Source organism: Arachis hypogaea, chromosome 1 (genome assembly GCF_003086295.3).
Source record: "Arachis hypogaea cultivar Tifrunner chromosome 1, arahy.Tifrunner.gnm2.J5K5, whole genome shotgun sequence".
NCBI lineage: Eukaryota > Viridiplantae > Streptophyta > Magnoliopsida > Fabales > Fabaceae > Arachis > Arachis hypogaea.
The window spans coordinates 55,436,304-55,508,392 of NC_092036.1; the positions used below are offsets into that span (position 1 = coordinate 55,436,304).

Here is a 72,089-nt window from a genome sequence, read left to right on the forward strand (position 1 = left end):
AACAAGTAAATTAAAGGACAAATAAAATAAATAATTAACTATGAAATAAACTCTTGGCAAGATATGAAAATTCGGAAGTCCTATCCCAGTTACTCCTATGAGAATGGAAGTTAATCCCACTTAGTTAACCTTTGCGTAAACAAGGGAAAGTCAAGTGAACCAATTGGTTAGATTTCCCAAGTCCTAGCCAATTCCTAAGGAAAGACTAGAGTTAGTGGAATTCCAGTTAATTAGCCGGCATAACAATCAATCATGAATAGTTGGTAAATCAAGAGCTTCCAATTAATCAATTAAAGCCAATAATGTGGAAAGCTAAATTGAAATCATAAATATCTGGAATATCTCAAGTAACATTCATTCAAAGTAGTAAAATCTAACATGGACAATATTCATAAAATGGGCAACATAAATCAAATACAAATAAAAGCATTAAAGTATCTCAAAGTAGAAGAGAAGTCAAAATAAAAGAATATTGAACCTAATATGAAGATGAGATAAATTCTAATTTCTAAAAATCCTAATCCTAAATCCTAAGAGAGAGGAGAGAGCCTCTCCCTCTAAAAACTACATCTAAAACCTAAAATTGTGAATTATGAAAGCATGATCATGAATGGATGCATTCCCCCACTTTATAGCCTCTAATCTGTGTTTTCTAGGCCGAAAACTGGGTCAGAAACAGCCTAGAAATTGCTGATTGTGAATCTGGTCTGTACAGGTCGTGGTAAAGTGACGCGGAGGCGTCATCCACGCATTTGCGTGGAATGAGATTCGCAGATGCGACGCGTCCGCATGAGGCGCGCGTTCGCATCGCCTATCTGTACGGCCACTATAGCAAATTATATATCAAATCGAAGCCCCAGACGTTATCTTTCCAATGCAAGTGGAACCGCATCATTTGGACCTCTGTAGCTCAAGTTATGATTGTTTTAGTGCGAGAGGGTCAGGTTGACAGCTTTTCAGTTCCTTCAACTTCTTGTATTCCTTCCACTTTTGCATGCTTCCTTTCCATCCTCTAAGCCATTTCTGCCCTGTAATCTCTAAAATCACTTAATACACATATCAAGGTATCTAATGGTAATAAGAGAAGATTAAATAAAAGAAAATAAAAGCCAAAGAAGCATGTTTTCAATCATATCACAAAATTAGGAAGGAGAATGTAAAACCATGCAAATCATATGAATAAGTGAGTAAAAAGTTGATAAAAACCACTCAATTAAGTACAAGATAAACCATAAAATAGTAGTTTATCATAGATTTTTATGAAATTTTATTTATTGATCTTTCCAACGGTTCAAGAATGGTTGAAAAATTAATTTTGTAGAAAAAGTTATGAAGCGTTGAAATTTGGACTGAAAGCTGGTTTCTGCAGCATATCAGCTTTTTCAAATTCTGATATGTCATGCGTACACAGAAACCATCATGCGTACATGAGTATTGGGCACTGCCCAACACCCATGCATACCCGAACATGGTCCGCGTATGCAACGTTTTTAGTTATACACTCGTGGCGCATGTCATGCGTACGCGCGCAAGCTCTTTTACCCAAATTTCTCACGTACGCGAAGGTGGTCCGGATATGCATGAGGAGTATGATGGAGATGGATGATGAGCGGATAATTTATATGCTTTTTGGCATTGTTTTTAGGTAGTTTTTAGTAGGATCTAGCTACGTTTAGGGATGTTTTTAGTAGTTTTTATGTAAAATTCACATTTATGGACTTCACTATGAGTTTGTATGTTTTTCTGTAATTTCAGGTATTTTCTGGCTGAAATTGAGGGACCTGAGCAAAAATCTGATTCAGGCTCAAAAAGGACTGCTGATGCTGTTGGATTCTGACCTCCCTGCACTCAAAATGATATTTCTGGAGCTACAGAACTTCAAATGGCGCGCTCTCAACTGCGTTGGAAAGTAGACATCCAGGGCTTTCCAGCAATATATAATAGTCCATACTTTATTCGAGTTTAGACGATGCAAACTGGCGTTCAACACCAGTTTCATGCTGCATTCTGGAGTAAAACGCTAGAAACACGTCACAAACCAGAGTTAAACGCCAAACAGATGTTACACCCTGGGGTTTAACCCCAAGAGAATCCTCTGCACGTGTAAAGCTCAAGCTCAACTCAAGCACACACTAAAATGGGCCCCGAAAGTGGATTTCTGCACTTAGACTTATTTCTGTAACCCTAGTAGCTAAGTCTAATATAAATAGAACTTTTTACTATTGTATTAGATGTCTTTTGATCATATGTCTTTTGACCAAGTCTTATCTTTGGACGTTTAGTTCTTAGACTTTGGGGGCTGGCCATTCTGCCATGCTTGGACCATCACTTATGTATTTTCAATGGTGGAGTTTCTACACACCATAGATTAAGGTGTGAAGCTCTGCTATACCTCGAGAATTAATGCAATTACTATTGTTCTTCTATTCAATTCAAGCTCATTCTTATTCTAAGATATTCGCTGCACTTCAACCTGATGGATGTGATGATCCGTGACACTCATCATCATCCATCCTTATGAACGCGTGCCTGACAACCGCTCCCGTTCTACCTTAGATCGAGCGCGTGTCTCTTAGCCTCCATTCCGAAAGATCGGAGTCTTCGTGGTATAAGCTAGAATTATTGGAGGCCATTCTTGAGAATCCGGAAAGTCTAAACCTTATCTGTGGTATTCCGAGTAGGATTCAGGGATTGAATTACTGTGACAAGCTTCAAACTCGCGAGTGTTGGGCGTAGTGACAGACGCAAAAGAATCAATGGATTCTATTCCGACATGATCGAGAACCGATAGATGATTAGTCGTGCTGTGACAGAGCATTTGGACCATTTTCACTGAGAGGATGGAAAGTAGCCATTGACAACGATGACGCCCTACATACAGCTTGCCATAGAAAGGAGTAAGAATGATTGGATGAAAGTAGTAGGAAAGCAGAGATTCAAAAGGGATAAAGCATCTCTATACACTTATCTGAAATTCCCATTAATGATTTACATAAGTATCTCTATCTTTATTTTACGTTTTATTTATATTTTAAATTATCAAACTCCATAACCATTTATTATCCGCCTAACTGAGATTTACAAGATGACCATAGCTTGCTTCATACCAACAATCTCCATGGGATCGACCCTTACTCACGTAAGGTATTACTTGGACGACCCAGTGCACTTGCTGGTTAGTTGTGCGAAGTTGTGACAAAGTGTGATTCACGTTTGAGAGCTCCAAGTCTTTGGCGCCAATGTTGATGATCACAATTTCGTGCACCAATGGAGGAGTTAGGAATAGAACCTAAAGAGTTGAGTTAGTGAATTGAAGGAATATAAACTAAAAGTGAAGTGATGTATAATGAGGATGAGTATGATTTTGAGTAATAATTTATTTTGGTTAGGGTATGATGTTGAGTATGATTATGAATGGAGTGAAAAAATTGAGAAGGAAGTAAATAATGAAGTTAATTATGATTTGAAATATACCTGCATGGAAAGTACAGTGGAGTGATTGCAATTGCTACAGTCGAGTGATTCTACTTGCTCTCGGATATGATTGTTAATGCAGTGGAGTGATTCAGCTTTGCTATAGTAGAGTGATTCTACTTGCCTATTAAAATGATTTAATTGCAGTGGAATGATTCCACTTGCCGCAGTAGAGTGATTTTGCTTGCCAGATATACCTGTCTGGATAGATGTAGTGGAGTGATTTTACTTACTTTGGACATGTCAGGTTTGGCTGTATAACAGACAGATGATATCATTGGCCATAGGACAGGCATTCATCATTTGCATTGTTTGAATTTTTTGGGCTTGTTATTCTTGTCTTGACTTGATTAATTGTGCATATTAAATGTCTGTTTGCTAAATGCTTTACTTGAATTCTAATTGTTTTGTTATATGTATGTTTTTCTTGTGTTTAAACACTTGAGAGGTCCCTCATGCTGGTGTTAGTTGACCCTGAGGACTGGTTCTGTCTGTTTGGCATGTTGTGAAAAGATGGAAAATGTTGAATTAGATTAGAATTCCTTATGATACTTGCCTAATTACGAATTAGTGAGAACCTAGGATGGATATGATGATGTATGGAGTTTAAGACTACTTAGTGAGTTCATGTTGCCTTATGCAGTATCTATTTGGCCTTTTTACCGTACTGGAAATACATGGGTCAAGGGTTCTCATTCTGTATATATCTCTTGTTTTTCAGATGCATGTCCTGGTGCTCAGCAGTGAGATGTGATTCATCTGGGAGACGGTAAAGTTTATTGGACTCCTGTCTTACAGTTTGTTTAGAATCTTTCCTTACTTATTTTGAAAAACCTAGATGTATGTATTTTCATTTTGAAAACTCGCCTATAGAGGCCTTGATGTATATTTTAGGAGAGATAGGAAATGCTGTTGTCAACTAATTTTTATTACTGTAATCCTAGCCGACCTAAACTTCGCAGGTCGTGACTAGTGGCTATATATATATATATATATATATATATATATATATATATATATATATATATATATATATTGTCTTTACTCTATTCTTCCTCAATCTTTTTTTATTTCCGCTTTCCAATCGCGCTTTATTCTTTTTCATCGATGCGTGAGTGTTTTCGTTTGCGAATTTTCTTTTAAACCTATTCAGGCTTCTCATTTTCCTTTCAATTATATATGTAGTATAAATCCACCTTGAGTTGTACCACCTTATTATCATTGACTTATGACTCGAGCATAAGGATTTGAATATTAGAATGTTACATTATGGTATCAGAGCAGTTCATCATCCTCGTGAGCCTGAGGGATACTACTTATGCTTCAATTCATACTCTTTATTTGTGTCTGTGCTATTTAGGATATCTAATTGATATGTTTAGCATGAAGTTCATGAGTATGCTTTTGGAAAATTGAAGTATTTAACTTAAGATATTGAGACTGACCACCTTGATATCACTTGTTTTGTGTGGATAGGACTTGAATGGCAACTCATGGATGGGGTCGAGAACGGAGAGGAAATGAGGAACCCACTTCTTCTGACAATCAGGGCAATTTCTTGGCGATTATGACCAATCTCGTTAACATGATTCAAGCGAGTATGGTGGCTACAAACCAAACTTTGGAAAAAAATGAACGGTAATGGTAACGGACTTGGAGGAAACTCAGTGATGAGCGGATAATTTGTACGCTTTTTGGCATTGTTTTTAGTATGTTTTTAGTATGTTCTAGTTAGTTTTTAGTATATTTTTATTAGTTTTTAGTTAAAATTCACTTTTCTGGACTTTACTATGAGTTTGTGTGTTTTTCTGTGATTTCAGGTATTTTCTGGCTGAAATTGAGGGACTTGAGCAAAAATCTGATTCAGAGACTAAAAAGGACTGCAGATGCTGTTAGATTCTGACCTCCCTGCACTCGAAGTGGATTTTCTGGAGCTACAGATACCCAATTGGCGTGCTCTCAACGGCGTTGGAAAGTAGACATCCTGGGCTTTCCAGCAATATATGATAGTCCATACTTTGCCCAAGATTTGATGGCCCAAACTGGCGTTCAAAGTCACCATCAGAATTCCCAGCGTTAAACGCCGGAACTGGCACAAGGATGGGAGTTAAACGCCCAAACTGGCATAAAAGCTGGCGTTTAACTCCAAGAAGAGTCTCTATACGAAAATGCTTCAATTCTCAGCCCAAGCACACACCAAGTGGGCCCGGAAGTGGATTTTTATGTCATTTACTCATCTTTGTAAACCCTAGGCTACTAGTTCTCTATAAGTAGGACCTTTTACTATTGTATTTTCATCTTTTGATCTTTGGAATCTTTTGATCTTGGTATCTTTTGATCACTTTAGATCTCTTGATCACGTTTGGAGGCTGGCCTCACGGCCATGCCTAGACCTTGTTCTTATGTATTTTCAACGGTGGAGTTTCTACACACCATGGATTAAGGTGTGGAGCTCTGCTGTACCTCGAGTATTAATGCAATTACTATTGTTCTTCTATTTAATTCCGCTTGTTCTTGTTCTAAGATATCACTTGTTCTTCAACTTGATGAATGTGATGATCCGTGACACTCATCATCATTCTCACCTATGAACGTGTGCCTGACAACCACCTCCGTTCTACCTTAGATTGAGTGGATATCTCTTGGATCCCTTAATCGGAATCTTCGTGGTATAAGCTAGAATTGATGGCGGCATTCAAGAGAATCCGGAAGGTCTAAACCTTGTCTGTGGTATTCTGAGTAGGATTCAATGATTGAATGACTGTGACGAGCTTCAAACTCGCGATTGTGGGGCGTTAGTGACAGACGCAAAAGAATCACTGGACTCTATTCCGACATGATCGAGAACCGACAGCTGGATAGCCGTGCCGTGACAGGGTGCGTTGAACATTTCCACTGAGAGGATGGGAGGTAGCCACTGACAACGGTGAAACCCTTGCATACAGCTTGCCATGGAAAGGAGTAAGAAGGATTGGATGAAGACACTAGGAAAGCAGAGAGACGGAAGGAACACAGCATCTCTATACGCTTATCTTAAATTCCCACCAATGAATTGCATAAGTATCTCTATCTTTATCTTTATGTTTTATTCATCATTCATAACCATTTGAGTTTGCCTGACTAAGATTTACAAGGTGACCATAGCTTGCTTCATACCAACAATCTCTGTGGGATCGACCCTTACTCGCGTAAGGTTTATTACTTGGACGACCCAGTACACTTGCTGGTTAGTTGTGCGAAGTTGTGATAAAAAGTTGAGATTGCAATTGAGCGTACCATGTTGATGGCGCCATTGATGATCACAATTTCGTGCACCAAGTTTTTGGCGCCGTTGCCGGGGATTGTTGAGTTTGGACAACTGACGGTTCATCTTGTTGCTTAGATTAGGTATTTTTCTTCAGAGTTCTTAAGAATGAATTCTAGTGTTTCAAGGTGATGTTCTTATCATCACCAAAGCTGATTGATCTTCATCAATTTAGCTCTTGAATGCAATGTCCTGCTGAAGCTTGGCTAGCCATGTCTAATTTCTTTAGACTAAAGCTTTAGACTAACATTGCATGATTCCTGGAATTCTCATTAAGAATTTGATTTCTTTATTTTCTTTTCCACTTAATTTTCGAAAAAAACCAAAAAATTTACAAAATCATAAAATCCAAAAATATTTCTTGTTTAAGTCTAGTGTCTCATTTTAAGTTTGGTGTCAATTGCATATTTCTGTTCTTCTTGCATTCATTCATGTGTCTTACGTGATCTTCAAGATGTTCTTAATGATTTCATTGCTCTGATCTTTGAATTCTCTTGACTTGAGTGTTTATGTGTCTCATATGCATTCTCATTTTGTTAGTGTCAGTAGTATACAAACTGCTAAGTTTGGTGTCTTGCATGCATTGTTATTTGATTTTAGTTTCATTTTGATTATTCCTCTTTATTAAAAATCCAAAAATATTTTTAGTTTGTGTCTTTTCAAGTCAATAATACAGAGAATTGAAGATTCAGAACATACATAAGAGGAATTATATAGAAAAAGCTGGGCGTTCAAAACGCCCAGTGAAGAAGGCAGTTTGGCGTTTAAACGCCAGCCAGAGTGCCTGGCTGGGCGTTTAACGCCCAAAAGGGAAGTAGTTTGGGCGTTAGACGCCAGAATGTGCACCATTCTAGGCGTTTAACACCAGGATGGCACAAGAGGGAAGATTCTGTTTTTAATTCAAATTTTTTTTCAGGTTTTCAAAATTTTTTCAAAATCAAATCTTTTTCAAATCATATCTTTTCAATCAAATCTTTTTCAAAATCAATTTCTTTCCATTTTCAAAGACACTTGCTATCAATTAATGATTGATTCAACATTTCAAGTATGCTGCCTTTTCTGTTGAGAAAGGTTTAATGTTTGAATCATATCTTTTCTTGTTAGCCAAGTTATTAATTTTTAAAATCAAATCTTTTTAAAATGTTTTTCAAGTCATATTTTCTCAATCACATTTTTTTAAAACCAATCATATCTTCTTAACCACACCTTTTTCAAAATAGTTTTCAATCAAATCTTTTTTATTTCTAATTTCAAAATCTTTTTCAAAAATCACTTTACTTCTTTCTCAATCTTGGTTTTCGAAAATCAATTAAAGTTTTTCAAAATTTTTTTTGTTTTTAATTAATTTTCGAAAATTTCTTCCCCTCTTCTCACATCCTTCTATTTATGGACTAACACTATTCCTTAATGCACAATTCGAACTCCATCTTTCTTGATAAGTTCGAATTCTCTACTTCTTCCTTCTATTTTTCTTTTCCTCTGACACCTCAAGGAATCTCTATACTATGACATAGAGGATTCCATATTTTCTTGTTCTCTTCTCTCTCATATGAGCAGGAGCAAAGACAAAAGCATTCTTGTTGAGGCTGACCCTGAACCTGAAAGGACCTTGAAGCGAAAGCTAAGAGAAGCTAAGGCACAATTCTCTGTAGAGGACCTCACAGAAATCTTCAAAGAAGAAGACCCCATGGCAGCCGAAAACAACAACAATGCCAACAATGCAAGGAAGGTGCTGGGTGACTTTACTGCACCTACTCCCGACTTCTATGGGAGAAACATCTCTATCCCTGCCATTGGAGCAAACAACTTTGAGCTTAAGCCTCAATTAGTTTCTCTAATGCAACAGAATTGCAAGTTCCATGGACTTCCATTGGAAGATCCTCATCAGTTCTTAGCTGAGTTCTTGCAAATCTGTGACACTGTCAAGACTAATGGGGTTGACCCTGAGGTCTACAGACTTATGCTATTCTCTTTTGCTGTAAGAGACAGAGCTAGGATATGGTTAGGCTCACAACCTAAAGAAAGCCTGAACTCTTGGGAAAAGCTAGTCAATGCCTTCTTGGCAAAGTTCTTTCCACCTCAAAAATTGAGTAAGCTTAGAGTGGAAGTCCAAACCTTCAGACAGAAGGAAGGAGAATCCCTCTGTGAAGCTTGGGAAAGATACAAACAATTAATCAGAAAGTGTCCCTCTGACATGCTTTCTAAATGGAGCATCATAGGTATTTTCTATGATGGTCTCTCTGAACTATCCAAGATGTCTTTGGATAGCTCTGCTGGAGGATCTCTTCATCTGAAGAAGATGCCTACAGAAGCTCAAGAACTAATTGAATTGGTTGCAAATAACCAATTCATGTACACTTCTGAAAGGAATCCTGTGAACAATGGGGCTAATCAGAAGAAAGGCGTTCTTGAGATTGACACTCTGAATGCCATATTGGCTCAGAACAAAATATTGACTCAGCAAGTCAATTTGATTTCTCAAAGTCTGTCTGAAATGCAAAATGCACCAGGCAGTACTAAGGAAGCTTCATCTGAAAAAGAAGCTTATGATCCTGAGAACCCTTCAATGGAAAAGGTGAATTACATGGGAGAACCCTATGGAAACACCTATAATCCTTCATGGAGAAATCATCCAAATCTTTCATGGAAGGATCAACAGAGACCTCAACAAGGTTTCAACAACAATAATGGTGGAAGAAACAGGTTTAGCAATAGCAAGCCTTTTCCATCATCTTCTCAGCAACAGACAGAGAGTTCTAAGCAGAGTAACTCTGACTTAGCAACCATGGTCTCTGATCTAATCAAAACCACTCAAAGTTTCATGACTGAAACAAGGTCCTCCATTAGAAATTTGGAGGCACAAGTGGGTCAGCTGAGCAAGAAAATTACTGAACTCCCTCCTAGTACTCTTCCAAGCAATACAGAAGAAAATCCAAAAGGAGAGTGCAAAGCCATCAACATGGCCGAATTTGGAGAGGAGGAAGAGGCAGTGAACGCCACTGAGGAAGACCTCAATGGACGTCCACTGACCTCCAATGAGTTCCCCAATGAGGAACCATGGGAATCTGAGGCTCAAAATGAGACCATAGAGATTCCATTGGACTTACTTCTGCCATTCATGAGCCCTGATGAGTACTCCTCCTCTGAAGAGGATGAGTATGTCACTGAAGAGCAAGTTGCTAAATACCTTGGAGCAATCATGAAGTTAAATGACAAGTTATTTGGAAATGAGACTTGGGATGATGAACCTCCTTTGCTCACCAAAGAACTGGATGACTTGTCTAGGCAGAAATTACCTCAAAAGAGACAGGATCCTGGGAAGTTTTCAATACCTTGTACCATAGGCACCATGACCTTTAAGAAGGCTCTGTGTGACTTAGGGTCAAGTGTAAACCTCATGCCTCTCTCCGTAATGGAGAAGCTAGGGATCTTTGAGGTGCAAGCTGCAAGAATCTCACTAGAGATGGCAGACAACTCAAGAAAACAAGCTTATGGACTTGTAGAGGATGTTCTGGTAAAAGTTGAAGACCATTACATCCCTGCTGATTTCATAGTCCTAGAGACTGGAAAGTGCATGGATGAATCCATCATCCTTGGCAGACCCTTCCTAGCCACAGCAAAGGCTGTGATTGATGTTGATAGAGGAGAATTGATCATTCAAGTGAATGAAGAATCCTTTGTGTTTAAGGCTCAAGGATATCCCTCTGTCACCATGGAGAGGAAGCATGAAGAGCTTCTCTCAAAACAGAGCCAAACAGAGCCCCCACAGTCAAACTCTAAGTTTGGTGTTGGGAGGCCACAACCAACTTCTAAGTTTGGTGTTGAACCCCCACATTCAAACTCTAAGTTTGGTGTTGGGAGGTTCCAACATTGCTCTGAGCATCTGTGAGGCTCCATGAGAGCCCTCTGTCAAGCTACTGACATTAAAGAAGCGCTTGTTGGGAGGCAACCCAATGTTATATTTTATCTATTTCCCTTTGTTATTTTATGTTTTCTGTAGGTTGATGATCATGAGAAGTCACAAAATCAATTGAAAAAGCAAAAACAGAAAGAAAAACAGAAAGAAAAATAGCACACCCTGGAGGAGAACTTGCTGGCGTTTAAACGCCAGTAAGGCTAGCAGATGGGCGTTTAACGCCCAGTCTGGCACCATTCTGGGCGTTTAACGCCAGAAAGGGGCACCAGACTGGCATTAAACGCCAGGAAAAAGGCAAGACGTTGGCGTTAAACGCCAGAAATGGGCACCAGCCCGGCGTTTAACGCCAGAATTGGCACAAAGAGCAATTTTGCTTGCCACTTGGTGCAGGGATGACTTTTCCTTGACACCTCAGGATCTGTGGACCCCACAGGATCCCTACCTACCCCACCACACTCTCTCTTCTTCACCCATTCACCAATCACCTCAACACCTCTTCCCCAAAAACCCTTCACCTATCAAATCCCATCTTTCTCTTCACCACTCACATCCATCCTTCATCAAACCCCACGTACCCTACCATTCAAATTTAAACCACTTACCCTCTCAAACCCACCCATACATGACCGAACCATAACCCCCCCACTCCTATATAAACCCTTCTTCACTCCTTCATTTTCATACAACCTAAACACTACTTCTTCCCCGCTTTTGGCCGAACCACAAGGCCATCTCCATCTCCTCTATTTCTTCTTCTTCTACTCTCTTCTTTCTTCTTTTGCTCGAGGACGAGCAAACCTTTTAAGTTTGGTGTGGTAAAAGCATTGCTTTTTGTTTTTCCACAACCATTTATGGCATCCAAGGCCGGAGAAATCTCTAGAAAGAGGAAAGGGAAGGCAAAAGCTTCCACCTCTGAGTCATGGGAGATGGAGAGATTCATCTCAAGGGTGCATCAAGACCACTTCTATGAAGTTGTGGCCTTGAAAAAGAGAAGAATTTCATGAATTTTGAATTTTATAACAGATTAATTATTTTGATGTGGTGGCAATACTTTTGTTTTCTGAATGTATGCTTAAACAGTGCATATGTCTTTTGAATTTGTGGTTCATGAATGTTGGCTCTTGAAAGAATGATGAAAAAGGAGAAATGTTACTGAGGATCCGAAAAATCATAAAAATGATTCTTGAAGCAAGAAAAAGCAGTGAATACAAAAAAAAAGAAAAGAGAAAATTGAAAAAAAAGGGAGAAAAGAAAACGAAAAAAAAGGAGAAAGAAAAAGAAAGAAATAAAGTTATAATCCAAGGCAAAAAGAGTATAAGAACCCTGGACACCTCTAATTGGGGACTCTAGCAAAGCTAAGTCACAATCTGAAAAGGTTCACCCAATTATGTGTCTGTGGCATGTATGTATCCGGTGGTAATACTGGAAGACAGAGTGCTTTGGGCCACGGCCAAGACTCAATAAGTAGCTGTGTTCAAGAATCATCATACTTAACTAGGAGAATCAATGACACTATCTGGATTCTGAGTTCCTAAAGAAGCCAATCATTCTGAATTTCAAAGGATAGAGTGAGATGCCAAAACTATTCAGAGGCAAAAAGCTAAAAGCCCCGCTCATCTAATTAATACTGATCTTCATAGATGTTTTTGGAATTCATTGCATATTCTCTTCTTTTTATCTTATTTGATTTTCAGTTGCTTGGGAACAAGCAACAATTTAAGTTTGGTGTTGTGATGAGCGGATAATTTGTACGCTTTTTGGCATTGTTTTTAGTATGTTTTTAGTATGTTCTAGTTAGTTTTTAGTATATTTTTATTAGTTTTTAGTTAAAATTCACTTTTCTGGACTTTACTATGAGTTTGTGTGTTTTTCTGTGATTTCAGGTATTTTCTGACTGAAATTGAGGGACTTGAGCAAAAATCTGATTCAGAGACTAAAAAGGACTGCAGATGCTGTTGGATTCTGACCTCCCTGCACGCGAAGTGGATTTTCTAGAGCTACAGACGCCCAATTGGCGCGCTCTCAACGGCGTTGGAAAGTAGACATCCTGGGCTTTCCAGCAATATATGATAGTCCATACTTTTCTCAAGATTTAATGGCCCAAACCGGCGTTCAAAGTCACCATCAAAATTCCCAGCGTTAAACGCCGGAACTGGCACAAGGATGGGAGTTAAACGCCCAAACTAGCATAAAAGCTGGCGTTTAACTCCAAGAAGAGTCTCTACACGAAAATGCTTCAATGCTCAGCCCAAGCACACACCAAGTGGGCCCGGAAGTGGATTTTTATGTCATTTACTCATCTTTGTAAACCCTAGGCTACTAGTTCTCTATAAGTAGGACCTTTTACTATTGTATTTTCATCTTTTGATCTTTGGAATCTTTTGATCTTGGTATCTTTTGATCACTTTAGATCTCTTGATCACGTTTGGAGGCTGGCCTCACGGCCATGCCTAGACCTTGTTCTTATGTATTTTCAACGGTGGAGTTTCTACACACCATAGATTAAGGTGTGGAGCTTTGCTGTACCTCGAGTATTAATGCAATTACTATTGTTCTTCTATTAAATTCCGCTTGTTCTTGTTCTAAGATATCACTTGTTCTTCAACTTGATGAATGTGATGATCCGTGACACTCATCATCATTCTCACCTATGAACGTGTGCCTGACAACCACCTCCGTTCTACCTTAGATTGAGTGGATATCTCTTGGATCCCTTAATCGGAATCTTCGTGGTATAAGCTAGAATTGATGGCGGCATTCAAGAGAATCCGGAAGGTCTAAACCTTGTCTGTGGTATTCTGAGTAAGATTCAATAATTGAATGACTGTGACGAGCTTCAAACTCGCGATTGTGGGGCGTTAGTGACAGGCGCAAAAGAATCACTGGATTCTATTCCGACATGATCGAGAACCGACAGCTGGATAGCCGTGCCGTGACAGGGTGCGTTGAACATTTCCACTGAGAGGATGGGAGGTAGCCACTGACAACGGTGAAACCCTTGCATACAGCTTGCCATGGAAAGGAGTAAGAAGGATTGGATGAAGACACTAGGAAAGCAGAGAGACGGAAGGAACACAGCATCTCTATACGCTTATCTTAAATTCCCACCAATGAATTGCATAAGTATCTCTATCTTTATCTTTATGTTTTATTCATCATTCATAACCATTTGAGTTTGCCTGACTAAGATTTACAAGGTGACCATAGCTTGCTTCATACCAACAATCTCTGTGGGATCGACCCTTACTCGCGTAAGGTTTATTACTTGGACGACCCAGTACACTTGCTGGTTAGTTGTGCGAAGTTGTGATAAAAAGTTGAGATTGCAATTGAGCGTACCATGTTGATGGCGCCATTGATGATCACAATTTCGTGCACCACTCAGCTGAAGGAGGCCCGATGACCTTGGCAACTTTTTGAAAGGTCAATCCCTCGATCCTCATAGGATCAACTAATCCAATAGAGGCCGACAACTGGTTTAGAGTGATGGAGATAGTACTGCAAGCACAGCATGTACCTGAGGGTCAATTGGTGGAACTTGTTGCTTATCAGCTGGCTGGAGAAGCACAACACTGGTGGCAAGGAACTTACCATCTTCTACAATAAGGAAATGGAATGAGGTGATCACCTAGGAGGTTTTTAGAGAGGAATTCTATAAGAAGTACTTTCCAAACTCTATGAGACAAGCTAAGGAGTTGGAGCTACTTCAACTGAGACATGGATCTATGATGATGGTTGGTTATACGAGCATGTTCGAGGAGTTGTGCCGTTTCTTAAGGGTCTATTAGGGTGCTCCTGAAGGATACGAGGAATGGAAGTGTATAAAGTATCAAGATAGTTTGCAGGATGATATCATGCGAGCTGTGTCACCTCATGAGGTTAAGAGTTTTACAGAATTAGTGAACAAGAGCCGTGTGGTGGAGGATTGCTCTAAGAAGAATGTGACTATGAGTACTAGCCGTGGTGGTTACCATAACCAAAGAGGAGGTGCAAGATCTTTTGCTCCAAGGGGTCAGAATTTCATGAGAGGAGGATATGCTTAATAACCCCAACATGGTCGAGCTACTTTTCGAGGGAGCAACAACAACAATAACAACCATCAAGGAAGGAAGTATAGGTTACAATCTCAGAATAATTTGACTTGCATGAGGTGTGGGAGCTATCACCTGGGGACTCCATGTGGAGCTGTATTAGGACTGTGCTACTATTGTGGAGGAGCTGGTTACATGGCATGGAACTATCTTGAGAAGGCTAATAAGAATGCCGAGAGAGCCCAATAGCAAGGCTGTGTGTATGCAATAATGGCGGATGATACTGCTAAATCAGAGACTTTGATCAGAAGTAAATACGAAATTGATGGTAAAATGTTAACTGTGTTGTATGATATGGAGCAATTCATTCATAGACTTTGATAAAGCTGCTGAATTAGGATTAAAGGTGTCAACATTATCATTTGATTTACATGTGCATACTCCTGCTTCTAAAACTATGGTGACTAGATTAGGATACCAAGAAGTTCACTTTAGAGTGGAGAACCGAGAGTTTGTTCATGATTTTATCTATTTACCAATGATTGAGTTAGACTTGATATTGGGTTTGGATTGGTTGTTTGTAAATTGGGTGTTGTTTGATTGCTTCAAGCATTCTATCCGGTTTATGTCTGAAGAATCAGAAGGACCGGTGGTTGCACGGAGCTATAACTTAAATGCGGTAAAGGTGAATCTTAGTGGAGTAGAGTGCCAAGGGTTTATCCTTTTGGCTGCAAATTCATTAGAGAATGAGCAAGGGTTAGATCAAATACTGATTGTGTGAGAGTTTTCTGAAGTTTTTTCCAAGGATATACCCGAGTTTCCAACTCAGAGAGATATTGAATTCGCTATAGACTTAGTGCCGAGAGCTGGACCAGTGTTGATTGCACCTTATCGAATGGCACCATTGGAGTTGGCAGAGTTGAATAAGCATTTGGAAGAGTTGATAGACAAGAGCTTCATTCAACCAAGTGCTTTCCCATGGGGAGCACCTGAGTTGTTAGTGAAAAAGAAGGATGGAGGTATGAGATTATGTATTAACTACCGGAAATTGAATAAGGTGACAGTGAAGAACAAATATCCTTTACCACGAATTGATGATCTGATGGATTAATTACAAAGAGTTGGCGTATTTTCAAAGATCGACCTAAGGTCAGGATACCATCAAATTAGGGTGAAAGAAGCTGACATCCTTAAGATTACGTTTCGAACTTGCTATGGTCACTATGAGTATGCAGTGATGTCCTTTGGGTTAACAAACGCCCTTGCTGTGTTCATGGATTACATGAAAAGGGTGTTCGAGCCCTTTTTGGATAAATTCATGGTGGTATTCATAGACGACATCTTAGTGTATTCTAAAACCGATGAAGAGCATGAAGAGCACTTCAGAGTTGTATTGTAAATCTTGAAGAAGAGGAAATTGTATACAAAGCTTTTGAAGTGCAAATTTTGGAAGAGAGAAGTAAAGTTCTTAGGTCATGTGGTGAGTAAGGATGGGATTGCAGTAGATCCATCTAAGATTGAGGTGGTAACTGAGTGGAAGAGGCCAAATCTGTAACTGAGATCAGAAGTTTCTTAGGGTTGGCTGGATACTATAGGAGATTTATTAAGGAATTCTCACAGATTGCCTTGCCAATGACAAAGTTGACGCGTAAAGAAGTACCATTTGTGTGGATGCCGGAGTGTGAAGAGAGTTTTCTGACCATGAGAGAAAGGTTAACTTCAGTGCCAACACTTATTCTACCTGAGCCAAATGAACCGTTTGAAATTTATTGTGATGCAATATAAAAGGGTTTAGGCTGCATATTAATGCAAATTAGAACCTGGTGGCTTATGCCTCACGGTAACCGAGACCGCATAAAGTGAATTATCTAACACATGACTTGGAGCTTACGGCTGTAGTGTTTACTTTGAAAATTTGGATGCATTACCTGTACGGGGTAACATTTAGGGTCTTCTTTGATCACAAGAGTTTGAAATATGTTTTTAATCAAAAGGAACTGAATATAAGACAGAGAAGGTGAATGGAGTTATTAAAAGACTACGACTTCGATCTAAACTATCATTCCGATAAGGTGAACGTTTTGGCAGATGCCTTGAGCAGAAACTCTTTGAGTGTGGCATGGATGATGCTCAAGGAACAGAAGTTGTTAAGTAAGTTTCCGAGGTTGAGGTTAGGAGTGGAGGATGTGGCCGAAGGTGTGAGTTTGAAGACTGATATTAATAAATCACAACAAGAGAGTGAAGAGCTATAGAAGATGTTTGATAAACCCCATTTTTAGGGTTTATCTTGTGTTGAATTTAGAGTATTTTGCTAACCTTTTCTCACATTTAGCCAATGAATTAGCATGATTTTTTTATTATCTCCTTATTTGTGCTTAGATGTGAAAACATGCTTTTAGACCTTTAATTTGATGATTTTAATCTCCCTATGATTCTACTAGATGTCTTGATGTGTTTGTTAGTGATTTCAGATTGAAAAGGCTAGGAATGGATCAAGGGAGTGAAGAGGAAAGTATGCAAAGCGGAGAAATCATGAAAAGCCAAAGAGTTGAACTCGCCCATGGACACGCGCGTGCACCAGGCGCTTACGCGCACCTTTGCAAATTGCCCCATGGACGCGTACGCGTGCTGTGTGCGTACGCGTCGATGCTGATACTTGATTTTTAAGTGAATTCGCACCCAACAAATTCTCAAGAGTTGTGGGGCCCAATCCCAACCAACTTTGGTGCCTAAACTGCTATTTAAAGCCAAGGATTGAAGAGCAAAGGGGGATTCCATCATTCACACTCATTAGGATTAGTTTAGAGTTAGTTTTAGAGAGAGAAGCTCTCACTTCTCTCTAGGATTAGGATTAGGATTAGGTTAGTTCTTAGATCTAGGTTTTTAATTCATCTTCTTCTACTTCTACTCTTTAATTCTTTGTTGTTACACTCATCATTCTTCCATTCTTTTGTTGTAATTTCCTTTATGTTGTTCCTATACTTTGTTGTAGATCTACTCTTGTTCCTTCCATTTTCTTTCAATTCAATTCAAGGTAATTCATAATAATTATGTTTCTTTTGATTGTTGTTGTCAATTCCTTTCAATAATTGTTGTTAGATTTCATTCTTGTTGTAGATTTCATGTGCTTTCCTTCTATGCCTCTTATGTGTTTGACAAAATGCTTCTTTTGGTTTTAGTGTAGATTTTGTTCCTCTTGGCTTTGGTTGAGTAATTAGTGACTCTTGAATTATCTAATTCCCTTGTTGATTGATAATTAGAAGTTGCTAATTGATTTGAATGTCTCTAAAGCTAGTCTTTCCTTTAGGAGTTGATTAGGACTTGAGGAATCAAATTGATTCATCCACTTGACTTTCCTCCATGGTTAGAGGTTAACTAAGTGGGAGCAATGGACAATTTGTGGTCACAATTGAGGAGGATAACTAGGATAGGACTTCTAGTTCTCATGCCTTGCCAAGAGTTTTGTTAGTTGTTAGTTTCTTTTCTTTGCAATTTACATTTTTTTTGTCTAATATCTTAAAAACCCCAAATATAACTCACAACCAATAACAAGACACTTCATTACAATTCCTAGGAAGAACGACCCGAGGTTCAATATTTTTATTTATAAATTTAGGGGTTTGTACTAGTAACAAACAAATTTTTGTATGAAAGGATTATTGTTGGTTTAGAAACTATACTTGCAACGAGATTTCATTAGTAAAATTCTAAACCGTCAAAAAACCAATCATCAAAATGGCGCCGTTGCCGGGGAGTTGCAATGGTGTTATGTTATTGGTTATTGTACATATGTGAATAGTGTGAATATCTTGCTTTTTGCTTTATTTGCTAGTTGTAGAATTTTATTTCTATTGTTTTCTATTATCTTTTGATTTTTATTTTCTCTTGCTATCATGAATTCTCACTTTGGCTATGAGTGTGATTACAACTATGTTTTAGGTGATAAGAACTTCAATGAGAATGTGTATCAAGGATGGGACACTCAAGGTGGGAGGAGCCATATGCATATGATCAATCTTCATGGCAACAACCTCCACCAATGCACTATGAAAAAGAGCCATTCTATGATGCATACCAATCTAATGGCTATGGTGAATCTCCTTGTGAATATCAAGAACCACCACCATATTCCTATGAATCATATCCTCAACATGAACTTCAACCACACTCACAAGCCTCTTTTCACCAACCACCTTCATATGACCCTAATCCATATCCATCCTACCAACAACCATATGAGCTATATGAACCACACATAGAGCCACCACCACTCCAACATCAACATTTTCAAAAGCCACTGACGATTGAATTTTTTCTAGTAAAGAATTTTATAAAAATATAATCGCATTGTAAGTATAGCTTCTAAACTAACAGAAAATCCTTTCGTACAAACGTTTTGGTTGTCACAAATAACAAACCCCTTTGGAATTGATAATCAAAGTATTTAAACCTCAGGTCATCTTCTCAAGAAATTGCAGGAAAGTATGATTTATTATTGGTTATGCAAAGGTATATTTCGGGGTTTTGAAAAGGTTTGAACAAATAATTTAATTGATAAGAAAAATAAATTAATAATTAGAAAATCTCTTTGCAATGTATGTAAACTGGAAGTCCTATCCTAGTTATCCTTATTAATGGTGATGAGAATTATATTTCTGCTACCACTAAGTCAACCTCTAACTATGAAGGTCAGTTAAGTGGACAAATTAATTTAACACCTAAAGTCCTAGTCAACTCCTCAAGGAAAGACTAGAGTTATAGGAATCTAAATTAATCAGCAAAGATAGTAATTATCAATCACGATGAGTTTGACAACTCAAGAGTTACCAATTAATCAACCAAAGCCAAAATGGGAAATAAATCATAAATTATTTATATAATAAATAAAAGAAAGTAATCATGAGTCTGAAATACCTCAATTTATATTATTTAAGAAAATCCTAACATGAAAAGTTCATAAACAAATAAAAGAGAAAATAAATAAAAACAATATTGAACCTGTGATTGAAGAAATCATAGCCTAATCCTAATAGAAATCCTAAATCCTAATCCTAATCCTAAATCCTAAGAGAGAGGAGAGAGCCTCTCTCTCTAAAAACTACATCTAAATTATGAAAAGTGAAAATATGAGTGTTTGTATGTTGTATGATGTATGGATGCATTCCCCTACTTTATAGTCTCTAATCTGTATTTTCTGGGCTGAGAACTAGGTCAAAAATAGCCCAGAAATCACTGCTGGTTCGTACAAGTCGCGGCAAAGTGACGCGGAGGCGTCGTCCATGCGTTTGCGTGGATTGAAATTTGCATGTGCGATGCATGCGCGTCATCCACGCGTCCGTGTCACCTGACTTCGGGGCAGCTATGGCAAATTATATTTCTTTGCGAAGCCCCAGATGTTAGCTTTCTAACACAACTGGAATCGCATTATTTGGACCTCTGTAGCTCAAGTTATGATCGTTTGAGTGCAAAGAGGTCAGGCTGGACAGCTTAGCAATTTCTTCAACTTCTTGTATTCCTTCCACTTTTGCATGCTTCCTTTCCCATCCTCTAAGCCATTCCTATCCTGGAATCTCTGAAATCACTTAACACACATATCAAGACATCGAATGGTAATAAGAGAGGATTAAACATAGCAAAATTAAGACCAAAGAAGCATGTTTTCAATCATAGCACAAAATCAGGAAGGAAAATGTCAAACATGCGAATAGTATGAATAAGTGTATGAAAGATTGATAAAATCCACTCAATTAAGTACAAGATAAATCATAAAATAGTGATTTATTAGCCACCCCCTCCATATTATTACCAAGATGAACCACCTCCAATATATGAAAATTTCCAACCACAAGATGAATACTACTTTTCACCACAACCTCCCATGGAAGAATACTCATGTCCTTCAATCCAAGAGCCCTATGATCCTACTCATGATATCCAAGAGGAACAAGAGTCAAGGGATCGTCTCAAGGAAGCATTGGATCAATTTCAAGCAACCATGGAGGGTGTTGTGCAACAAGTGGAAAGAATGGAAAATATTGAACCACCACAACTCTACCAAAAAGAAACACCTTCCTACTATGAACCATTCCCCCAAATTGATGAACCCTTCCACCCACTCCAATCTCTAATGGAGGAAACCCTTGGTGTTCTTGTTCAAGGGCAAGAAGAGATGAAAAGGGATGTGCAAAATTTTATGGCCGCCTTGGATGCGGTAACAAATCAATTAGCCTCCCAATGCTTGAACCCTCAAGAAATTCTCATAGCTACATGTGGAGAATCGAATGAAGAACATAGCATGAAGGAGAGATTGGAAAATCCGGTGGAAAATGAGGGAAGTTGCTTTTTATTGGAACAATTGGAGGAAGCCATAATTGTTGAAGAAAAGGAAGAAATGGTTGAAGACTTAGGAGATGCGGAACCTCCATGGGAACCTAGAGTTGAAGAAGACCTCTCCAAGAAGATTGAAATTGATGTTGAGGAGGGATGTGCACAACCTCCAAGGCATATTCCATATGAGGACTTGGATGGGATAGAGCAAGAATTGAGTTCCCTTGGTGATGAAGACCAAGCATCAAAGCTTAGTGGTGAAGAATCCTTTGAGCATGAAGAACATTCTCCCGTTGGATTTGAAAGCATTGTGGAGGTAGCATTTTCTCACCCTCCCATTTATAAATTAAGTAAAGGAAAAGGCCTAGGTAAAATTGTTGAACAAAAGATTGAGATTAAGGGATCTTGTGAGGAGATGAAAGTCCCTAAAAATAGAAGGATGGGAGTGGAGTACGCTTTGTCAAGAACCTCGAAATCATCTTTGCCTAGGTTGCCATCCACACCTTCATTTGAGTGGGTGAAATTCATTTCTATTAGCTTTATTATCCCACTTAAATATGGTTTGCTTGAAACAGATGGCCAACTTAGGGAACTTTATGGGATGAAGTGTAAGTAGAAAAGGTTTTGTGGTGGGCGTTGCAAATCAAGGCTCATTATGGTTAATGCATCAAACATGAGATATAAAGGTTGGAGTAGTGCTCAAATAGATGGGTCTAAGAGGATTGTTGGCCACTATATAGAGAATTCATCATGCTCACCACCCGGTTGGACTAATAATGATGATCAACTTCAAGACGGGTGTAAAAATAAAGTGTGGGATCCCAGATTAGAAAAAGAGGATCAAATTTAGGAGCCCCAAGCTTGTGAAGAACTCCATCAATACTTGGCTCAATCCATGAGAAATCTTGGGGCACAATGGAGAACCAAGCATTGGTGGGAGTTCCAAGATGAATTCAAGCACAAGCCACCTTGAGAGGAGCTCCCCATAAGTCCAACTCAAGGACAATAAACAAAAGTGCTAGGTGGGAGACACCCCACCATGGTAATATCTTTTCATTTTCTCTTTTGTAAATATTGGTAGAATTAGTTTAATTTCATATTTAGATTAGTTGGTTGAGTTTATTTGGTAGTCTAGTGTGTTAAATAATGTTTTAAGGTGTTTTGGTAGATGTTTGGAGGTTTGGAAGGCTTAGTTTGGTGCAAGAACTTGGAAAATTTTTGAAAAATAGAGCACTATCCACGCGTACGCGTACATGGTACGTACGCGCACTTCCAGCATTTTCGACCATCCACGCGCACGCGTACATGGCGCGCACGCGTGGATGTAGAAGTTCCACCCTCAGCCAATAACCTGAGAGTTATGCGAACGTCGCGCGTGCATTGTGCCTGGGGCATAACCGGCTTCACGCGTACGCGTACATGGCGTCTACGCGTCACTCTCGAAGAAAAAAAAAAGAAAAAGAGAAGAGAGGGAGTAGGGACGCGTACGCACGTTGTGCGCGTATGCACCCCTTCACAGATGCGGCACCATACTTCAGGCCGAGAGTTGCGCCAACTCTGGGCCAATATTAAGCTCCTGGCATGGGCAACCACCCACGCTGACACGCACTGTACGCTTCTGCGCCCCCTCACTATTCACCCATCCGCGCGCGTGCCATGCGTGCGTACTCGCGGATGCCCTTATTTCAAATATTTCTTTTCTTCTCCTCCTCCATTTCTTTCCTTCTCCTTTCTTCTTCACTCCTTCTGCTTTTCATCCAACATTTCCAAACACCACTTGTAACCATTTAATTAGTTAGTTACTTAGTTTAGTTTTCATTTCATTTTCCCTTTCATTATAGGTGTTGGACTACTAATTTTGTTTACTATACATTGTTGCTTACCATTAACTACATGCTATTTTAGCATGCTTGTTTTTGGATGATCATTGTTGGACTCTTTAATTGAGGTTATATTTTGCTACTTGGTTTTGAGCTCTTCATGCTTCAATTGGTGGATACCAAGTACATTAGATTTGCCTTCAAGCATGTTTAATCCTTTTGAATTGCATGATTTGGCCACCATGTGATTTGAACCTTATTCTTTGATTAGGTAATCTCTTGATAGATGATGTTGAGCATTTATCTCAATGCATTGTGCTTCTTGATTATATGCATCCATATGTTTTTCGCTTGAATGCTTTCACGCTTTTTCAATGCTTGTCTTCCCTTACAAGTTCACTTAAAGCACCTCAAGCATACTAGAATGAGTAAAGTGCATGCTTCTTTTGTGACATAGATTTTTATGCTAATGTGTGTTCTGAAAGGTGCAATTTAGAATTCACACACTTATTTGTCATTAATGTCACACTAATTTACTCACTCAATTCTAGTGATTAGTACCTCATTCCAACAATGTTTGCTTCCTTGCTTTTGTTGGTGTTATATTTTTGTTTTTCATGAATGATGCACCCCAAGCAAAAACGGAAGCGGAAGAAAGAACATGTAGCAATCCGGAGAGTTGCCGTACCCCATTGCTCATATTTGAGTGCACCGAGGACGGTGCAAACTTTTAAGTGTGGGGAGGTCGTCCGACCGATCAGCGATTTTGGGTGACAAATTTCTAATCCCAACACTTTTGCACTTCATTTTAGGTTTTTAGGATTTTTGTTGCATTTTCTTATTTTTGCATATGTATACACAATAAGCTTAGTCAAAATAATGAAAATTTTCAAGGATTTCTATCTATAGGGCACTAATTAATTTGACTGAAAACTTTTCAAAGAACTTGCTTGAATTATATATCTTGTGGATCATGTTTTTAAGCTAAGAACACAAGCAAGTGAGATTTGAGCCTAATGGTGTGGTTACATCTTATAACCACTTATTTTCCTTCTTGTGTGCATTATTCTCTTTCTATGATTGCAATCTTTGATTTGTTTGATTCTTTATGTCCATTATTTTGTGTATTCATGCATTTATATGATTGAGGCCATCAATTTATTAGCTCACTTACCCAAATGACCTTACCTTTTACCTTCCATTGTTAGCCAATTTGAGCCTACGCTTAACCCACTTGTTCTTTAATTTAGCACCTTACAAGCCTTAAAGCGAAAAACAATAAATGTCCTTAACTTGGATCTTTGATTAGCTTAGGCTAGTATGTGTGAGTATCATTCAAGTGTGGGAATCTTGAGACATTGGGGGAATAAAAGGGTAGTTTTGTATTTTTATTATAAATATTGAGAATTGGGTATATGCTCATGTGTTAATTAAATGTAAAACCATATGCATTGATATTCTTGAAAGAAAGAAAGAAAAAAATGAGAAAAACAAAAGAAAAAGAAAAATGATATGGAAAAGAAAAAATAGAAAAAAGAAAGAAACAAAGAAAAAAAAGGGAAAGAAATAAAAAGGGGACAAAATGCCCCAAAGCAAAGCTAAATAAAGGTCAATGCATGAATGTTGTGAAATGAAAAGGAAGTGCATGAGTATGTGAAAAAGTGAGAAAAATGGGTAGTTAGTCTAGCTTTGAAATTGTATAGGATGTCATAGGTTAGGTTGGAAGTTTAAGCTTATCAAAGATTCAAATTTCAAGCTCACTTGACCAAATATACATCCTACCTTGACCCTAGCCCCATTACAACCAAAGAAAAGACCTCATGATAATTGTATGCATACATGAAATAAATGTTGATTGTTAGAAGAAACACAAATCTTAGAAAGCATGAAATAGAGGAGAATTGAGAGAATCAACCCTAAACACTTGAGCGAATAGAGCGCAAACACATCCGGTGAGGGTTCGATTGCTCAATTACATGTTTTTCACCTATGATCATCCCTTCATGCAAGTTTGTAAAAATATTTAATAGCTCAATTCAATTGTGGATTAGACTTGCTAGTCCTTAGCCCTTGTGCATATATGCTTCTTGGGAATTGATTTATTTTGACCAAGCAATTGCATTCATTTAGATAGTTGCATATAGGTAGATTGCATTTAGTTAGTTCCCATTGAATAAATGCCATACCCTTGCTTCATTCTTGGTTTAAGCATGAGGACATGCTTGGTTAAAGTGTGGGAAGGTTGATAAATCCCATTTTTAGGGTTTATCTTATGTTGAATTTAGAGTATTTTGCTAACCTTTTCTCACATTTAGCCAATGAATTAGCATGATTTTGTGATTGTCTCCTTATTTGTGCTTCGATGTGAAAACATGCTTTTAGACCTTTAATTTGATGATTTTAATCTCCCTTTGATTCCACTAGATGCCTTGATGTGTTTGTTAGTGATTTCAGATTGAAAAGGCTAGGAATGGATCAAGGGAGTGAAGAAGAAAGCATGCAAAGTGGAGAAATCATGAAAAGCCAAAGAGTTGAACTCGCCCATGGACGCATGCGCGCACCAGGCACTTACGCGCACCTTTGCGAATTGCCCTATGGACGCGTACGCGTGCTGTGCGCGTACGCGTCAATGCTGATACTTGATTTTTAAGTGAATTCGCACCCAACGAATTCTCAAGAGTTGTGGGGCCCAATTTCAACCAACTTTGGCACCTAAACTACTTTTTAAAGCAATGATTGAAGAGAAAAGGGGGATTCCATCATTCACACTCATTAGAATTAGTTTAGAGTTAGTTTTAGGGAGAGAAGCTCTTACTTCTCTCTAGGATTAGGATTAGGATTAGGTTAGTTCTTAGATCTAGGTTTTTAATTCATCTTCTTCTACTTCTACTCTTCAATTCTTTGTTGTTACACTCATCATTCTTCCATTCTTTTGTTGTAATTTCCTTTATGTTGTTCCTTGATGAGCGGATATTTTATACGCTTTTTGGGGGTAATTTCATATAGTTTTTAGTATGTTTTAGTTAGTTTTTAGTATATTTTTATTAGTTTTTAGGCAAAATTCATATTTCTAGACTTTACTATGAGTTTGTGTATTTTTCTGTGATTTCAGGTATTTTCTGGCTGAAATTGAGGGAGCTGAGCAAAAATCTGATTCAGACTGAAAAAGGACTGCAGATGCTGTTGGATTCTGACCTCCCTGCACTCGGAATGGATTTTTTGGAGCTACATGAGTCCAATTGGTGCGCTCTCCATTGGGTTGGAAGGTAGACATCCAGGGCTTTCCAGCAATATATAATAGTTCATACTTTGTGCCAAGTTAAACGACGTAAACTGGCGTTTAACACCAGTTTCATGTTGTATTCTGGCGTTGAACGCCAGAAACAGGTTACAAGTTGGAGTTGATCACCAGAAATAGGTTACAACCTAACGTTTAACTCCAGAAACAGCCCAGGCACGTGAGAAGCTCAAGTCTCAGCCCCAGCACACACCAAGTGGGCCCCAGAAATAGATTTCTGCACTATTCATCTTAGTTTACTCATTTTCTATAAACCTAGGTTACTAGCTTAGTATTTAAACAACTTTTAGAGATTTATTTTGTACCTCATGACATTTTAGATCTAAACTTTGTACTTTTTGACAGCATGAGTCTCTAAACTCCATTGTTAGGGGTGAGGAGCTCTGCAGCGTCTTGATGAATTAAGACAATTATTTCTGTTTTTCCTTCAAACACGCTTGTTTCTATCTAAGATACTGATTCGTACTTAACCGTGATGAATGTGATGATCTGTGACACTCATCACCATTCTCAACCCATGAACGTGTGCCTGACAACCACCTCTGTTCTACATTAGATTGAATGAGTATCTCTTAGATTCTTTAATCAGAATCTTCGTGGTATAAGCTAGAATCCGTTGGCAACATCCTTGAGAATCCGGAAGGTCTAAACCTTGTTTGTGGTATTCCAAGTAGGATTCAGGGATAGGATGACTGTGACGAGCTTCAAACTCGTGAATGTTGGGCGTAGTGACAGACGTAAAAGGATCAATGGATCCTATTCCGACATGATCGAGAACCGACAGATGATTAGCCGTGCTGTGACAGAGCATTTGGACCATTTTCACTGAGAGGATGGGAAGTAGCCATTGACAACAGTGACGCCCTACATACAGCTTGCCATGGAAGGAGCCTTGCATGTTTGAAAGTAAGAAAGCATTATGTTGTAGGGATTCAGAAGACAAAGCATCTCCAAAACTCCAACATATTCTCCATTATTGCGTAACAATTACTTATTTTATGCCCTTTCACTTTTTACAATTGAAACTAAAGAACCCTATTGGTATCCTGACTAAGAATAATAAGATAACCATACCTTGCTTCAAGCCAACAATCTCCGTGGGATTCGACCCTTACTCACGTAAGGTATTACTTGGACGACCCAGTGCACTTGCTGGTTAGTTGTGCGGAATTACATAGTGTGAGTGTAATTTTCGTGCACCAAGTTTTTGGCGCCGTTGCCGGGGATTATTCGAGTTTGGACAACTGACGGTGAATCTTATTGCTTGAATTAGGAAAAAATTGTGTTTTTTAAAAAAATGTGAATCTTACTGACGGTGAATCTTTTATTATCCCTTTTTAAAAAAAATTCTTCAAAAATATTATTTTTCTTTATTAATTGTTAGTTTTTCATTGAGTCTAGTTGCATGTTTTAAGTTTGGTGTCCTTTGTGTTTTTGTCATAAAAAAAAATAAATAGTTTTTATCTGTTCAATCCTTGCATTTGTTAAATGTGTCTATTTTCTTGGGAATAGTTGCCCCTTTGAGTTTTTCTTTTTTAAAATCTTTTTAAAAATAATTTTTCTTTGATTAAATCTTGTGCCAAACTTTAAGTTTGGTGTTCTCTTGTTAATTTTTCTTTAATTTTCAAAAATTTTATTGTGGTTTTCTAAAAATTTGAAGTTTAGTGTTCTTTCTTTTGTTCTTGTTGTTCTTGTGTGTCTTCAAGGTGTTCTTGAGTCTTCTTTGTGTTTTGATCTTAAAATTTTTATGTTTGGTGTGCCTTGGTGTTTTCCCTCCAAAATTTTTGAAAACAAGGAGCATTGGATTTAAAAATTTTAAGTCTTGTGTCTTTTGTGTGTTTTTCTCTTTCATAATAAAATTCAAAAATAAAAAATATCTTTTCTAACTATTTTTAAGCAATTATTTCGAATTTTTTTCATAAGAATTCAGATTTCAATTTCAAAATTTTTCAAAATCTTATCCTTTTAATATTTTTTTAAAAAATCACATCTTTTTCAAAAATATCCTAACCACTTTTTCTCTCCTCACTTTTTCAAAAATCTTCATAAAATATTTTCAAATTTTCTATTTTTATTTTTTATTTTATTTTACTTTATTATTTCGAAAATTATTTTTTTATATAATAAAATAAATAAAATAAATCCACATCATCTCCCTTTCTCCATCATGGATCTAAGTGGAAATGAACAGTCCAGAAGGACTCTGGGGTCATATGCTAACACCACTACTGATTCATATGGGAGTAGTATCTGTATACCTTCCATCGGAGTCAGTAGTTTTGAGTTGAATCCTCAGCTCATTATCATGGTGCAGCAAAGTTGCCAGTATTTTGGTCTTCCACAGGAAGAACCTACAGAGTTTCTGGCACAGCTAAAGAAGTAGATCAGGATGTTTACAGATTATTACTGTTTTCATTTGCTGTAAAAGACTAAGCTAAGAGGTGGTTAAATAACCAACCTAAGGCTAGCATAAGGAGATGGAAACAGCTGTCAGAAAAATTTCTGAATCAATATTTCCCTCCAAAATGGATGACACAGCTAAGGCTGAGCATCCAAGGCTTTAAACAAGGAGATAATGAATCCCTTTATGATGCCTGGGAGAGGTACAGAGAGATGCTAAGAAAATGCCCCTCTGAAATATTTTCAGAGTGGGTGTAGTTAGACATCTTCTATTATGGGCTTACAGAGAAAGTTCAGATTTCTCTAGACTACTCAGCTGGTGGATCTATACACATGAGAAAGACAATTGAAGAGGCTCAAGAGCTCATTGATACAATTGCCATAAATCAGCATCTGTACTTAAGTAATGAGTCTTCCATGAAAGAAGAAGCTAAAACAGTAACTGCTGAACTCAGTCCTGCAGAACAAGTTACTGAATTCAATCAGCAATTAGATTTTCTAACAAAACAGCTAGCCGAATTCAAGGAGATATTACAAGAAACAAGGATGGTTAATATGAATATGGAAGTGCAATTGAAGCAAACAGAACAACAGTTATCAAAACAAATAACAGAAGAGTGCCAAGTAGTTCAATTAAGAAGTGGGAAAATATTAAATACCTCACTTCAAGGCAGCAGGAAGCCAAGAAATGAACAAACTGCTACCCAAAATCCCTCTGAGGACAGTAAGAGCCCAGAGATGAACAATTTTGGCGTTCAAACGCCAGAAAAGGGTGAAGGGCTGGCATTAAACGCCCAATCCATGCTCAATTCTGGCGTTCAAACGCCAGAAACAGGCAAGAAGTTGGCGTTGAATGCCCAAAGGAAGCTCAGTTCTGGCATTCAGACGCCAGAAACAGGTAAAGAGTTGGCGTCTAACGCCAATCCAGCTTCCACCCCTAGCATTCAAATGCCAGTGGAGGATCAAACACATACAAGTGCTGATAGCAACCCCTCTAAAAAGGCTTCTCAACCCACATCTGTAGGCAATAAACATACAGCAACTAAGGTTGAGGAATACAAAGCCAAAATGCCTTATCCTCAGAAACTCCGCCAAGCGAAACAGGATAAGCAATTTGCTCGCTTTGCAGACTTTCTCAGGACTCTTGAAATAAAGATCCCGTTTGCAGAGGCACTTGAGAAAATACCCTCTTATGCTAAGTTCATGAAAGAAAGAGATCTTAAGTCATAAGAAGGATTGGAGGGAAACTGAAAAAGTTTACCTCGCTGAAGAATGCAGTGCAGTCACTCTGAAAAGCTTACCTGAGAAGCTTAAAGATCCCGAAAGCTTTATGATACCATGCACATTAGAGGGTACTTATACCAAGCAAGCTCTATGTGATCTTGGGGCAAGTATCAACCTAATACTTGCATCCACTATTAGAAAGCTTGGTTTGACTGAAGAAGTCAAACCAACCCAGATATGTCTCCAACTTGCTGATGGCTCCATTAAATATCCATCAGGCATGATTGAAGACATGATTGTCAAGGTTGGGCCATTTGCCTTTCCCACTGACTTTGTGGTGCTGAAAATGGAGGAGCACAAGAGTGCAACTCTCATTCTAGGAAGACCTTTCCTAGCAACTGGACGAACCCTCATTGAGGTCCAAAAAGGGGAAGTGTCCCTGAGAGTCAATGAGGACGAGTTTAAGTTGAGTGTTGTCAAAGCTATGCAGTATCCAGACACCCCAAACGATTGCATGAGCATTGATATTATCGACTCTCTGGTAAAAGAGGTCAATATGACTGAGAGTCTCGAATCAGAGCTAGAAGATATCTTTAAAGATGTTCAGCCTAATTTGGAGGAACCAGAGAGAATAATAGAACCTCTGAGAATCCCTCAGGAAGAGGAGAAACCTCCTAAACCCGAGCTCAAACCATTACCACCACCCCTGAAATATGGGAGAAGGTGATACCTTTCCTGTAATAATAAGTTCTACCTTAGAGCCACAAGAAGAGGAAGCACTAATTCAAGTGCTAATGACACACAAGACAACTCTTGGGTGGTCCATGAGTGATCTTAAGGGCATTAGCCCAGCCAGATGCATGCACAAGATCCTATTGAAGGGTGACGCTAAGCCAGTGGTTCAACCACAAAGGCGGCTAAATCCAGCCATGAAGGAGGTGGTGCAGAAGGAGGTCACTAAATTACTAGAGGCTGGGATTATTTATCCCATTTCTGATAGCCCCTGGGTAAGCCCTATCCAAGTTGTCCCTAAGAAGGGTGGTATGACAGTGGTTCGTAATGAAAAAAATGAACTGGTTCCTACAAGAACAGTTACAGGGTGGTGTATGTGTATTAATTATAGAAGGCTCAATACAGCTACCAGAAAGGATAATTTTTCTTTACCATTCATAGACCAGATGCTAGAAAGACTAACAGGTCATGAATACTACTACTTCCTGGATGGATATTCAGGTTATAATCAAATTACAGTAGATCCCCAAGATCAAGAGAAAACAGCATTCACATGTGCATCCAGAGTATTTGCATACAGAAGGATGCCATTTGGCCTGTGCAATGCACCTGCAACCTTTCAAAGGTGCATGCTCTCTATTTTCTCTGATATGGTGGAAAAATTTCTGGAAGTCTTCATGGATGACTTTTCAGTATTTGGAGACTCATTCAGCTCCTGTCTTGACCATCTAGTACTTGTTCTAAAGAGGTGCCAAGAGACTAACCTGGTTTTAAACTGGGAAAAATGTCACTTTATGGTGACTGAAGGAATTGTCCTTGGGCACAAAATTTTGAACAAGGGAATAGAGGTGGATCAAGCTAAGGTAGAGGTAATTGAAAAATTACCACCACCTGCCAATGTTAAGGCAATCAGAAGGTTTCTAGGGCATGCAGGATTCTATAAGAGGTTTATAAAAGATTTTTCAAAAATTTCCAAACCTCTGAGTAATCTGCTAGCTGCTAACACGCCATTTATCTTTGATAAGGAGTGTCTGCAAGCGTTTGAGACTCTGAAAGCTAAGCTGGTCACAGCACCAGTCATCTTTGCACCAGACTGGACATTACCATTTGAACTGATGTGTAATGCCAGTGACCATGCCATTGGTGCAGTGTTGGGACAAAGGCATGACAAGCTTCTGCACGTCATTTACTATGCCAGTCGTATTTTAAATGATGCACAGAAGAACTACACAACCACAGAAAAAGAGTTACTTGCAGTGGTTTACGCCATTAACAAGTTCAGATCTTATTTAGTAGGATCAAAAGTGATTGTGTACACTGACCATGCTGCTCTTAAATATCTACTCACAAAGCAGGATTCAAAACCCAGACTCATCAGATGGGTGTTGCTTCTGCAAGAGTTTGATATTGAAATAAGAGACAGAAAAGGGACAGAGAACCAAGTAGCAGATCACCTGTCCCGAATAGAACTAGTAGAAGGGGCGTCCCTCCCTCTTACTGAGATCTTTAAAAACTTTCCAGATGAGCAACTCTTTGCCATCCAGGAAGTGCCATGGTTTGCAGACATTGCAAACTACAAGGCAGTAAGATTCATACCCAAAGAGTACAGTAGGCAGCAATCAAAGAAATTGATCACGGATGCAAAGTACTATCTTTGGGATGAACTATATCTCTTCAAGAGATGTGCAGATGGAGTAATCCGTAGATGTGTGCCTAAAGACGAAGCACAGAAGATCCTCTGGCACTACCATGGATCACAGTATGGAGGAAATTTTGGAAGTGAGCGAACAGCCACAAGAGTCCTCCAATGTGGCTTCTACTGGCCTACTCTCTATAAAGACTCCCGAGTGTTTGTACTTAATTGTGACAGTTGCCAAAGATCTGGCAATCTACCTCACAGTTATGCCATGCCTCAACAAGGGATCTTGGAGATTGAGTTGTTTGATGTATGGGGTATTGACTTCATTGGGCCTTTCCCACCATTATACTCAAACACTTATACTCTGGTGGCAGTGGATTATGTATCCAAATGGGTGGAAGCTATTGCAATACCCACTAATGATACTAAGACAGTGTTTAAATTCCTCCAGAAATACATCTTCAGTAGATTTGGTATCCCTAGAGTACTAATCAGTGATGGGGGCACTCATTTCTGCAATAAACAGCTTTACTCTGCTTTGGTTCGATATGGAGTTAGCCACAGGGTGGTCACTCCATATCATCCAAAAACAAATGGGTAAGCTGAAGTCTCTAATAGAGAACTTAAAAAAATCCTGGAACGGACTGTGATTAACTGTAGAAGGGATTGGGCAAGAAGCTTGGATGATGCTCTGTGGGCATACAAATCAGCATTCAAGACTCCTATAGGGACCTCTCCATACCAGCTTGTGTATGGAAAAGCCTGTCACTTGCCAGTGGAACTGGAATGGCATAAGGCCTACTGGGCAACCAGATTCCTAAACCTTGATGCCAAGTTAGCTGGAGAAAAACGATTGCTCCAGTTAAATGAACTAGATGAATTCAGACTCAATGCTTTCAAAAATGCAAAAATTTACAAAGAGAAAGCAAAAAGATGGCATGACAAGAAGCTGTCATCTAGAGTCTTTGAGCCAGGGCAGAAAGTTCTGCTGTTTAATTCTAGGCTCAGATTATTCCTCGGGAAATTGAAATCCCGGTGGAGAGGACCATATGTGATTACAGGTGTATCACCATATGGTTACATATAGCTTCAGGATAATGATTCTAACAAAAAGTTCAATGTTAATGGACAGAGAGTCAAACATTATCTTGAAAGTAATTTTGAGCAAGAATGCTCAAAACTGAGACTTGATTAAAGCTCAGTAATAGTCCAGCTAAGACAATAAAGAAGCGCTTGCTGGAAGGCAACCCAGTCCTGAGTTTATTTTATTTGTACTTTTAAATTAGATAATACATTTCAGTGAATGATACAGAGTTACAGAAGGATTCAGAGGATAAAATAGCAAAAAGAAGCTCACTGGTGCGAAAAAGCCAGTAAGAGCTGTTTTGGGCATTGAACGCCCAAAAGAAGCATCTACTGGGCGTTCAACGCCAGTGGAGATAACCATATAGGCGTTAAACGCAGAGAGAAGCATCTTCTGGGCGTTTAACACCAGATTTACAACGTCCTGGGCGTTCAGAAAAATGCCCAATGACAAAGGAGTTCCTAGCGTTTAACGCCAGCCAAAAGTAACAACTGGGCGTTAAACGCCCAGGAGAAGCTACAAATGGGCATTAAATGCCCAAAACATGCAGTGTTTGGGTGTTTAATGCCAGGATTGTGGGGAGGAGGTGAATTCGTTTTCAACTCAAAATTTTTCCAGTTTTCATGTTTCAATTCATAATTTCTTGCATAAACATGTTACAAACTCTCATCCTTCAATTCCAAAAATTTTAATCCTAATTTTTCAAACCCTTTTTCAAAGATATCAAATGTATCTTAATTCATAAACACAAATCCTTTTCAAATCCCATCCAACTTCTTTTCAATTTTTTTTTCAAAAACGCAATTATATTTTCAAATTCATCTCAAATCTTTTTTTTTTAAATAAAAATTCAGATTTATCTTTTTCAAATATCTTTCATAACTTTTCAATTTTAAATTACATCTTTTTCCTATCATGCTTATCTTTAACAAATCATATCTTCTATTTTATCTTTTTTCAAAATTTTCGAAGATCCACCCTCACTCCCTTTAAATCCACATTTGGCCTCCCTCCTCTCTTCCACCATTCGAATTATGCTCTCCTTCTATCCCTCTCCTTTTCTTTTTTTTTTTGCTTGAGGACAAGCAAACCTCTAAGTTTGGTGTGTTTATCCGTGATCACTAAGCCATACCCACTAAGATCATGGCTCCTAAGGGAAAACAAACCACTCCAAGAGGCAAGAAAGAGAATATTCCAAAACCACTTTAGAATCAAGGGAAGTTCTTAATCAAAAAACATTCAGACCATTACTATAAAATAATGGGTCTATGGTCAGTGATCCAGGAAGTTAAATCCGATCTGAAAGAAGACGAATATCCGGAGATCCAAGAGCAAATTTGAAACAGGAGCTGGGAAATCCTAGCTAATCCTGAGACAAAGGTGGGAAGGAACATGGTTCAGGAATTCTACTTTAATCTATGGCAAACAGATATGCAGAGATTAGCTGGAGCCGCCTTCTATGACTATCAAACTCTGGTCAGAGGAATGATTGTTCACCTTCATCCTGACAAAATCAGGGAGATCTTCAAGCTACCTCAGCTGATAGATGACCCAGACTCTTTTAATAGGAGAATGATGAGAACAAATAAGGGCTTGGACAAAATTCTAGAGGACATACGCCTCCCTGGAACCAAGTGGACAACCAGCACAAAGGGTGTCCCAAATCAACTCAAGAGAGAAGATCTCAAACCAGTCGCTAGAGGCTGGCTGGACTTCATTGGGTGTTCTATACTGCCCACTAGCAACCGCTCTGAAGTCACCATCAAAAGAGCAGTAATGATCCATTGCATTATGTTGGAAAAAGAAGTGGAAGTTCATCAGCTGATTTCTTGTGAACTTTACATAATTGCAAACAAGAACTCCAAAGATGCCAAATTGGCTTATCCAACCTTAATCTCTATGCTATGTAAAGATGCTGGGGTGAAGATGGGAGTAACTGAGTATATCTCAGTTGAGAGACCAATCACCAAAAAGTCAATGGAGGGACAACAGGTGCAGGACGACCCCATCAAGAGGAGAGTACAGGAGTTCCTCCCAGAAATCCCTCATTGAATATTGGGAGCGCCTTGAAGAATCTGTCACCAATTTGCAAGAAGCTATGGAGAAACTAAAGGAAGAACAGCAAAATCAAAATAGCATGCTTTGCAAACTGCTTAAGGAACAAGAAGAGCAAGGGCGTGAACTGAAGGAACTAAAGCGTCAGACGCTGTCTCTTGAAGGGCCAAGCACCCCACAGATTAAAGGAGCATCCACCTCCCAAAATAAAGGTTGTTGAGTCCTAATCTTAGCTTTAACTCTGTGATAATTGTTCTTATTAGGAATTTACCTTATACGTCATATATGAAGTAGTAGTAATTAGTATCTCTATTTTTATTTTATCTCCAATTAAGCTATAATTTATTTTTCTCATCATCATCAAACATGAATAAAATAGTAGATTTTTAGAATAAAGAGGCAATATTTTTTTTCGAGTTCTTAATAAGGAAAATTCTAATTATTTATATGTGGTGGCAATACTTTTTGTCTTCTGAATGAATGCCTGAATAGTGCATATTTTTTATATTTAATTTTATGAATGTTAAAATTATTGGCTCCTGAAAGAATGATGAACAAGACAAATATTATTGTTGATCTGAAAAATCATGAAATTGATTCTTGAAGCAAGAAAAAGCAGTGAAAAAAAAAAGCAAAAGAAGTAGAAAAAGCCAATAGCCCTTTAAACCAAAAGGCAAGGGTGAAAATGATCTAAGGCTATGAGCATCAATGGATAGGAGGGCCCAAGGAAGTAAATCCAGGCCTAAGCGGCTAGATCAAGCTGTCCCTAACCATGTGCTTGTGGCATGCAGGTCCAAGTGAAAAGCTTGAGACTGAGTGGTTAAAGTCGTGATCCAAGGTAAAAGAGTGTGCTTAAGAACTCTGGGCACCTCTAATTGGGGACTTGAGCAAAGGTAAGTCACAATCTGAAAAGGTTCACCCAGTTATGTGTCTGTGGCATTTATATATCCGGTGGTAATACTGGAAAACAAAGTGCTTAGGGCCACGGCCAAGACTCATAAAGTAGATGTGTTCAAGAATCAACATACTAAACTAGGAAAATCAATAATACTATCTAAATTCTGAGTTCCTATGGATGCCAATCATTCTGAATTTCAAAGGATAAAATGAGATGCCAAGACTGTTCGGAAGCAAAAAGCTACTAGTCCCGCTCATCTAATTAGAATCTGAGCTTTACTTAAAACTCTGAGATACTATTGCTTCTTGATTTCTTTTTATCCTATTTTATTTATCTAGTTGCTTGAGGACAAGCAACAGTTTAAGTTTGGTGTTGTAATGAGCGGATATTTTATACGCATTTTTGGGGTAATTTCATATAGTTTTTAGTATGTTTTAGTTAGTTTTTAGTATATTTTTATTAGTTTTTAGGAAAAATTCATATTTCTGGACTTTACTATGAGTTGTGTATTTTTTTGTGATTTCAAGTATTTTCTGGCTGAAATTGAGGGAGCTGAGCAAAAATCTGATTCAGGCTGAAAAATGACTGCTGATGCTGTTGGATTCTGACCTCCCTGCACTCGGATTGGATTTTATGGAGCTACAGGAGTCCCATTCGCACGCTCTAAATTGGGTTGGAAAGTAGACATCCAGGGCATTCCAGCAATATATAATAGTCCATACTTTGCACGAAGTTAAATGACATAAACCGGTGTTTAACGCCAGTTCCATGTTACATTCTGGCGTTGAACGCCAGAAATAGGTTACAACCTGACGTTTAACTCCAGAAACAGCCCAGGCACGTGAGAAGCTCAAGTCTCAGCCCCAGCACACACCAAGTGGGCCCCAGAAGTAGATTTCTGCACTATCCATCTTAGTTTGCTTATTTTTTGTAATCCTAGGTTACTAGCTTAGAATTTAAACAACTTTTAGAGATTTATTTTGTACCTCATGACATTTTAGATCTGAACTTTGTACTTTTTTATGGCATGAGTCTCTAAACTCCATTGTTGGGGGTCAGGAGCTCTGGAGCATCTCGATGAATTAAAACAATTATTTCTGTTTTCCCTTCAAACACGCTTGTTTCTATCTAAGATACTGATTCGTACTTAATCGTGATGAATGTGATGATCTGTGACACTCATCACCATTCTCAACCCATGAACGTGTGCATGACAACCACCTCCGTTCTACATTAGACTGAATGAGTATCTCTTAGATTCCTTAATCAGAATCTTCGTGGTATAAGCTAGAATCCTTTGGCAGCATCCTTGAGAATCCGGAAGGTCTAAACCTTGTCTGTGGTATTCCAAGTAGGATTCAGGGATAGGATAACTATGACGAGCTTCAAACTCGCGAGTGTTGGGCGTAGTGACAGACACAAAAGGATCAATGGATCCTATTCCGACATGATCGAGAACTGACAGATGATTAGTCGTGCAGTGACAGAGCATTTGGACCATTTTCACTGAGAGGATGGGAAGTAGCCATTGACAACGGTGACGCCCTACATACAGCTTGCCATGGAAGGAGCCTTGCATGTTTGAAAGTAAGAAAGCATTATGTTGCAGGGATTCAGAAGACAAAGCATCTCCAAAACTCCAACATATTCTCCATTATTGCGTAACAATTACTTATTTTATGTCCTTTCACTTTTTACAATTGAAACTAAAGAACCCTATTGGTATCTTGACTAAGAATAATAAGATAACCATAGCTTGCTTCAAGCCAACAGTCTCCGTGGGATTCAATCCTTACTCACGTAAGGTATTACTTGGACAACCCAGTGCACTTGCTGGTTAGTTGTGCGGAATTACATAGTGTGAGTGTAATTTTTGTGCACCAAGTTTTTAGTGCCGTTACAAGGAGAGAATTTGCGTACCAAGTGTGGGAAACTTGCGAAATGAAATACTATCTGAAGCTTATAAGAGTGAATTCTTAATTCATCCTAGAGTTACTAAGATGTATCACGACTTGAAGAGGATGTTTTGGTGGCCCAGAATAAAGAATGATGTGGCGGCATATGTGGCTAAGTATTTGACATGTTAGAAGGTGAAAATTAAACATCCGAAGTCATCTGGGAAGAGTGTAAATTAAGGAGATTGTGAGATTACATGGCGTGCCTGCTATAATTGTATCAGATTGTGATCCCCGATTCACTTCAAGGTTTTGGGGAGCCTTTCAGAAGGCATTCGGTACACGATTGTGTTTAAGTATGGCTTATCATCCACAAATGGATGGACAATCAGAAAGAACAATTCAGACATTAGAGGATATGTTGAGAGCGTGCGTGTTGGATCAACTAGGAAATTAGGATAAGTATATGCCATTAGTAGAGTTTGCTGATAACAACAGTTATCATGCGAGCATAGGGATGGCCCCTTATGAAGCATTGTATGGACCAAATTGCCAATCACCTTTGTGTTAGTATGAACCCAGGGAATCAAGAGTCTTAGGTCCAAATTGATAGCTGAGATAACGGAGAAAATTAAGCAAATTAAGACCAAAATCCTCACTGTGCAAAGCCGTCAGAAGAGTTATGCAGATCGACAAAGAAAGCTGTTAGAGTTTGAAGAGGGTGAACATGTATTCCTAAGAGTTACTCCCACAACAGGCATTGGAAGAGAAATTAAGACAAAGAACTTGAATCCTTGATACATTGGTCTATTTGAGATCGTGAAGAAAATTGGTTCTGTGGCGTATCAAGTGGCTTTGTTACCATATCTTTCGAACTTGCATGACGTGTTCCATGTTTCGCAACTTCGAAAGTATACCCCAGATGCAACTCATGTATTAGAGCCCGAGTTAGTTAAGTTGAAGGAAAATCTGAGCTTTCATGTTGCTCCGGTTCAGATTGATAATGTGAACATTAAGAAGCTCTATGGAAAAGAAGTTCAATTGGTTAAGGTGGCTTGGAGTCAATCAGGAATTAAAGAGCATACTTGGGAGTTGGAAGCTGATATGAGGAAGGACTATCCACATTTATTCAAAGGTAACTAAATTTTTAAAGACAAAAAATTTTTTATTAGGTGGGTAGGATGTAAAACCTAGTCAAACTATGATTAAATATGTAGTTAACTAATTATGCAAAAAAGATTTGGAAAATATAGCAATCACAATTTGAAAATTTAACGATGATATTTGGATTCGGAGGATTTTTTCGAGTGGGAATATATGATTTTCTGCGAAAATTCACGTAAAAAGGCATATTTGTATTTTAGCTGGTTGTACCGGCTTAAAGCTGTCTGGTACTGCTAGTGAGAAAGTTAATTATGAATGAAGAGGGTTAAGAATTAAAATTCATAATTAGGAAAGTAAAAATATTTAAAATACTAATATTAAAGGTTTTGACCTAAAATTAAGCCAACGGGATAAACCGATTGAACTGGGCCCAACTTGGGACTAAGCCCAACATATATAAGCCTTTACTAAGCCATTTCAGCATATTGTAACACATTGAGAGGAGAGAGTGCAGCTGAAAATGAGAGGAGAGGAAAAAAGAGACCAAACCCTAACCCTTTGATTCTTTAAACCATCGTAACTTCCTCTCCAGAGTTCCAATCGCTGCACCATTTGCAGCCACGTATCACCCATCTCATCTTCAACAGTTCTATCTGAATAGATTTGTAATAATTTTGAATTTTCTTACCCCATTTTTGCTGAGCATGTTAAATTCGAGTTTTGGTTTGGGTTTTGAGAAAATCTTATGATTTTGATGGTTTAAGGGTACTCTAGAATGAGCTATAGGTGATTTTCATCATATAGTTCATTATGTAAAAAGTAAAAACCACTTTACTTGTGTTTATGACATTTTATGAAACCCTTGTATATTGAGTATTGTGTATATTATGTGAAAATAGTGTAGACTGGTGTTAGAGGCATTAGATTAATCGTTGGTGAGGCTTGGAGCTAAGGCTTGGTGGAAATTCACAAGTGAAAGGTTTAATTTTGGCTTCTAAGAAGTATGGTTTAAGTTTCATTTAAATATCGTGTAATATAATGAGAAATATTAGGCTAGATGCCCATAAGAATAAGTTTGAATTGTGTATTTAGTTGGAATTGATGTGTGTAGTTGAAGTGTTGTTGAAATTGATGATTTAAATGGTGACTGTGTATTTATGAATTATATATTGAATTGATGCATGTTGGGCCGGAGGCTGTGAATTTGGGTGGAGGCCGAGAAAGGTAAGTTTAGTAAGTGATGATTGTATTATATTTTGATGCATGAACTTGAGATGGTAATTATGGGATTGAGTATATGGAATTTGATAATGATTTGTTAGAATAGCGGAATTGAGAATTTGATATGTGAAGTTGAAATGTGTGAATTGAGTAGGTTTGAATTTGGTTGATTGTGAATGTGTGAATTAGAGTGGTTTGGGGTCATTTTGTGGAGTTAAAAATTGATTTGGCTTATGAACTTTTGGAAAAGTTGGTAAATTCCATTTTTGGTTAAAACTGATTTTTGACCAACTTTGGCGGGCAATAACTCAGTCCTCGAAGTTGGAAACTTTACGAAATTATATTTTTATGAAAGTTTATTTATCGATCTTTCCAATGGTTCAAGAATGGTTGAAAAATGAATTTTGTAGAAAAAGTTATGATGGTTTGAAATTTGGGCTGAAAAATTGGTTTCTGCAGCATATCAGCTTTTTCAAATTCTGATAGTCATGCATACGCGAACATGGTTTGTGTACGCAATTTTGTCACTTATACGCCCATGCATACGTGGCGCATGTCATGCGTATGCGCGCGGACCACATTCTCATACGCGACTATGCCAATTTTCACACTCATGCATACGTCTGAGGCATCCGTATGCATGACCACCCTATTTTGCAAAAACTGAATTTTTTTTAGTTTTTAACCAATCTTTTTGTCTTTTAAACCCCTTGTAAACCCCGATAAGAGTCTAGAGCCGGTGTAATTGAAGATGGAGGAGTTAGAAACGAAACCTAAAGAGCTGAGTTAGTGAACTGAAGGAAAATGAACTAAATGTGAAGTGATGTATAATGGGGATGAGTATGATTATGAGTAATAATTGTTTTTGGTTGGGCTATGATGATGAGTATGACTATGAATTGATTGAATAATGAAAATTATTTCTGATTTGAAATATACCTGCATGGGAAGTACAGTGGAGTGATTCTATTTGCCGTAATAGAGTGATTCTACTTGCTCCCAGATGTGATTGTTAATGAATTGGAGTGATTCCGCTTGCCGTAGTAGAGTGATTCTACCTGCCTATAAAAATGATTTAATTGCAGTGGAGTGATTCCGCTTGCCAGATATACCTATCCTAGGTTTGCAACGGATAATAATATTTGTATCAAGTAGCTTTATGACGACCCTTGGCCTAGCTACAAGAAGGTTTTCCCTGAGGTTAAAGAGAGATGGTTTGACAAGTGGGCGGTAAGTTAGTTATTCTGTTAATTATATTTCATTTATGGTTTTATAACATCAATTTTTAACCATATATTATTTCATTGTGTAGGAAAAATTCACGTGAAATAAATCCCACAACCAGACAATAAAGTAGATCTTCCACCACCGCATGGCAAAGCATCTTCAGTAGATGTCAGAGGACGTGCGGATGGGGAGGGACCACCTAATGTAGTAGCTTCAACCTAACATTAAGATGGCCTCGTATTTGTACTAGGAGATAGGTGAGAGTTTCACAGGTTGTCAGGCCACAAATAGGGCTAACAGGGGCTTCGACAATGATTATAAAGACAAAGGCCAAAATGATATAACTTCTTTAAATATGCTTAGCTAGTTTTATGTTTATCTTTAATTAATCATTGTGATTTTTTAATATGCTTATCCAATATGTGCACACAAAGTCATTGGAGCATCCTATTTCTTTGGCGAAGGTCTTAAAGCAGACCTACACACTCAAGGAAAACAAAGAGAAGTTTGTTGATCAGCAGTTTGTAGAATTTTATTTAAGTAATTGACTTTTTATAGAATTTATAATATACTATCATATCTATACTTATATTGACATTCACATTGAATGTGTTAGGATTTATACACTCTGAACTTTGAGGCTAGGAAACGACAATCTCAGCAGACATCAGATGATGGAAATGCCTTGAGCGCATCTGTGGTGGATCCTTATGCCGTTTGGAACTAGATCACATCCAAGCCATAGAAGAATCTCATCTTCAAAGTGGGGTCATTCTTCACTAGTAACCTATGCATGTTCACCTTTAGAGCTTCATCTACCTCAACCACCAGCTCTGCAGATCTACAAGACGTTGATTTACATGAGCAAGTCCATACCACAACCCATAGCCTATAGGATCAGGGTCACCAACTTTATTTAACTGAGGAAAGGTACAATGAGGTTCTCGCACGCATGGTAGAGAGGGATTTTAGGGATGTGGAAACAGAGTCCCTGAGGTAGGAGCTTAGACAGGAGCTGGAGCACATATTACACATGCGGCAGCAAATGGTTGTCTACTATAAGCAAACGCGCATGAGTGCAGTGGTGCTGGAGGTAGCTCCTCCTCATATGCACTTATACCAGCACCCACAGCGCCGCCGCATCAGGACCAGCAATGAGATTACCAGGAGCAGGACGACAAATGTAACACCCCATATTTTTGAAACTTTAATTATTATCAATTTATTTTAAGTTATGATTTATTTATTAAATCGAACTCATTATTTTTAGATATTATTTTATTAAAAGTAGTTAAATTAATTTTATAACTATTTGAGTTCAATTAAATTCAGATTCTTATATATATTTTTGTTATGATAAAATATTTTACATAATTGAAACTATAATTTAGTAATTTATAAATAATAAAAATTATATATATTAATTTAAGTAAAAGATATTTTTAATTTAAAAATAGAGTTTAGTTAATGATATTATTATCGAGCTCGATATCCGCCGATATGAGTAAATATCGATACTCTTCGGTGAACTTAGTTTTACTAATACTTCATCGTATATCTTTTATCATTATGTTACTAATGTCATTTATATTAGTAACTCATATATATTAATCCTTATATATTATTACTTGTGTTTTAATATATCTAGTTTTCATAGTTATCCGTTTAAGATATTTATAATTTGAATCACTGACTCAGCAGTCTAAACACGCGACACCCAACCCCTCATTAAACACATCATCACTTATCATTAAGCATCATCATTAATCTCTCTTCATGTTTACCGAACCATACAAGAAAAAGAAAAAGAAAGAACCGAGAAAGAGAAACGAGAAATCTCCATGAACTCAAAGCTTTCGAGCCCGGTTTCTTTAAATCCGTAACTCTAATAAAAAACCAAATCCGGTGAAAGTGTTCGTATCTTCCTACTCTTCACATTGACGTCACTTTTGTTCAGGAGAAGTCGCCTGAGGGAGCCGCTGAACCTTCCATAGCCGCAGTCGTGAAGAGCATCGCCATCGAGCTGCTGCAAGAAGAGTCGGACGAGATAGAGAGTGGATGCGATGGAGAAGAGACATGATGGAGAAGAGATGAAGGTGTGGTGGTTTCTTTCACTACCATTGCAGCCACCGGAGCCGCCAGGAGCCGCCGCTGTTGCTGTTTGAGGCTGACCGGAAGAGCGGAGGTGACGATGGCACTGCTGCATATGACAACAAGCGGCTGTGTTGCCACCGAAGCTCTCTGCTGCTATTGCTGGACAAGAGAAATAAGGTTTTTAGATGCATTTGGTTTTTAGGGTTTCTACGAGTTGAGGTAGGGGTTATTTCTTAAACTCATTTTACTTTCAAGAATTGTTATAAGTCAATATTAATGCGAAAAATGTATTTTTATGATTTTCGTAAGCCTTAAGAATTGAATTGAATTTCTTTGGACGAATGAAATTAATTTCTTGATTAAAATATTGATTTTTTTGGGTTGGTGTACGGTCATTTATAAGAAATTGAATTGGAAATTGATTTGGATGAATATTATTAAAAGTGGTTTTCTTGGTTTTGTTGATTTATCGGAAATGATTTTGAGAAATGGAAATGATTTGAGGTGTGAAAATGATTTGATTTTGAAAGCGATTTAATTTTGGAATTGGTTCAATTTTGTAATGATTTGCTATTGCAGTTGATTGGCTTTGGATAAAGATTGATGGTTTGGTTGGGACCCTTGAAGTGGCAGAAGTCCGAGTTTTAGAGGAGATGCTGTCGAAATTTCTATAAAAATTGGAGATTTTATTTGAAGTGTATTTAAAAAAGTTTGGATTCAAGAATTATATTATTTGATTTCGAATTATTAAGAAAAGAAATGATGTATGTTTTGGAGCTTTATTTATGAAAAAAAGTATTGTGTTTTGAATTTGATTTATTTAAGAAAAGAATTATGTTTTGAGTCTTTTGGGAAATTTTGATAAAGTGATTATGAATTGAGTTTGATTTTGATTTTGAATATTATTGAAATGTGATTGGCAAGGACGGTGGTATTATCCCGCTTGCGTGTTTGAGATTGAAATGTGAGTATGGTTGATGTTGTGAGGGCAGTAGTTTTGTCCCACTCACGGATTTGGCAAGTTGAGGATGAGGGATTGATGACAAATCATCTTATGCTAGTTCTACAAGCATTTTTCACTTGTTTCATTAGGTTTTATGCACTTTCTTGCACAATAAATAAGTGATTGGAGTAGATTTTCATGATTATTTTGAATCAATCAAACATCATTTATTTTACACAAAATCATAGGTTTTATGCTAGAATTAATTGATCTCATGAATGATGCAAAGACTTTGTGATTTTGGTGAGACTTTGATTGGTTGTTTGGTTGCTTGTAGGTGAAGAAAAAGGGGAAGCAATCTGGGAAGCGTTACGTTCAAATAGAGAATGCCACGCTCAGGAACACAAACAGCTAGCGTTCACTTTGGAAGTGAGCGCCACATTCACTTTCTCAACGTTTTCGTGTTTTTAAGGTTGGAGAGGGGAAGCTCGTGCCATCCAGCGCTCAAATACTCAACGTAGCGCTCACTAGGAGAGCGCCCATGAAGAAAACTTGCACACCCAAGCAATCAGCCAAAGAGTAGCGCTCAAAATTTGAGCGTAGCGCTCATTAAGGGAGTGCTAGGAGAAGCGCTCAACCAAGGAAGCCCACAAGGTGCAGGGCTCGACAAAGCAACTGAGCGCTTAGTAAGGGAGCGCTAGAGAAAAACTTGCGCACGTGAGAAAGCACGCGAGCAGAGTGAACGGGGTGCTCATTTAGCCAACGGAGCGCTCCACTGGGAGCACCAAATGCATCCTGGTCCACTTGAACCAAGCCAAGCACCACTGACCCACTTTCATTCAAGGCCAAATTAAAAAGCCAACTCCAATTTTTGAAGACTGAAATAGAAAGTGTATAAATAGGAGCAAGTTTGATTCAGAAGAGAGCTCGTTTTATTCTCTTGAAATTTTCTTTTTAGAATTGAAGAATTTGGGGAAATTGGGATCATATCTAAGTTTTCTTTGTTCATTTTCTTTCTTCTGCAACTTCTATTTTCTGTTTTGGGTTTTGGAACTCAGATTGAAGAACTCCACTGAAATTCTTCATCTGAGAATCATCTTTTACTTTTCTTCTTTATAGTTCTAAGAATTGGAAATTGGATCTTAACTTTCTTTTCTATTTTCATTTTAATTCTTCTACAATTTCTTCTTTACTGTTTGGTCAAGAGAGTAATTTAGATCTAGATTTACTTTCTGTTCTTGTTACTCTTTTGCAATTGTCAATTTCTCTTTTAAGATTTCATAATTGAGCTAAGCTTTCTTGTTGTTTTTATTTTTCTGCAATTTTTCATTTCTGTTTTGGTTCTTCTGCAATTTCTCTTCATCTCATACTTCTTTAATTTACTGCACTTTACATTTTCCAGCTTTGTTTTTAATCCCATTACCCAAATCCCTTTATTCTTCGTGCAATTTAAGTTTCCGAGCAATTTAGATTCAGTAATTTATATTTCTTGCACTTTAAGTTTCAGTTATTTACCTTTCTTGTAGTTTAAGTTTTAGCGTGTTTACTTTCTTGTACTTTAAGTTTCTGCAATTTACCTCTTCTGCACTTTAAGATTTTGTCAATTTACCTTCTCCCTTTTATTTTCTTGCAATTTTACATATGTTAATCAAGTTTCACTCAAATCATCAAATATTTGCTTAACTAAATTCATCACCTAAATAAAGTTGCTCAATCCATCATTCTCTGTGGGATCGACCTCATTCTTGTGAGTTATTACTACTTGATGCGACCCGGTACACTTGCCGATGAGTTTGTATGGAATCATTTTTCCCTCATCAGGGATTCCCTCTCTTGTCGTGGTATGGATGTGGGAGAGGTGGAAAGGCACTCTCCTTTGTATTATTTTTTTTCCACATCTTTCTCTAGTTTTAAGGTGGAAAGGCACACTCCTTCGATGTGAAAAGGTACTCTCCTTCATAATTCCTTTATAAGAAGGTCGAAAGGCACTTTCCTTCATTTATGTTCCTCCTGGGGATGTGCAACTGATGAGCGGATATTTTATACGCTTTTTGGGGGTGTTTTCATATAGTTTTTAGTAGGATCTAGCTACTTTTTCGTATATTTTTATTAGTTTTTATGCAAAAATCACATTTCTGAACTTTGCTATGAGTTTGTGTGTTTTTCTGTGATTTCAGGTATTTTCTGACTGAAATTGAGAGACCTGAGCAAAAATCTGATTCAGAGGCTGATAAAGGACTGCTGATGCTGTTGGATTCTGACTTCCCTGCACTTGAAATGGAATTTTTGGAGCTATAAAAACCCAAATGGCGCACTCTCCAACGCTTTGAAAAGTAGACATCCAGGCTTTTCAGCAATATATAATAGTTCATACTTTGCCCGAGTTTAGATGACACAAATTGGCATTCAATGCCAGCTTTCTGCCCTATTCTGGCGTTAAACGCCAGAAACAAGTTGCAAGCTAGAATTAAACGCCAGAAACAAGTTACAAACTGGTGTTTAACTCCAAAGAAGGCCTCTACACATGAAAGCTTCAATGCTCAGCCCCAACACACACCAAGTGGGCCCCGGAAGTGGATTTCTGCACTATTTATCTTAGTTTACTCATTTTCTGTAAACCTAGGTTTCTAGTTGAGTATAAAAACTACTTTTAGAGATTTATTTTGTACCTCATGACATTTTACATCTGAATTTGTATCTTCTACGGCAGAGTCTCTAAACCCCATGGTTGGGGGTGAGGAGCTCTGTTGTATCTCGATGAATTAAGGCAATCATTTCTGTTTTCTATTCAATCACACTTGTTTCTATTCTAAGATATCCATTCGCACTTCAACATGATGAATGTGATGATCCGTGACACTTATCACCATTCTCAACCGATGAATGTGTGCCTGACAACCACTTCTGTTCTACCTTAGATTGAATGTTTATCTCTTGGGTTTCTGGTTCACGAGTTTGACTGCCTCTCCTGACAATAGAGCGTTCAATCCGTGAGTCCAGAGTCTTCGTGGTATAAGCTAGCACCAATTGGCAGCATTCCTGATATCCGAAAAGTCTAAACCTTATCTGTGGTATTTCGAGTAGGATCTGGGAGGGGATGTCTGTGACGAGCTTCAAACTCACGAATGTTGGGCGTAGTGACAGACGCAAAAGGATCACTGGATCCTATTCCAACACAAGTGAGAACCAACAGATGATTAGCCATTTACATGGACCCTTTTCACTGAGAGGACGGCTGATAGCCATTGACAACGGTGATCCACCAACATACAGCTTGCCATGGGAGGAGACCTGCGTGCGTGAAGAAGAAGACAGTAGGAAAGCAGAAATTCAGACGACAGAGCATCTCCAAAACTCCAACCTATTATCCATTACTGCATAACAAGTATTTATTTCATGCTCTTTTACTTTCCGCAATTAAAACTAAGAACCACTATTGATATCATGACTAAGAATAATAAGATAACCATAGCTTGCTTCAAGCTGGCAATCTCCGTGGGATCGACCCTTACTCACGTAAGGTATTACTTGGACGACCTAGTGCATTTGCTGGTTAGTTGTGTGGAATTACAAAGTGTGAGTATAATTTTCGTGCACCAAGTTTTTGGCACCGTTGCCGGGGATCGTTCGAGTTTGAACAACTGACGGTTTATTTTGTTACTTAGATTAGAAAAAATTTGTCTTTTTGGTTTAGAGTCTTTTACTTTCTTTTCAAAAAAATTTTTCTTCAAAAATATTATTTTTCTTTATTAATTGTTAGTTTTTCATTGAGTATAGTTGCATGTTTTAAGTTTGGTGTCCTTTGTGTTTTTGTCATCTAAAAAAATAGTTTATCTGTTCAATCCTTGCATTTGTTGAATGTGTCTATTTTCTTGGGAATAGTTGCCCCTTTGAGTCTTCCTTTCTAAAATCTTTTTAAAAATAATTTTTCTTTGATTAAATCTTGTGCCAAATTTTAAGTTTGGTGTTCTCCTATTAATTTTTCTTTAGTTTTCGAAAATTTTATTTTGGTTTTCTAAAAATTTTAAGTTTGGTGTTCTTTCTTTTTGTTCTAGTTGTTCTTGTGAGTCTTCAAAGTGTTCTTGAGTCTTCTTTATAACTTGATCTTAAAATTTTTAAGTTTGGTGTGCTTTGATGTTTTCCCTCCAAAATTTTCGAAAACAAGGAGCATTGGATCTAAAAATTTTAAGTCTTGTGTCTTTTGTGTGTTTTTCTCTTTTATAATAAAATTCAAAAATAAAAAAATATCTTTTCCTTTAATTTCTCATAATTTTCGAATCCCTTGGGTTGACTTGGTCAAAATTTTTCAAATCATATCCTTTTAAGATTTTTAAAATCATATCTTTTTCAAAAACATCCTAACCACTTTCTCTCTCCTCACTTTTTCGAAAATCCTCATAAAATATTTTCAAATCTTTTTTTTATTTTAGTTTTTTTATTTTATTTTATTCTTTCGAAAAAAATTTTAATAAATAAATATAATAAAATAAATAAAACAAATCCACATCATCTCCCTTTCTCCATCATAGACCTAAGTGAAAATGAATAGTCCAGAAGGACATTGGGGTCATATGCTAACCCCACTACTACTTCATATGAGAGTAGTATCTGTATACCCTCCATCGGAGTCAGTAGTTTTCAGTTGAATCCTCAACTCATTATCATGGTACAACAAAATTGCCAGTATTCCGGTCTTCCACAGGAAGAACCTACTGAGTTTCTGGCATACTTCTTAGAAATTGCTGACACAGTACATGATAAGGAAGTAGATCAGGATGTCTTCAGATTATTACTGTTTCCATTTGCTGTAAAAGACCAAGCTAAGAGGTGGTTAAATAACCAACTTAAAGCTAGCATAAGAACATGGAAACAGTTGTCAGAAAAATTCCTGAATCAATATTTCCCTCCTAAGAGGATGACACAGCTAAGGCTGGACATCCAAGGTAAACAAGAGGATAACGAATCCCTTTACAACGCCTGGGAGAGGTACAGAGAGATGCTAAGAAAATGCCCCTCTGAAATGTTTTTAGAATGGGTGCAGTTAGACATCTTCTACTACGGACTTACAGCAAAAGCTCAGATATCTCTAGACCACTCAGCTGGTGGATCTATACGCCTGAGAAAAATAATTGAAGAGGCTCAAGAGCTCATTGATACAGTTGTTAAAAATCAGCATCTGAACTTAAGTAGTGAGTCCTCCATAAAAGAAGAGGCTAAGGCAGTATCCACTGAACTTAGTCCTCTAGAACATGTTGCTGAAATTAATCAACAATTATGTTATCTGACAGAACAGTTGGCAGAATTTAAAGAGATGTTACAAGACAATAAGGATGCTAACAGGAACATGGAAGCACAACTTGACCAGACAAGACAGCAGTTATCAAAATAGATAACAAAAGAGTGCCAAGCAATTCAATTAAGGAGTGAAAAAACATTGAATACCTCAGCTCAAAGCAGCAGAAAGCCAAGAAAAGAACAAATAATAGAGGATGAGCAGACTGCTACCCAAAATCCCTCTGAGGACAGTAAGAGCCCAGAGAGGAATGATTCTGGCATTCAAACACCAGAAAAGGGTGAAAATTGGCGTTAAACAGTAGTGGATGCCCAGTTCTGGCATTCAAACGCCAGAAAGGGAGAAAAATTGGCGTTAAATGCCCAACCCATGTTCAGCTCTGGCGTTCAAACGCCAGAAAAGGGAGGGAATATGGCGTTAAACGCCAATCCAGCCCCCAATCCTGGCGTTCAAACGCCTATGAGGGGTCAGACACTTGCAAGTGCTGATAATAACTCCCTCAAGAAGGCTTCTCAACCCACCTCTATAGGAGATAAACCTACAGCAACCAAGGTTGAAGAATACAAAGCCAAAATACCTTATCTTCAGAAACTCCGCCAAGCGGAAAAGGATAAATAATTTGCCCGCTTTACGGACTATCTCAGGACTCTTGAAATCAAGATTTCGTTTGCAGAGGCACTTGAGCAAATACCCTCTTATGCTAAGTTCATGAAAGAGATCTTAAGTCATAAAAAGGATTGGAGAGAAACTGAAAAAGTTTTTCTCACTGAAGAATGCAGTGCAATCATTTTAAAGAGCTTACCAGAGAAGCTTAAGGATCGTGGAAGCTTTATGATACCATGCACATTAGAGGGTACCTATACCAAGACAGCTCTATGTGATCTTGGGACAAGTATCAACCTAATCCCCACATCCACTATCAGAAAGCTTGGGTTGACTGAAGAGGTCAAACCAACCCGGATTTGTCTTCAACTTGTTGATGGCTCCATTAAATACCCATCAGTCGTAATTGAGGATATGATTGTCACAGTTGGGCCATTTACCTTTCTCACTGACTTTGTAGTGCTGGAAATGGAGGAGCACAAGAGTGCAACCCTCATTCTAGGAAGACCTTTCCTAGCAACTGGACGAACCCTCATTGATATCCAAAAAGGGGAAGTGGCCTGAGAGTCAATGAGGATGAGTTTAGGCTGAATGTTGTTGAAGTAATGAAGCATCCAGACACATCAAAGGACTACATGAGACTTGATATTATTGACTCTCTGAAAAAAGAGATCAGTATGGCTGAGAGTCTCGAATCAGAGCTAAAGGACATCTGTAAAGATGTTCAGCCTGATCAAAAGGTACCAGAGGAAATAAAAGAACCTCTGAAAACTCCGTAGGAAGAGGAGAAACCTCCTAAACCCGAACTCAAACCACTACCACCATCCCTAAAATATGCATTTCTGGGAGAAGTTAAAACTTTTCATGTGATCATAAGCTCTGCCTTAGAGCCACAGGAAGAGAAAGCACTAATTCAGGTGCTAAGAACACACAAGACAGCTCTTGGGTGGTCCATTAGTGATCTTAAGGGCATTAGCCCAGCCAGATGCATGCACAAGATCCTACTAGAGGATAATGCCAAACCAGTGGTTCAACCACAAAGGCGGCTGAATCCAACCATGAAGGAGGTGGTGCAGAAAGAGGTCACTAAATTACTAGAGGCTGGGATTATTTATCCTATTTCTAATAGCCCCTGGGTAAGCCTTGTCCAAGTTGTACCCAAAAAGGGAGGCATGACAGTGGTTTATAATGAAAAAATGAACTGGTTCCTACAAGAACAATTACAGGGTGGCATATGTGTATTGATTACAGAAGACTCAATACAGCCACCAGAAAGGATCATTTTCCTTTACCATTCATAGACCAAGTACTAGAAAGGCTAGCAGGTCATGACTATTACTGCTTTCTGGATGGCTACTCAGGCTACAACCAAATTACAGTAGATCCCCAGGATCAAGAGAAAACAGCATTCACATGTCCATCTGGAGTATTTTCCTACAGAAGGATGCCATTTGGTCTATGTAATGCACCTGCAACCTTTCAGATGTGTATGCTCTCTATTTTCTCTGATATGGTGGAAACGTTTCTGGAGGTCTTCATAGACGACTTCTCAGTATTTGGAGACTCATTCAGTTCCTGTCTTGACCATCTAGTACTTGTTCTGAAAAGGTGCCAAGAGACCAACCTGGTTTTAAACTGGGATAAACGTCACTTTATGGTGACTGAAGGAATTGTCCTTGGACACAAAATTTCGAACAAAAGGATAGAGGTGGATCAAGCTAAGGTAGAGGTAATTGAAAAACTACCACCACCTACTAATGTTAAAGCAATCAAAAGCTTTTTTGGACATGCATGATTCTATAGGAGGTTTATAAAGGATTTTTCAAAAATTGCAAAACCCCTAAGCAACCTGCTAGCTACTGACACACCATTTATCTTTGACTCAAAGTGTCTGCAGGCCATTGAAACTCTGAAGGCTAAGTTGGTCACAGCACCTGTCATTTCTACACCAGACTGGACATTACCATTCGAACTAATGTGTGATGCCAATGACCATGCTATTGGTGCAGTATTAGGACAAAGGCACAACAAGCTTCTGCATGTCATTTACTATGCCATCCGTGTTCTAAATGACGCACAGAAGAATTACACAACCACAGAAAAAGAACTACTTGCAGTGGTTTACGCCATTGACAAGTTTAGATCCTATTTAGTAGGATCAAAAGTGATTGTGTACACTGACCATGCTGCTCTTAAATATCTACTCACAAAGCAGGATTCAAAACCCAGGCTCATAAGATGGTGTTGCTTCTGTAAGAGTTTGATATTGAAATAAGAGACAGAAAAAGGACAGAGAACTAAGTAGCTGATCACTTGTCCCGGATAGAACCAGTGGCAGGAGCGTCCCTCCCCTCCACTGAGATCTCTGAAACCTTTTCGGATGAGCAACTCTTAGCCATTCAGGAAGTGCCATGGTTTGTAAACATTGCAAACTATAAAGCTGCAAGATTCATTCCCAGGGAGTACAGTAGGCAGCAAAAGAAAAAAATTACTTTCCGATGCAAAGTACTACCTGTGGGATGAGCCATATCTCTTTAAGAGATACGCAGATGGAATAATCCGTAGATGCGTGCCTAGAGAAGAGGCACAGAAGATCCTATGGCATTTCCATGGATCACAATATGGAGGACATTTCGGAGATGAGCGAACAGCCATAAAAGTCCTCCAATGTGGTTTCTACTGCCCTACACTCTATAGAGACTCTCGAGAGTTTGTACGTAACTGTGACAGTTGCCAGAGAGCTGGTAATTTGCCTCATGGTTATGCCATGCCTTAACAAGGGATCTTAGAGATTGAGTTGTTTGATGTATGGGGTATTAACTTCATGGGGTCTTTTCCACCATCATACTCAAACACTTATATTCTGGTGGCAGTAGACTATGTATCTAAATGGGTGGAGGCCATTGCAACACCCACTAATGATACTAAGATAGTGCTGAAGTTCCTCCAAAAACATATCTTTAGCAGATTTGGTGTCCCTAGAATACTAATCAGTAATTGAGGCACTCATTTCTGCAATAAACAGCTTTACTCTGCTATGGTCCGATATGGAATTAGCCACAAGGTGGCAACTCCATATCATCCATAGACAAATGGGCAAGCTGAAGTCTCTAATAGAGAACTAAAGAAAATCCTCGAACAGACTGTAATTGCCCGTAGAAAGGATTGGGCAAAGAGCTTGGATAATGCTCTATGGGCATACAGAACAGCATTCAAGACTCCTATAGGAACCTCTCCATACCAGCTTATATATGGGAAGGCCTGTCACTTGCCCATGGAACTGGAGCATAAAGCCTACTGGGCAACCAGATTCCTAAACCTTGATGCCAAATTAGCTGGAGAGAAAAGATTGCTCCAGCTGAATGAGCTAGAGGAATTCAGACTCAATGCTTTTGAAAATGCCAAAATTTACAAGGAGAAAGCAAAGAGATGGCATGATAAGAACCTATCATCCAGAGTCTTTGAGGCAGGACAAAAGATTCTACTGTTTAACTCTAGGCTCAGGCTATTCCCTGGGAAACTAAAATCCCGGTGGAGAGGATCATATGTGATTACAGGTGTGTCACCATATGGATATGTTGAGCTTCAGGATATTGATTCTGGCAAAAAGTTCATTGTTAATGGACAGAGAGTCAAACATTATCTTGAAAGCAATTTTGAGCAAGAATGCTCAAAACTGAGACTAGATTAAAGCTCAGTAAGGTCCAGCTAAAGAAAATAAAGAAGCGCTTGCTAGGAGGCAACCCAGCCATTACTATAGTTTATTTGTTATTTAAATAATAATTATAGGAGTTTAATAAATTATCATCAGAACTAATTCTCATTTACAGGAGTTCACAGAGTTACAGAAGGATTCAGAGCAGAGAGTAGAGAAAAGAAGCTCATTGGCACGAAAATGCCAGTAAGAGGCACTTTTGGGCGTTAAACGCCAGAATGGACACCATTCTAGGCATTTAACGCCAGAGCTACAGCATCCTGGGCGTTTAGAAAAACGCCTAGTGATAAATATTTTTTGGTATTTAATGCCAGCCAGGGTACCTGGCTAGGCGTTAAACGCCCAAAACAAGCATCAAATGGGTGTTAAACGCCCAAAACAAGCAACTCCTGGGCGTTTAATGCCAGGAACATGGAAGGGAGGTAGTTTTGTTTTCCAACTCAATTTTTTTTTTATTTTTTCATGTTTTCATCCATAATTTCTTGCATAAACATATTACAAATCCTCATCTTTTAATTTTAAATTTCAAAAATAACTCTTAATCCTAAAAATCTTTTCTTCTTTTCAAATCCTTTTTAAAAAAAAACTCATATATCTTTTTTATTTTTTTTCAAATCTTTTGCAAAACCCATCTATCATTTTAATATGTTTTTAAATCTTTTTCAACTCATCATAATATCTTTTCCAATTTAATTTTATCTTTTTCAAAATTCTCTCATATCTTTTCAATTTTAAAATTACATCTTTTGCATTTCATACTTATCTTTTACAAATCATATCTTCTATCATATCTTTTTCAAAAATTTTTGAACCCACCCTTTCCTTTTAAATTAAAATTCGGCCACCCCCTCTCCTCCACAATTCGAATTTGGCTTTCCTCCTTCTCCTCTCCTTTCCTTTCTTTTGCTTGAGGACAAGCAAACCTCTAAGTTTGGTGTGTTTTACGTGATCACTGAGCTAAGACTCACTAAGATCATGGCTCCTAAGGGAAAACAAACCACTTCAAAAGGCAAAAAAGAGAATAATCCAAAATTACTTTGGAATCAAGAGAGGTTCTTAACCAAGGAACATTCGGACCATTACCATAAAACAATGGGTCTAAGGTCAATGATCCCGGAAGTTAAATTCGATCTAAAAGAAGATGAATATCCGGAGATCCAAGAGCAGATTCAAAACAGAGGCTGGGAAATTCTAGCTAATCCTGAGACAAAGGTGGGTAGAAACATGGTTCAAGAATTCTACTCAAATCTGTGACAAACAGAGAGGCAGAAAATGACTGGAACCGCTTTCTATACCTTTTGAACTATGGTTAGAGGGAAGATAATTTACTTCCACCTTGACAAAATAAGAGAGGTCTTCAAGCTGCCTCAACTACAAGATGATCCAGAATCCTTTAATAGGAGAATGGTGTGTGATGATAAGCGCTTAGACCAAATTCTAGAGGATATATGCATCCCTAGAACCAAGTGGACAACCAGCACAAAAGGTGTTCCAAACCAACTCAAGAGAGGGGATCTCAAACCAATTGCTAGGGACTGGCTGGATTTCATTGGGCGTTCCATACTGCCTACCTGCAACCACTCCGAAGTCACTATCAAGAGAGCAGTGATGATCCATTGTATTATGCAAGGAAACAAAGTGGAGATTCATCAACTAATTTCTTGTGAGCTCTACACAATTGAAAATAAGAACTCCAAGGACGTTAAATTGGCTTACCCAAACTTGATTTCTCTGCTATGTAAAGAGGCTGGGGTAAAGATAGGAGTAAATGAGTTCATCCCAGTCGAACATCCAATCACCAAGAAGTTAATGGAGGGACAAGAAGTACAAGAAAACTCCATCAAAACGAGGACACAGGAGTTCCTCCCAGAAATCCTTCAGACTGACTACTAGACCCGCCTAGAAGCATCTGTCACCAAGCTGCAAGAAACTATGGATCAACTTAAGGAAGAACAGCAGAATCAAAATAGTATGATATGCAAACTGCTTAAGAAACAGGAGAAGCAAGGGCGTGAACTACAGGAGCTGAAGCGCCAGAAGCTTTCTCTTGAAGGTCCAGACAACCCACAAATGGAATGAGCATCCACCTCCCAAAATAAAGGTTGTTAAGTCCTAATCTTAATTCTGTGATAACTTCTGCTATTGGAAATCTATCTTAGGAGTCATATGAGTAGTAGTAATTAGTATTTTTATTTTTATTTTTATCATCTCCAAGTAAGCTATAATTTATTTTTCTCATCATCATTGAACATGAATAAAATAGCAGATATTTTTAGAATAAGGAGGCAATTTTTTTGTTCGAGTTCTTAATAAGAAAAATTCAAATTATTTATATGTGGTGGCAACACTTTTTGTCTTCTGAATGAATGCTTGAATAGTGCATAATTCTGATAGTGAAGTTTATGAATGTTAAAATTGTAGGCTCTTGAGAGAATGATGAACAAGAGAAATGTTATTGATTATCTGAAAAATCATGAAATTGATTCTTGAAGCAAGAAAAAGCAGTGAAGAACAAAGCTTGCAGAAAAAAAAGAAAAAAATGACGTAAAAGAAAAAGAAAAAGCCAATAGCCCTTAAAACCAAAAGGCAAGGGTAAAAAGGATCCAAGACTTTGAGCATCAATGGAGATGAGGGCCTAAAGGAATAAAATTCTGGCCTAAGCGGCTGAATCCAGCTGTCCCTAACCATGTGCTTGTGGCATGTAGGTCCAAGTGAAAAGCTTGAGACTGAGTGGTTAAAGTCATGATCCAAAAGAGTGTGCTTAAGAACTCTGGACACCTATAATTGGGGGCTTTAGCAAAGCTGAGTCACAATCTGAAAAGGTTCACCCAGTTATGTGTCTGTGGCATTTATGTATCCGGTGGTAATACTGGAAGACAAAGTGCTTAGGGCCACGACCAAGACTCATAAAAGTAGCTGTGTTCAAGAATCAACATACTAAACTAGGAGAATCAATAATACTATCTGAATTCTGAGTTCCTATGGATGCCAATCATTCTAAACTTCAAAGGATGAAGTGAGGTGCCAAAACTATTCAGAAGCAAAAAGATACTAGTCCCGCTCATCTAATTAGAATTTGAGCTTCATATAAAACTCTGAAATTGCCTCTTCATTTTCTTTCTATCCTATTTTATTTATCTAGTTGCTTGGGGACAAGCAACCGTTTAAGTTTGGTGTTGTGATGAGCGGATATTTTATACGCTTTTTGGGGGTGTTTTCATATAGTTTTTAGTAGGATCTAGCTACTTTTAGTATATTTTTATTAGTTTTTATGCAAAAATCACATTTTTGGAATTTTCTATGAGTTTGTGTTTTTTTCTATGATTTCAGATATTTTCTGGCTGAAATTGAGGGACCTAAGCAAAAATCTAATTCAGAGGCTGATAAAGGACTGCTGATGTTGTTGGATTTTGACCTCCCTGCACTCGAAATGAAATTTTTGGAGCTACAGTAACTCAAACGGCACGTTCTCAACTGCGTTGGAAAGAAGACATCTAGGGCTTTCCAAAAATATATATTAGTCCATATTTTTCCCGAGTTTAGATGACGCAAACTGGCGTTCAACGCTAGCTTTCTGCCCTATTCTGGCGTTAAACGCCAGAAACAAGTTGCAAGCTAGAGTCAAACGCCAGAAACAAGTTACAAACTGGCATTCAACTCCAAAAAAGGCCTCTACACGTGAAATCTTCAATGCTCAGCCCCAACACACACCAAGTTGGCCCCGGAAATGGATTTCTGCACTATTTATCTTAGTTTATTCATTTTCTGTAAACCTAGGTTACTAGTTGAGTATAAAAACTACTTTTAGAGATTTATTTTGTACCTCATGACATTTTACATCTGAATTTGTATCTTCTACGGCATGAGTCTCTAAACCCCATGGTTGGGGGTGAGGAGCTCTGTTGTATCTCGATGAATTAATGCAATCATTTCTGTTTTCTATTCAATCACGCTTGTTTCTATTCTAAGATATCCATTCACACTTCAACATGATGAATGTGATGATCCATGACACTCATCACCATTCTCAACCGATGAACGCGTGCTTGACAACCACTTCCGTTCTACCTTAGATTGAATGTTTATCTCTTGGGTTTTTGGTTCACGAGTTTGACTGCCTCTCCTGACAATAGAGCGTTCAATCCGTGAGTCCAGAGTCTTCGTGGTATAAGCTAGAACCAATTGGCAGCATTCCTGATATCCGAAAAGTCTAAACCTTGTCTGTGGTATTCCGAGTAGGATCTGGGAGGGGATGTCTGTGACGAGCTTCAAACTCACGAACGTTGGGCGTAGTGACAGACGCAAAAGGATCACTGGATCCTATTTCAACACAAGTGAGAACCAACAGATGATTAGCCATGTACATGGACCTTTTTCACAGAGAGGACAACCGGTAGCCATTGACAACGGTGATCCACCAACATACAACTTGCCATGGGAGGAGACCTGCGTGCGTGAAGAAGAAGACAGTAGGAAAGCAGAAATTCAGACGACAGAGCATCTCCAAAACTCCAACCTATTTTCTATTACTGCATAACAAGTATTTATTTCATGCTCTTTTACTTTTCGCAATTAAAACTAAGACCCACTATTGATATCATGACTAAGAATAATAAGATAACCATAGCTTGCTTCAAGCTGGCAATCTCCGTGGGATCGACCCTTACTCATGTAAGGTATTACTTTGACGACCCAGTGCACTTGCTGGTTAGTTGTGCAGAATTACAAAGTGTGAGTGTAATTTTCGTGCACCAGCAACCCTGAGACAATGTCAGGTTAGCTACGAGATGTGTCGGACTCTAGCAAAGTAACCAACACGTGAGCTCATGGCCTGTAGGATAAATAGACATGCATCATGTCGCATTTTTTTGCTTTGTCTCGGTGTGCTTAAGTGTTTTGGTTTTCTTATCTGATGATTTCTGTCTATTGTTATTTATTATAATTGCTGTAATTGCTCTCTGATTGTGTTTGTCTTGCATTGTTTGTGCATGTGATTGATTCTATTTTATGATTGAATTTTGATGGTGATTTGTTTTGAATTAAGCCGTGAGCCGAGTTAATTTGATTTTGGGCCAAAGGCCGAGTTGATTGGATTTTGGGCCAAAGACTGAGTTGATTTAATTTGGGTCAGAGGCTGAGTTGATTTGATTTGGGCCAGAGGCCGAGTTGATTTGATTTGGGCCAGAGGCCGTGATTGGTAGGATCAGCGGTAAGTTTTTTAAAATGGTTTCTTAGTAAGTGGTGAAATGTATGGAATGTTATTTTACGTGAAAATTTTTTTTAAGAAAAATATGAGTTTTAGATTTGCATAATGAAATGACGATCACTGCAACTGAAAATAGTTTTATTTAAAATATCTTCTTATAACAATTCTTAAACCCTCTTTTGAGAACCAGCAAGTACGATATTTTCACCCCCTACAGACTTTTCTTTTCAGGACGGACGAGGAAGCTCATGGAGTTTTTGTTTAATTCTTAGATATGCTATTTCTATTTGTATACATATGCGATAGATTTTCCTTGCCTTTATTATTATAATTTTATAAGAAGGATAGGAGCTGTATGATTTGTATGTACATAATATGTATAAGTTACTTATATAAGAAGTTTTGTATATATGTATATGCTTGATTGATTTCAAGAAAAAGTATTTCTGTGTTTTTAAAGAGAACAGCAATACAATTTCGAGTGAAAGGCTCCTATTTTATTATTAAGTATATGAAGTCATTATAATACTTCTTGTTATCAAAGTGGCGCAGGCGGAAGTGTGACATTCTGATAGTAAAGGTGCTAGAGCAAAGATGATTATGAGGACCCGTAGAATTTAGTGGGGTTTTTTTTTTTGTAGTTTGACTTTAATATCCATTAGGAATATATTGTAGTTTTTTTTCTTTAACGAAACATATTTACTTTTTGTTGATTTTTAATTTGAATGTTAGTTATCATAATTATGATAATCATAATTAAAAATATTAAACAAAAGATATTTTTTATTAAAAAATATTACTGTCAGATTTTGCATGGATAAATCTAACGGTGTAATAATTTATTTTATTAATAATATTTTATCACATAATATTACCTTTGAAATTTTCAGGAGAAATGTTTTACAATAATTAGGGTGCGAAAAATTTAAAACGATGCCAACTTTACCATTCCGACGGTAATAGCAAATAAAAATAGCCATTCTAGAAGTAATTACTGTCAGAAAATAGCGTTAAATTTCTAAAATCCGTCAGTAAATAATTATCAATAACGTTTATACCGTCGAATATTTCAAAGAATTCTGTCGGTAAATTTGACGGCTTTCACCTTTTTTGTAATACTATCAGAATTAGAATTATTTTGAGTATTGCTCTTACTAGAAACTTGATTATTAAGCCGTTTGATTTTAACAATACTTTTTTAAATGGTGATCTTCATCAAGTTATTTATATGTCATATGTTTTGAAAAGTCATTTGAAACTCATGTTTGCAAATTTGGACTTAAACAAGTTTATAGAGAGTGGTTTTCAAAACTCAATTCTACACCATATTCTTTTGGCTTTCTAAATACAAAATCTGATACATCTCTCTTTATTGGACATCCCAATGATACTATGTTATATGTTCTATGCTATGTTGATGATATTATTATCATAGAAAATAATTTATGTGAAGTAGATTTGATGATAAAATAATTGGATGAGGTTTTCTCTCTAAAGGATCTTGGACAATTGAATTATTTTTTGGTATAGAGGTGAACAAAACTAATTCAGGACAATTATATCTTTCTTAGACTAAGTATATTAGTGATTTATTTTCTAAATTAGGCATGGTAGAGGCTAGTCCAATGCCAACACCTATGATTAGTTCTTCACAACTATTGTCTACTAGTTCTGAAACTATTGAAGATCATAAATTATTTAGAATTGTTGTTGGTTCATTACAATGTTTAACTATAACAAAACCTGATCTTTCTTTTGCAATTGCTAAGATCAGTCAATTCAAACACAATCCTCTATTAGCTCATTAGAAGGTTGCTAAGAGGATTCTCAAGTATCTAAAGGCGACAAAAAGATAATGGATTGCTATTGCATAAGTGTGAAGACTTCGGATTATATGACTTTTCTGACTCTAATTAGGTTGCTAATCTTGAGGACAGAAAGTCAGTTTTAGATTATTGCATTTATCTTTACACTAATTCGGTTTTTTAGTCATGTAAGAAACAGTATACAATTAGCAGATTATCTACTGAAGTAGAATTTTAAAGCTTAACATCATGTGAAGGAGAGCTTGCATGGCTGCAGAATTTGCTTCAGGAATTTGGAGTTCAACTCTTAACTATTTCAACAATTTTTTGTGACAATCTTAGTACTGTGCTTCTCAGTGGGGGAGCTTAAGTCACATAAGGAAGGGCCATAGTCCCCCCAAACTTTTTATAAAACAATTAGTAGTAATTCTTTGAAAAATAAAAAATAATTCAGCTGGCTTAGATGCTTTATTATAACTTAAAGTATTCAAGTTCAATTCCCATCTCATATTTTTGGTGAATAATTTTTGTTGAGTGAGCCTTTATTGACTTCACAACATACCAAAATGTTAAATTTAAAATAAAAAAAATCATTACCCACGTGTGTATAACTTATTACCCCGTACTTATTTCAATTTTGATTTTGTTACACACTAGAACACTTCAATTTCGATTTTCCTATTTTTTGGACAACACCGATATCATCAATTCAACTTTGATTTGTTAGATAAATTTTTAGATTTGATTTTCTTTTGACAAAAAAAGATAAAAATAAAAAAATCATCTAATAATCAAATCAAATCAAAAAATTATCTAACCAAAAAAAATTATCTAACAAAAAAATGAGAATAAAAAAAAGATTATCTAACAAAATAAAAAATAAAAATCATTATTATAAAAATACTATAAAAACCCATTGCTTGCCACTTTGCTTTTTATTATGCAAAACGCGTTGCTATTTTGCTTTTCATTATAAAAACACGCTTTGCTTTGTTTTGCTTCTCTACAGCTACCACAAAGCAATTATTTTTGGGAATGAAAATAATAAAGACAAGGTTAAGAAACAAAATAAGGACGACTTTCTTGTGAATAATTTGGTTATTTACATTGAAAAAAAAATTGTTGAAAAGTTTAGTTCTAATTTAATTATTGAAGATTTTAAATCATTAAAAACTTGAAGAATACTATTATAAACAATTTTATATTTTTTATCTGTAGAATTATTTATTTATTATTTTATTAGTAACAAACTTAAAAAATAATTATATTTATAAATTTTATTTTGATATAAATATTATTATTAAATTTTTATGTTAAATTTACGGTCCCAAAATTTGGGGGTGCTTCTCACCGCCAATCCCATCATGCATGATCAAACCAAACATTTCTGAGAGGTTCAATTAATAAGAGGCAAACTTCAGAAGAAGACAGTGCATATTATGCATACATGGGACAGATCAGGTTGCTGATCTTTTAACTAAGCCCTTGTCATCAGCAGCAAGTTTTGTGAAGTTTATTTAAAAGCAAACTTCGAGTAGTTTCAAGAATTAGCTCGAGTTTGAGGGGAGGAGGTATCAAGGATAAAGATGTAATTAATCAATGTCGAGAGTAGTTAGTCTGTGAAGAGTTAGTCTGTTATAATTAGTTGTTGACCTCTGCATATCACTGCTATATATAGTGGTTGATTGCTATGTTTTGTAACCAACTCTTTTACACATTAGTTCATCCATTACTCACTGTTATTTTTCTCTGGTTTTTCTGCGTTCCTTTTTTCTTCTATTTTTTTACAGGCTAATAAGTAACTGTCCAAGAATCCCTTTAATATTATCTCTCGTTTATTTAATTTGTTTTCATCTTTAAATTTGAAAAATATTTAAGTTGAGACCATCTCTTCTCGTGCAAAAGATATTTTTGAAACTATATTGAAACCCAAGTTCATATAAAAAGCTTTGAACTTTTTCTAAAATGGAAAATAAGCAAAAACTTGGTTCCTCGTAGACAATTTTTGTAGTTAGTATGGAGATATTTTCTTTGCCTGTCATCGTTGAATTAGTTTATTGCCGGCGTTTTTTCTCATATATATATAACAAATAGGGGAACAAGAAAGAAAGAAACAACAAGCAATATATTCCTAAATGCAGGATCGATATTGAGAGGTCCCATATACATTCTTAAATGTGACCCACACCTACACGCTGCTTATATAATTCATATTATATCATACTCCTATAAGTCCCATATATTATACTATTAGTTTAATTAGTACGTCAAACTTTGATGCATGGTTTTTAGAATAGGCTTACGGCCATAGTTTGAGAATTATATACAGACATAATATGCATCTTTTAATATTTTTTAGTGAATTAATTTTTTTTATTTTATATTTTTTATTTATTATTAAAATAAATAGATAATTTTAGGTGTACTAAATATGTAATTATATATATAATTATAATTATTAAGTTAAATAAGATAATTTTATATTATTATCTCTTTAGCATTATTTATTTTCTAATTAGTCATTATTGTTTCCAAATTATGTTGCACCTTTAATTTCCTTTAATTTACTTTTTCTTAGACTATGAAAACCTTGTTTTATAGTCACTAACGTGAATATTCCATAATAGGACCTCGAACTCCTAGGCAACATATACAGTTATGTCTCTTATTAAATTTACTAATTTATCTCGTCATATTTAAATTTGTTGTAAAATTATGAGCCCAACTTTAGGTCTCATGGTGAAAATTTACTTTTATTATTATTAAGACTTGAGTCTAAAACACGAGCTTGATTTTTTTTTTCTTTTAAAAACAAAAACTTAACACAACAAGATGGAGCAAATAAGATCAATCAATAATCTAAAAAAAACTAAAACCAACAACACAAATATGATCTCTAAGTCATCTCCAGTATAGCTATCAACAACAAAAGGATCCACACCACTAAAACACGAGCTTGATTAAATGGATCAAATTCTATTCTTCTAACTAATTTCATGTTAATTGATCCAATACTACTTGAGTTAATAAGAGTTTAGTCTCTATGTCTATATCTTTTCTTCTTCTTCTTTTCTTTCTCGATCTCCTTCTATAACAATAATAAAAAAAGAAAGATAAAAGAAATTAATGTCTTGATTATGGATGATCATCCAAAGTTTCATAACCACATACTTATTTATTACGTTACTCTGGCAGTGACATTTGACACCTTATAACCAATTCGCCAGAACATACAATACCAAAAGTTTTTATGTGCTCTAAGAACAAATCAAACCATTTGTTTTGTGTAAGACCGGTTAATTAACTGCTAATTAATCCATAAATGAGAATTTATTTTAGAAAGTCCAAAATGTGATTTTTATGGCTAAATGTGATAGAGGAGATTGAGACGAGAATTTCGGTACCAATTTTATAGAATTCGGACCAAGATTGGACCAAACGGGCCAAACCGGGCCAACCAGACCCAAAGTGGGCCCTTGGCCCAACTAAACTAAACCAAAACTCTAGTTTTTAGCACTCTCTCTCCTCACATAACACTCTTACACGCTGAAATTGGAGGCACAAGAGGGAAGAACTCTCTCTCAAGTTCTATCTCTCCCTTGATCTTCAAACCACCAAAACTTTTGATCTAGAGCTCCGATTGCCGCACCGTTTGTGGCCACGCATTCACCGCGGAGAGATCTACAAAACCCATACAATTAATCTTGAGGTAAGCTACGTTTTGCTCTTCGAATTTCCAGCTTTGATTTCGCGTTTCATGAGCAAAAATGTTGAGATTTTGAGCTCTTTGATGTTATAGGACCCAACTCTCTTAAAAGAGAAGGTTAATCTTGTCTCCTTGGACCTTGGGTGTGGTAAGATTCTCAACCCTAGTGTAATTTGTTGTTCTGTGATGTTTGGGTAATAAGATGTTGTGTAAGGGTATGATGATTGTGGCTTAGGTTGTGTATGTGTGAATATTGGAGCTTGATTAGTGATATTGAAAAGCTTGAAAAGGGATTTGGTGGTAAAAAAATCTGTTCTTGGAGGTGTTGAGGCCTTGAGAGCTTGAGGAAAAGTGGTTTGGAAGTGCTTCGGTTGAGCTTAGGAAATCGGCTAAGGTATGATTTCAGTTTCTCGTATCTAATACGTAATGTGGTAGGAAATACTTAGGCTAGAGGCCCTAAGATAGGCATTGAATGGTTGATGTTGTTGAATGATTGAGATATATGATGTGGTCATATATGTGATGATGATTCTTGATGCCTTGATGGTATGATGTATGAGAAATATGCATGTTGTGATATATGCTTAATGATTGATTATGGTTGAATTGTGGGTGGAACCATGTTGATGGTTAGTATGATATTGATTGTGTACAATGATGATTTAATAGAATTGGTGTTGTTGAAAATTGGCATGAGGAAGAGTATGTGATATGTCAATGTATTTGAGTTTGAGCCACTTGGGTGAAATGGGTTAAAATGATGGGATAGTGATTTTGGTGAAATGTGGTAAAGTCTCAATGTGTGAGTTGACGAGGCTTGATGTTGAATTTGATATATTTTGATTGATTTCAAAGAAAAGGGATGAAATTGGCATGTTTTGATTGATTTTGAAAAGAGTTGAAAATGGTTTGTTTTGCAAATGGCACTTTGTGATTTGTATGAAAAACATGGTTTTTGGGCATACTTTGACGGGACATAACTTGGGCTACGGATCTTCGTTTTGTGCCCATTCTATTTAGAAATGAAATTGGATCCGGGATGTCCATGCCGTTTGAAGAACGGGCGAAAAACGATTTAAAATGAGAAAGTTATGTCCGTCGGAAGATTGGGGGTCGAATCTGTGAATTCTGTAACTTTTAACTTAGAAAATTTTTAGCAGAAAGACCCCTCGTGCTTAGGCGCACTTGGCGCGTACGCGCCGTTCTTTCAGAAAGTGCCATCCACGCGTGCGCGTGGTGTGCGCGGGCGCGCCGATGTGTTGCACTCAATGTCCAGCCATTTTCCAGAGAGTTATGCCAGAACTGTGCCAGATTTGTGCCTGGGGCACGAGAGCACCCACGCGTACGCGTGGCTGACGCGTGCGCGTCACTTGGCTATTTTTCAATCCACGCATTAGTGTGCATGACGCATACGCGTTGATGAGTTTTGTGGCCATCCACGCGTGCGCGTGGAGTGCTCGTACGCATGGCCCTGTTTTCATCCCAAAGTTGATTTTTGAGTTTTAAAAGCCAAATTTCATACTTCTAAGCCTTCGATCTCACCACTTGTGTCTTAAATTATTATGATATGCCTAGCAATGAGAAAAGGAGCTAGGAATTGTGGTAACTTGCGAGTGAAGCAAGGAAAAAATGAATGATCAATGAGGATCAAAGATGATTATGTGAGAGGCAGAGGATGGCGGTGGAAGTGCTTGTTATGCCATGGGCCGAAAGGCCGTAATTGTTAATGAAATGGCTGGTTATGGATTTAACCGTGAGCCAGATGGCTGAATTATTGCCGTGTTACGGCGGAGCCATGATTATGGCTAAGAATAAATGCATATATGCTGTTGAATGAATTGTGAATGTGGCACTTCCACTATCGGTGATGAGAGTTTCCCTGGGAGAAAGCAGTGGCTAGCCACCACGTGCTCCAGGTTGAAACTCGAAGCTCTTTTGACCCTATGTCGTCAGGGTGGCCAGGCACTGTGAAAGCCCCGGATGAGCTCACCCCCATAAATATTCACCAGTGAGGGTGATGGATATGGATCATGATTATGATCAAATTTATATTGAGTATAACTCGAGTTGGGGAGACACGACAGAGGGACAGTCTAATGGTTAGCTACCAGGACTTGTCGGGTTGGCTCTATAACCGACAGATGATATCATCAGCCATTAGGGACAGGAATTCATCATATGCATACTATGTGAATTGATTGAGATTGCCTATTTGACTACATATTATTTTCTATTTGTCTAAGTGCCTTACTTGTTCCTATTTGTATATTTCTTGTCTGATATAACTGTGTTTGCTATATTATACTCCTGCTGGTGGTTGGGAGGTCTGAAGGAATTGGAAATGGAAGTATTAGCTAGACTGAAGGATCTTTAGTCAGATACCCTTTATGGTTTAGCTTGTTTATAAGTTTTGAATTATCTGGAGGAAGTTCTAGGATTGCCTTCGGCTTTCCTCTATTATTATATATTATATATGTGGAAGCTGTTACCATGTTGGGAACCTCTGGTTCTCACCCATGCGGATTTTGTGGTTTTCAGATGCAGGACGTGAGGCTTCTCGCTGAGGCATACTAGAGACTTCTAGATTAGCGAAGATCCTTTGTTCTCGGGACTCTGTTTTGGTTTATATGTTTTGCTTAGATACTTTTATCTCCATTAAATAATACAAACTGTGATGACTCCTCTTATAGGAGATTTTGGAGAATAGGTTCTAAGTTTTGTGTCCCTTTGGGTTTTCCTTGGGGTTTCCTATTTTATTTACTTATATATATATATATATATATATATATATATATATATATATATATATGTGTGTGTGTGTTGCTATGCTCGGACCGGTTATCTTCGCAACCGGTTTTTGAGTTTTGATATTCCCGTTTTTGACACTCTTTTGTATATATATAATCTCGCGCTGGTTTATCCTTGTTCGTTACGTTATCGATCGGAGTGTTACACTTTCGAGTTACGATTTTTTGTTTACCCCCTTTTTCTACAAAGGCTTCTAGTTATAATCAATCATTCATACTACTATATGTACAAAATTTTTATTTTAGAGGTCGTAATACCTTGCCATCTCTGAATTATGACTTAAGCATAAGACTCTGTATGGTAGGGTGTTACATTATGGTATCAGAGCAGTTCGTTCCTGTAGAGCCTGAGGGACAGACTGACTATGCTTCTGTGCATTCTCTGTATGTGTGTTATGTGCTATTAGTATATCTGCTTGATATAATTGGCATAAACGTTCATGAGCATGCATTTGGGACTTTGAAGCACTAAACTTCCGATATTGAGACTGATCAACTTAATATCAATTGTTTGGTGTGTATAGGAACCAGATGGTGCCTCATGGATGCGGTAGAGGCCATGGTAGAGGTCGTGGTAGAGGTCGTACTAATGCTCGTGCACCGGAGGTTAACCCTAATAACCCGGTGAACCTTATGACTACGTTGGAGAACATGGCTGCTGCGATGCAAGCCACTGCTGAAGCTCTTGTGCAACAGATGAACAATCGTGGCAACGACGGAAATAGAGCTCAGGGACCAATAAATGTCAGAACTTTTTCTGTGATGGTAAACAAGTGTAGGGTTGTTGAGGAGTGTGTGAAGAAGGCAGCCGCTGAGAGAGGAAGTCACAAGGGACCATCCCCACAGAACCGTGGGAAGAGCTTTGCACCTAGAGGTCCACCTTTCAAGTGGGGAAGTTCTTTTAGGAGGCCCAACAACAACAACTACCAAAGGAAAAGGTATGGAAAGCAACCTCAGAATGAGCAAGCTTGTGCTAGGTGTGGAAGTCACCATCTGGGAGCCCTGTGCATGGCCGGATGGGGTTTGTGCTATTACTGTGGTAAGGCAGGACATAAGGTCCCAAACTGTCCAGAGAAGCAGAAACGAGGTGTTGGAAAAGCACAACAGACTGGTCGGGTGTTCACCACCTCAGCTATAGGTGTCGGGGGATCCGAAACACTTATTCGAGGTAACTGTGAAATGGCTGGTCAAACTTTAAATGCTTTATTTGATTCGGGAGCATCGCATTCATTCATTGCATTTGAGAAAGCCCATCAGTTAGGATTGAAGATTGTAACCTTAGGTTATGACCTAAAAGTGTACAATGCTACCTATGAAGCCCATGGTAACTAGGCTAGGATGCCCAAAAAGTTTCCTTTAGGTTCAAGCAGCGTGATTTTGTTCATAATTTAGTCTGCTTGTCGATGATCGGTCTTGATCTTATCTTGGGATTGGACTGGTTATATGAGAACCATGTTCTGCTTGATTGTTCTACAAAGTCGGTGTACTTTATGCCGGAGGATACAGAAGGGCCGGTCGTGGTAAATAATTATTACTTGAATTCGATGATGGTAAACTGTTTCGGAACCGAATGTCTAGGTATCCTGTTGTTAACTGCGGGTGTTTCGGTGATGATCAAAGGTTGGAGCAGATTCGGTTGTGTGTGAGTTTCCGGAAGTGTTTCCCGATGATATTGACGAGTTTCCACCTAACCGAGAGGTCGAGTTTGCTATTGAATTGGTGCCTGGGGCGGGACCAATCTCAAGTGCTCCTTATAGGATGTCACCGTTGGAGATGGACGAGCTAAAGTCTCAGTTAGAGGATTTGTTGGAAAAGAATTTTATACGACCAAGTGTCTTTCCGTGGGGTGCGCCAGTGCTACTGGTAAAGAAGAAAGATGGGAGTATGCAGCTCTGTGTGGATTACAGGCAGCTAAACAAGGTCACAATAAAGAATAAGTACCCATTACCGAGAATTAATGATCTCATGGATCAGTTACAAGGAGCTGGAGTTTTCTCCAAGATCGATTTGTGATCTGGTTATCACCAGATAAGGGTGAGGGGTGAGGATATCCCTACGACCGCTTTTAGGACTCGTTATGGTCATTACGAGTACACTGTGATGTCTTTTGGATTGACGAATGCTCCTGCAGTGTTTATGGATTACATGAATAGAGTTTTCCGTTCATTTTTGGATAAATTCGTTGTTGTCTTCATTGATGACATACTGATTTATTCCAAGACTGAGGAAGAGCATGCGGAACACTTGAGGACCGTGTTACAGATTTTAAAGGAGAAGAAACTCTATGCAAAACTGTCTAAGTGTGAGTTTTGGAAGAGTGAGGTGAAGTTTTTGGGCCACGTGGTGAGTAAGAAGGGAATAGCCGTAGATCCAACTAAGGTGGAGGCTGTGATGGATTGGAAGCAACCAACCACCGTAATGGAGATAAGGAGTTTTCTGGGCTTAGCTGGCTATTATCGAAGGTTTATCAAGGGCTTTTCACAGATAGCTTTGCCAATGACAAAGTTAACCCGCAAAGACACTCCATTTGTTTAGACTCCTGAATGCGAGAAGAGCTTTCAGACATTGAAGAAAAAGTTGACCACTGCACCTGTGTTAGTGTTACCTGAGCCGAACGAGCCTTTTGAGGTGTACTGTGATGCCTCATTAAAGGGTCTAGGGTGCGTGTTGATGCAGCATCATAATGTGGTGGTGTATGCCTCACGACAGTTGAGACCTCATGAAGTTAGTTACCCTACACACGATTTGGAGCTTGCTGCAGTTGTGTTTGCCTTGAAGGTGTGGAGGCATTACCTCTATGGGATTAAGTTCCAAGTTTTCTCTGATCATAAGAGCTTGAAATATCTCTTTGATCAGAAAGAGCTTAATATGAGGCAGAGGAGGTGGATGGAATTATTGAAAGACTACGACTTTGAGTTGAAATTACCATCCGGGAAAGGCGAATGTAGTGGCGGATGCGTTAAGTCAGAAGTCGCTATATGCGGCTTGGATGATACTTTAAGAGGAGAAGTTGCTCAAGGGATTCGAGAGTCTGAAAATTGGTACTCGAGAAGTATCCGGAACTTTGTGTTTGAGCCGATTAGAAATCTCAAGTGACTTTAAGTCCGAACTCCTAAAGGCTCATCAAAATGGTGAAGCATTATGGAAGGTGTTACCAGCTATTGAGCAAGGGAAACAGTGGAGAGTGTCGGAAGAAAAAGATGGGTTATGGAGATTCAAGGGTAGAATCATTGTGTCGGATGTTGGCACTTTGAGGCAGGATATCTTAAAGGAGGCACACAAAAGTGGATTCTCCATTCACCCGGGAAGTACTAAGATGTACCATGATTTAAAGGCGATGTTTTGGTGGCCGGGTATGAAGAATGATGTGGCGGAATATGTTTCAAGGTGCTTAACTTGTCAAAAGGTAAAGATTGAACATCAAAGACCTGCCGGGATGTTGCAACCTCTAGAGATTCCACAATGGAAGTGGGAAAGTATTGCAATGGACTTTGTGTCAGGATTGCCAAGGACTAGGGCTGGTTTTGATGCTATCTGGGTGATTGTGGACCGACTGACGAAGTCAGCTCACTTTTTACCCATTCGTATGACTTACACCCTTGAGGAGCTAGCACGGTTATACATAAACGAGATTGTGAGACTTCATGGTATGCCTGCTACTATAATCTCTGATAGAGATCCTCGTTTCACTTCAAGGTTTTGGGGTGCATTTCAGAAAGCTTTTGGAATCCGACTAAGCTTGAGCACGGCTTACCATCTTCAAACAGATGGTCAATCTGAGAGGACGATCCAAACACTAGAGGATATGTTGAGAGCTTGTGTTTTGGACCAACCGGCGAACTGGGATCGGTATATGCCATTAATGGAGTTTGCATACAATAATAGTTACCATGCGAGCATCGGAATGGCTCCGTATGAGGCCTTGTATGGGAGGAAATGTCAATCTCCGCTATGTTGGTATGAAGCTGGAGAGAAAGGCTTGTTGGGGCTGGAGATGATAGCTGAGACCACTAAACAAGTCAAGAAAATCCGAGATAGGATACTTACGATGCAGAGTCGTCAAAAGAGTTATGCCGATCAGAGGCGAAAGCCCTTAGAATTTGAGGAAGGAGACCATGTCTTCCTTAAGGTTACTCCGAGCACGGGAGTAGGTATGGCGATTAAAGCAAAGAAGTTGAATCTTAGATACATTGGTCCATTTTAGATCTGGCGAGGATTGGACCGGTGGCGTATCGGATGGCTCTACCACCGCATCTTTCGAACCTGCA

General features: G+C 37.9%; 1 protein-coding gene across 1 annotated transcript; it reads left to right on the forward strand.

Annotated features, from left to right (window-relative positions):
• Positions 1–14,995: 14,995 nt before the first annotated feature.
• On the forward strand, positions 14,996–42,376 carry LOC140183276 (uncharacterized). The gene is made up of 9 exons (XM_072231315.1): positions 14,996–15,053; positions 15,100–15,410; positions 15,531–15,744; positions 16,814–16,923; positions 38,407–38,526; positions 38,680–38,826; positions 38,923–39,232; positions 42,084–42,154; positions 42,266–42,376. Exons 1-9 carry the CDS (start codon positions 14,996–14,998, stop codon positions 42,374–42,376), a joined length of 1,452 nt encoding a protein of 483 aa, XP_072087416.1.
• The last annotated feature ends 29,713 nt before the right edge of the window (positions 42,377–72,089 follow it).

Bases quoted from the DNA above. Each gene is read 5' to 3' on its own strand.
- LOC140183276 (XM_072231315.1), top strand. From the start codon at position 14,996: ATGGCGGATGATACTGCTAAATCAGAGACTTTGATCAGAAGTAAATAC. The intron at 16,924-38,406 runs GTGAGTTTGAAG...ATTCACTTCAAG, and splicing joins TGGAGGATGTGGCCGAAGGT to GTTTTGGGGAGCCTTTCAGA. The intron at 38,827-38,922 runs GTATTCCTAAGA...GAGATCGTGAAG, and splicing joins AGTTTGAAGAGGGTGAACAT to AAAATTGGTTCTGTGGCGTA.